General features: G+C 41.6%; 1 protein-coding gene across 3 annotated transcripts; it reads right to left on the bottom strand.

Moving 5' to 3' along the window:
- Window positions 1-35,630: 35,630 nt before the first annotated feature.
- FAM204A (family with sequence similarity 204 member A) lies at window positions 35,631-66,383 on the bottom strand. Of its 3 annotated transcripts, none has more exons than XM_030839290.2 (8): window positions 66,326-66,383; window positions 60,011-60,249; window positions 59,392-59,479; window positions 59,000-59,030; window positions 58,712-58,811; window positions 48,822-48,911; window positions 36,134-36,240; window positions 35,631-35,831 (listed from the first exon to the last, which is right to left on the bottom strand). In XM_030839290.2, exons 2-8 carry the CDS (start codon window positions 60,242-60,244, stop codon window positions 35,780-35,782), a joined length of 702 nt encoding a protein of 233 aa, XP_030695150.1. In that variant the 5' UTR covers window positions 60,245-60,249; window positions 66,326-66,383; the 3' UTR covers window positions 35,631-35,779. The 3 variants fall into 3 exon arrangements, with proteins under 3 accessions (XP_030695150.1, XP_030695149.1, XP_030695148.1); XM_030839289.2 differs by having other exon boundaries at window positions 60,011-60,252; window positions 66,326-66,364; XM_030839288.3 differs by lacking the exon at window positions 66,326-66,383 and adding an exon at window positions 65,795-65,987 and having other exon boundaries at window positions 60,011-60,252.
- Between the last annotated feature and the right edge of the window lie 5,706 nt (window positions 66,384-72,089).

The following is a 72,089-nucleotide window of genomic DNA, read 5'->3' as shown; positions in this document are numbered from 1 at the left end:
CCTCTCCAGAGAGAGAAACAGGGAGGGGAGGCCAGGAGACAGGCTCCACACCCCCTCCAACCCTGCTCCCCAGGGAAGGGGGCGGGGGGAGGGGGGCACCGCCCAAGACTTTGCAGTAGTTACCGCCCTTCACAGACCTCTGCAAGACAATCAGGCGTCATTATTTGGTAGAGAAACTCTGAAGACTGTTTAATACAAATATTGCTTTTAAGCCTAAACCCCAGTGATAACCCCAATTGCTTAAAACAGAGACATAGTTGATAGGCTCTTTTTAGTGATTATGAAGGAAGATGACTATATTGGAACCAGATCCCAAACCAGATATCAGAATTGGAGATTATTTAAGGTCAAACACTGAATACCATTTGTACTTTTGATAAAGTACATATTGATTGTATTGATGGATTTGTCCCGATCAAAATCTTTGTCTGAAGCTATCTTTGTTTCAGATCCATAAGTGTTTATCATAAGTGATGCCCCTTTAATGATTTTTAGTAAAGTTTAGATTTGCTCCTGTCATTTTGTGTGGCTTGAATACAATGATTTTTCTTTAAAAACATTTAAACATGTTCATCAATTTTCATCTTTCAAAAAAATCAAAGTAATACCCAATTAACAGTATGTGTTTTACTGGCTGGAGAGAGCATTTCTGTCACTAAATTGGGCACAGGCCACCTTTGAAGGTATACATCGTGGGTCCCTCCTAAAGGGGAAAGACTAAAGTCCCCATGTAAGTAGACACGTGGAAGTCTGAGTGTAGACGGACATCCGGTGTCCCCCACTTTTCCCGGGGCTCCTACCAGGCAGCTCCAGAAGCAATTTCCATTGCCTGCTTGTTTAAGGTAATTACACCATGCGTTTCTTCCCTGCTGGCTCTGCTGAAGCAGAAAATACTTCATCATTTACTTCAGTCCTGAGAATAAAGCAAAAAATCTGGAACATAAACACCATTTCTTCTTTGCATTCAAAGGCCGGGCTCAGGGTGAATTTGTGAATAACAAACCAAAGTTGGCAATCACGCTAATAAGTACGAAGCCGCCGGGAGAGGTGTCCTGCAGTGGCCTGAAACTGAAGGGGCGCCCGGGTTTTTGTCCTCTTGTTGGTAAATACCAGCCCTTTATTTACATACAGTTGTTCAGTTTCAAAAGATATTCAAAGCCTGGGTAGTTTCTGCATTTGCTTTATAGGGGAAGGGATACGTATGGGAATTTTTAAAGGGATTTCACCCTAATTAAATCTATACTGCCTGGAGAGAGTTGTAGGTTGCAACAGGGAAAGGAGACGCATGCGACCAGCAGGTCAGGGCTGTAAACAGGCGCTTTCTTTCTGAAATCAGAATTACCTGAGTTCGTATTCATCATCGACAGTCTCAGGCTCAGAGAAATCCCAGGGCCAGGCGCCTTTGGGTTTAAGACGAGAACTTTGAACTCTCCATTTCAAAAACAGAGTTTCTCCTCCTCGTCGTAGTTAGCAAAAGCATCTGATGTGAAGCATTTCCATTCAAACTCTCCAGACTTTAAACATTTTCCATTTTAAGCTCCTAGCAATGAAAACCTCTGGTAATGAGTTCCCTGCCCCCGACAGAAGTCCTGCATCCAATTTGTACTCTTTCCTGGTGAAATGGTTTACAAGTCTGAGAGGAAAAAAATCCAAAGGAATGCTCTAGAGAAGGAATGAAGTGCTATCATTGAAATCTTTATTTATGGGAAGAGAAAGAGCTAAAACATTACCTCAGAATGCAAGATTACAACATCAGTCGGATATAAAGTAAATCTATTCTAGTGGTGAAACATCAGAAACCCATAATCCTTTCTCAAAGCCCTTTTGTTATTTTAATGTCTGACAAATTATGCTTTTTTTAAGAAGAAAAACACTTAGATTTGAGAGGTTTCTTTTGCTCCAGTAAAAGTAATTTCACTGATTTAAAAAGTTTTAATTTTCTGTGACCCAGACTTTACTGTGCTGGCCAAGCATATGCACACGGTTAAGGTAATTTTTAGCTTCAATAGAATTGGTCGCAGTGACCACCAAAATGGGCTTCAAGTTGCTATGACAAAGGTAGCCTAAAAAGTACTTAAGTTAAGCGGGACATTTTTGGTTGCTAATTCGAAACTTTTGCCTTTTATAGTTTTTTTTTTATTATTATTTAAGTGGCTGAGGATAGATGAGTAAATTGCAATAATTTACTGTATTTTCTCTCTCTTTATGTCAGGTATTTCATAAGGATTCTGGTTACTTATCTCCTAAATGACTCTTTAAAGACTGGTAAGAAACAAGGAAATTGTGAAGAAAATTGGGCAAATGGCAAAAAATAAAATAAAATGAAATAAACCTGTTTCTCTGCAGGAGCTCTTTCAGGGAAGTCATCATGGGAAGCCCGTGAGAGGGGGTGGGGCTGGAGAAGGGAGGTGGCTTCTCTGTGTTGACCCTGGCTCCAGGCTAGATATAAAGCTGAGGAAGATGGGGTCCACTCTCCTGGAATGAATACAGTGTGCACATTGACACACTATAGTGTGGCAGATGATGGGAGTGAAAGCAGCTACCAAGAGCTCTCTTTTTAAAATATATTAACAATTTGACCCTTTCTTAATGACTCAGAGTTGGAGGTTAACCAACAGAAATTTATTGAGTGTCTAATACATGCTCTGGTCATGGGCTCTATTGGGGAAAAAAAACAAACACTCTGGCACTCATGGAACTTATATTCCAAAGAGAGTAGTCAAACAAAAGCTATAATACAAGATAGAAAGATGACTGACAGATTGAAAGGCAGGTAGATAGATAGATAATTGACAGAAGATAGATAAAGTGAGGATGGATAGATAAATAGATAGACAGATAGACAGATAGATAATTGGTAGATAGATAATAGATATAAATAGATAGATAGGTAGATAGATAGATAATTGGTAGATAATAAATAGATGATAGATAAACTGGTAGATAGATAATAAGTAGGTAGATAGATAGACGATAGGTAGATAGAAAGATAGATAGATGACAAGCAGTATGTCCAAAGCTGATGAGTACTATGGGAAAGTTCTAAGAGCCAGGATGGGAAGTAACCGAGAATAGAGTTGCTGGGGGGGTGTCGCTGAGGTTGGGGACATTGCACAGAGACATGAAGCAGTTGAAGAGTCAGGCCAGCAGAGGCCTGGGGAAGAGCATTCCAGGTAGAGGCAACAGCGAAAACAAAGCCCTCAGTTCAGGAGGAGATTATGAATATTGGGTTATTCATAACTATACAAAACAACAAACCTCAGGGTCAGTGTAAGGTTTTGAGCTCCTCTACTAAGTGACCTCAGGCTTCATTGTATAAATTCCTGACTCTGAGTTTCCTTATCTCTTTCCTCCAGGTCAGCCCCCCTTCTACATCAACTCAATCTTTCCCTGCCCCAAAAATGAGCACCTGCCTCCTTTTCATCTGTTAGATCTGAAGTCATGTGATTTAGGAAAACAGATGAGCAAACCTGTTAGACTTGGGTCTACGGAAGATTGGTGGTGCCCAGGGTGAGGGTCTGTCTGTACCGCGAAGAACCCCATCACTTTAGTGCCTGGGTGTCCCTTTGTCTTTTACACTGTGAATCTCTTCAAGCTGGGGCCACGTGGTACCCTGTCTGTGTTCTTTCATACCCTGCTAGCACTGGCACCTTGTGCTGTAGGATAAGTAGATGCCCCACGAAGGCATGAGTCAACTTTGCGATATCTTTTTGTCTCTTCAAATGCCTTTTCCCTTCCTTCGTGGTTCTTATCACTTGTGGATGCCAGATGAGTGAGTGTTGGGGTGAACACGAGCGTGCTTGTTTAGAGCAGCGTTTTTCACCAGAGCATTTTCCAATCCATGACCTCACTTGGATTCTAACAACAGCCCTATGAAATACATGGAGAAAACGCTATTAGCAGCAACCTCTAGATGGGTTGGCAGATGGAAAGAAGCTAAGTGATCCACACCACAGTGACAGGCAGACCCCACTAGGTCAAGGGGTCCTGAGTTCGCACGTGGCCTGGGGCTATCTCCAGAATGGACAATAACAGCTGCAACAGCAGAAGCTTGGAATTCCTCCAGAAACGTGTGAACTGGAGGACCAGCTTAGCTCCAGTCAAAATGTAAATTCCCAGAATTCACTCAGGAATGAACCTGGTAGGCGCAGCTTATGGGAAACGTTTCTAGAAATAGGTGTAGGGGCCGAGGTGCTGGGGAATCGGGGGTCGAGAGTGCTGGCCTGGGCTTGGCCACCAATGTGCGAGAAGGCACAGCAGTTCCCCTCTCTGAGCCTCTGTTTCCTCAGCTATAAGAAGAGAGGTGTTGTAGACTAGCTTTCTCAGAGTGGAGGGGGGCAGCTAGGCGGTTCCCTGAGAGAACAGAGCATCTGCTGAGGCAAGCTCTGTGAGCATGACCCTCCCCGCTTCCCTTCTCTCTCCATCCCTCAATTCAGGTGGGCAGCAGTACCCAGCTAACATTCAGTAACACTATTTTCACTGAATTTATGTTTACATTTTCTTTCTACTTACAGCAAAGGATGCTGATTTTTCATCTTTAATAGGAATATCAAGATTCCTTTCAAAATAAATGGGTTTAATTAAACATAGTGATTTATTCAGAGAAAAATGTTAGGTAAATAACATTATAGGTGGGACACAGATGTTGCAAGATAATGTGTGTAGTTTAGGAGTGAGCGATGTTTGGGAAACCTGGGTCAGAGAGTCCCGAGGATTCTTGTACTTTGCAAAGCAATACAGAAGGGTGGTCATGAGCGCGGGCTCTGAACTGCCTGGGTCTGCATTCCTGGCTCTGCCATTTACACCTGGATAAACTTGGGCAGATTACTTAATCTCTCTGTGCCTCGCTTCTCTTATCTGGGAAATAGGAGTAAGAGTGCGCCTACAGCAAGAGGTTGCTACATATTAGCATTTAGAAGAGTGCCTGGCTCCGTGTAAGCACTATATGAGTGCTTCCTCTTATTATGGCCTCTAGTGGTCCTCGGTTGGACCACAAGCCAAGGGCTTTTGGAAGAGGGAGGTGGGCCCCAGTGACTGCGTCCATATTCAATGGCTTTCCAGGGCCGCTTGCTCATACCTACTGTTTCCTGTCCCTGAACACATAACCTCAGTGTCCCTCACTCACTCACTCTTCCTGTTGAAAAGCGAGTGAAGCTTTCCATAAATAAAGGAGGTGGAGCAGAGTCCATCTGGCTCTGTCCTCAATCCACACAGAATGAATAGTACAAAGGTGCTCAGGTGTTATTTTTCTTCTCATCGTTTATCTGAGATCCCTGCGAAGAGTCAGCTGTGAGCCACATGTTAAGTCATCTCCCGAGCCAAAGAGAAAGAAAGAAAAGAAGGAGTATGAAGTTAGAGCAGCAAAAAGGGCAGCGCACCCACTCGCTGTCCTCTGCGGGCTTTTCCCTCATACCCGCCACCCTGCTCTGAGTCACACTCTCTGTTTCTTTGTGACAAACCCTGTTGGTTTCCCTCTCCAAGGCTGGCACTGCAGCATCTTCTGAGACACGACTGAGGCCCCAGGACGTGGCCTGACCTTGCAGGTAGCCTTGTGCAGAACCTCAACTGTGTCTCGATATACAACTGGTCTACCCCAGCCCATCTCCACTTTGGGGGCCACAGAGGCAGCCCCAGGATGTTCCTGGGAAATCCAGTTGCTTTCTTCTGGTGCAAATTCACCACATTCCCCTGGGGTCAAATGTACAGGGAGGGCTATTCTAAGCAGGTCGAATTTTCGTTTATAATTTACTACCCAACACTCCTCAAACAAGTGAGTGAGATGCTCCCCACCTATCTGCATTCTCTGGCAGCAGAGAGCAGATAACTGTTAATAGACTGGCCTGGGAAGTTTATTTAAAAGGAAAGTTAATTGTATTCTTTTCTAGGGAGGTGTGAAGATGCTTGGGTAGCTTGGTTGTGGCATATACACCCCATCAGCAAGCATCCTGACGGTGATCCCAAGCAGTGACAGGAAACAGGGAGCCACCTGCCACCCACACGTTGTGCAGAGAAGGTCACTGTGTAGATCAGGATCTTTCCAGTAGGGTAGAAGCTTCTGGCTTCTGGAATTGCTATTCTGAGCACAGTAGCAAGCAAACTGCCCTCACCTCTCTTAGCTTCCTCCTATTCTTCATATTTCCACTCCCACTCCCACAAAACAATTGCAAAAAGCCGTGGTGGCAGAATTTAGTGTGATCAAGGGGCAGGAAAATACAGTGCTTACAAGTGTGGCTTCTGAAGCCAGGCTGCCTGAGTTTCAATTCTGGCTTTTCTCCATACTAAGTGAATGACATTGGGCAAATTACTTAAACTCTTACTACCTCAGTTTCCTGGTCTATAAAATGAGTGTAATAGCACCTACCTCATAGGGTTGTTGGGAAGTTTAAATACATGTAAAGCACTTTCAGCAGTGTCTATAACATAGCAAGACAGGATAAATGTTAGCAATTACTGTTTACTGAAAAAATTCTTCCACTAGGCAAGTATCTCATACACTGAGTGTAGTAGTCAGCCTCCAAGATGGTCCCCAAAGCCTCTAAGATGGTCTCCTGGCGTTCATGTTTTTGCATTGTTCCTTTCACATTGAATGGGGACGCAACCACTAGAACACTGAGGAAATGATGGAGTGTGACTTCTGAGGGTGGGTTGTAAACATCATTGCACCTTCCACCTTGCACTCTCTTCCAACGGCCATCATACGAAGGCTGGAGGATCCACTTCCAAAGTGGCTCATGCACGTGGCTGACAAACTAATGCTGACTGTTTGCAGGAGGTCTCGGCTCCTGCCCACACGGACCTCCCCATAGGGCTACTTGAGTGTCCTCACAGCATGGCAGCTGGCAAGCGCACCTGAGTAAGTGATCCAAGAGAGTGCATACGGCTAACACTGTTGTCTTATCTTACACTTAATTTCTTATTCTCAAAAGTCCATATTTTCTCCAATTTTATTACAAGTATCAAGCAGAAGCTATCTAAAAGCTTTGTTTCCTTAGCTAAATGTTTTTCAAAAGAATTAGCTTCTGCATCTTCAGGCAATGTTCCCTTCTGTTTTTTTTAAGCTATAGGCTTGTCTTTTTTTTTTTTTCTCAATCAATTGCCCCCAATTCTCTCTTCCTTTCTTCCTTCTTTCCTTCCCTCCTTCTTCTTTTCTTCCTTCCTCCTCCTCCTGCTCCTCTCCTTCCTCCTTTCTTACCCAGGAATAAAGAAGGGCTCTATCCATCTTAGCTGTTATCCATGTTTGCTTCTAACACAGTAGGTGGACTTGTCCTGACCCTTCATTTAACAGCTCTCTTGCTTTCTATAGACCCTTTCTTCCAGAGCTTGTGGGAGGTCGGTATCAGTTAGTTCTGCTGTGTAACAAACCACCCAACTTTCAGTGGCTTAAAGTATCAATGATTTATAATTGCTCACATCTGTGGATCCACTTGGATTTGGCTGATCTAGGCTGGGCTCAGCTGAGGCCTCTGCTTCAGACATCTTGGCAGCTCTCATTGCAGGACTGCTGGTTGGTTAGAGCAACCCACTCCATATGTCTCTCATCCTCCTTTGACATCCTGCCTAAGGTAGGCATGTTTTTCTTATAGTGATGGTAGAGGTACCAAACAACACATAGGTACACAAGCTCAGGATCAGAGCTGTCACATGTCACACTGTCCTCTCACCCATATATAACAAAAACAGGTCACATGGCCAAACCAAAATTCAAGGAGCATGAAACTATATTTCCCCACTCTGTTCTTGGAGATGGTGGGAGAACTACAAAGTCACTAGGAAAGGATGAATGCAGGGAAGGGTAAGGAATTGGGGCCAATAATGCAATCACCCACAGTGGTTCAAAGATAAACAAGAGATCTCTTGACTTGGGGTCCGCCTTTAAGGATTCAACAGAAAAGACTGAAAAGGGATGGTATGAGAGGAGGAAGGGTATCAAGGGGAAGACATCAGTGAAGAGCAGCCCAGTTGAGCTCCACCAATCTCTGTCCTTGCTCGGGGCCTCATCCCATCCTCCCAGGATTGCTCAAGCCTGCTATTACCACAGCCTCTCATGGAGCCAACCTGGTTCCAACCTACTGATTCTTTCTCTTGGAGTCTGCAAGGAAAAAGCATGCAGTGTTGATTTCCAAGCCAGTCCAACCAAGCCCATTAGACCCTTCCGTCTGCATGTGGATCAGCTCTTACATGTCTGAGCACATTTCTTGACTATGACTTCCTGGAAGCTTCACTGTTTTCAAGTGCAAATATGTGCCCCCCAACTGGGACAGTGAGCAACTCCCTAATGGGCTTCATTACGGCAATGGGCAGAATTTTTTGTACAGAAGAAAAATAATTTCCCTGGAGGAGAGAGCTCAGCCTACATTCTGTATCCCAAGGATTTGGTCTCCACTCCCCATCATCCCAGGGAATGGCATTCACTGTCTGCTTTGGACACGCAGACTTTTGGCCGAGCTCTTCAAAGAAAACCACATCTAATGCGACTTGTGTGTTCTACCTGCTCAGGAAATCACGGAGAAAAATACAATGTTATCTAATCCAGGAGTCAGCCAACTTTTCTATAGGAGGCCAGATAGTACATACTTCATGTTTTATGGGCCATCTGGGCTCTGTTGCAACCTCTCAACTCCGCCCTTGTAGCATGAAAGCAGCTATGGACAATAGGTAAACAAGTGGGCGTGGCTGTGTTCAATAAAACTTTGTTTACACAAACAGCTGGCTGGTCAAATGTGGTCCATGGGCCAGGCTAGCACTGGCTGACCTCTGCTGCGCACACCTATACCATGGCCGTGGGCTTTTGGTGCCATGCTTCTTGGAGGGGCGACACTCAGCTGGGATGCCCCCATATGAGTGTGCTGAGTGTTGGATGCCCATACCTTCCTGGTGGTTAAATAGCTTGAATATCATGCTTGCTTGTGTTTTCTTTGTTTGTTTGTTTATATTCAAGACTTCCTACAAAAGCAACCTGAGACTGGAGACCTTGAGTCACCCATCTTGTAACCTCAGTGACTTCCCAACTCAGCGCTTGTACAACAGAAAAGTAGTTGTAATAAATGAATGAGGCCCAGAGAACAGAAGTGACTTGACCAAGGTCATACAGTCTAATACAGAGGTCCAGTTCTGCTCCCACTATGCTTGCAGTCCAGTGGGGGAGACAGACACAGAGCAAGGAATGACAGCAGAATATGCTAAGGCTCATGGTGGAGGTGGTGCAGAACCACATGGTGCACAGGACAGGGCACCTGGTCAGGACACTGAGTCAGGGAAGGCTTCTCAAGGGAGGGACATCTAATCTGAGTTCTGGAGGATGAGTAGGAGGAAGCTAAGTCCCTGTGATTCCTTGGACCTTGTCATTAAGAAGGAAAGTGGAGAGAAGATGTTCAGGATAATAGGGTCTGAGCTAAGAAGGGTGAGGTAGTGAGTTGGGCATCAGAAGCATGTAACAGGTAAATTAGGGAATTTTCCCTGGGCAAAGAGGCTTCCCCAAGGAGCACTCACACCCTGGCCTTCCCCCATCCCAGATCAGATACCGTTGCATGCCTGGAGGCCAGGGTTGCTATCTCTAAGGCTGGTGGTCAGACTCATGACCTAGAAGCTGCAGCTGCCCCTCCACTGTCTGACCACCCAGTTCCGAGGGGATCTGGATGGAATCTCTCTACCCACACCCACCAGCGTCCAAGAGGTTCACCCCAGAGCCTCATGACTGGGGGACAGAGCCATTCTACATGACCTGCATAGAGTCAGACCATGGCATTGGCTGCTCTGGAGGCCCCATAGCCCCAGGACAGGAAGAACAATTGCTGGGTCCTGCTGCACTTCCCACGGCATCAGTGCCCTGACATGATGCTGTCTTCTGGATCACACACCAGCAAACACTGTGGTGGTGCAGGTACCAAGAGTTCAAGAGGCCTGAGTGAAGGGAAGAACATTCGCTGGCTGTAACAACAGGCACAGAACACAGCCGGTCCTGACCAGATCCTAGAAGCCCTTTCAATCCTGAGATCCTTTTCTTGCTCTTGACCTGAAACATCATGTGAGTAGCTTTTTCCTTGGAGCTAGAGAGGAGCAGTGGAGATGCAGAGCATCTCTGCAGAGATGCAGAGGGTTCTGAACCACTTCTGACTTGGAAGATGGGAGTATTAACCTTCAACACTTGCTAGAACAGGAAGCAAGATGACCATATCCACATGGAAACAATCAAAGGCCAGTGGTATTTTTCCCTGAGGGTGAATCCAGCTTTAAGAGACACAGATCTGAGACAGGGGCAGATGAAAAAACCTTACCTGGCCTGAAAGAGAGAAGAAATGCTCTGCTGGACCATTTCTAGAAAATATACTGGAAATCGAATATATATATATATATATATATATATATATATATATATTTTAAATCCGTCTATAACTGAACTAGAACTCTTAATGTAATTTGCTTTTTAACAAAAGGAGTTGGAGTTCTGCTATTTGGCCATACTTTTGGAATTCGCTTTTAAAGTTAGACATTAGCCCATGTTGGCAATACGTCGGGGAACCCCAGGGACACTGACACGTTTCGAGTTAGCAGCCTGACTGGGATATCCCTAGCTCCAGGCCAGTCCTTGACGGAGAATCACAACTCTGCTTTCACATATTCCACTTTGGCTTTGCCCCGTGCAGAGCCACAGCTGTGTCCATAGTAATGACCCCTCGGCTGCATCTCCTAAATGAGGAATCTGGCCCTCTCTGACCCCAAGAGGCTGTGCTGCCGTTGCCCACCCACGAGTTCAGACCCTCCCTTGGGAATCAGGCCACTGCTGTCAAAGTCCATGTAAAGAGAACAAGGTTCACAGACTCTGGACCACAGAGGAAAAGGTTCAACATACGCATTGCAAACATATTGCAGACAGCACCGGGAGAAAAAGCAGTGTGGGGCTGTCTCCCTCTACTACTGCACTCTGTGTCTGAAACTTTTCAAACAAGTGTTATTTTCTAGAGTATCCAAGTATATCCGAAAACCCAGCCAACACGGTCTCAAACATATGAGGATTTCTGTGGCCCATGGAGCAACAGGTAGAAGCAACAGGTGTAGAAGGAAATTCCTGGTGTAACTGCTCAAGGAATTCATCAAGGGCCCACAGCCTTCTGTCGTTCTGCTCCTCGGTCCTGTAGACGTCAAACCAGCCATCGCTGTTACAAGATAACCATGGTACTTTCCACATACAGGAGGAGAAAGATGAGAGGCTGAAGACCAAAAGGCTTCTCCGTGGGAAGTTTGTTTCCCAACATTTTATTTTGAAAAAAGAATTCTAACATATGGCAAAGTTGGAAATATTTTACAGGAAGCATTTGTATATCCAGCAGCTAGATTCCACCATTAACGTTTTCCCATATTTGCTTTATCACATTTCTTTCCAGCTCTCCAGCTCTCTATCCATCCATCAATTCACAGGATTGATTTTTGAGGCATTCCAAAGTAAACTACAGACATCGGTACACCTCCCTCTGGCGAGGTTTTTCCCTGTCGATTCGTTGGCCAGAAATGCATCACGTGGCCACCTGGCTGCAATGAAGGCTGGGAGATGATGTATTTAACATCAGGTTATATAAGTAAGAAAGAAATGGCACTAGACATTGGGCAGGCAACTAGCAGTGTCTGCACAGCAGGCACAGCTCTTTATACGGTTTGGCTTCACTAGACTTTTTACCTCTCTTACCTGAAGATGCACCCAGAGCTGAACACTGATGTGGAAGAACCGATGGGGAGCCCTTGGGGCTGAGTCCACACGGTTTGATGGCTTAACCTCTGGCACATTCAGCAGCTGTCCTCTTTAGGGACACAGACGGACTGAGGAACAGCCCCTTTCCCCCTTTGACAGCTGTTGGTCCTGTTCTCAATCTTGTTATCTCAAACAGCTCATTGGAAGGTGGGGAGATCCATACTGGTGAATATTTACATGGTCAAATTACACCTATCCCATGTTTCTGGTGATGCTTCCAGAAACTCAGTCACCCAAAATGTAGGTATAAACCAGGGTAGAATTGTGTAACTCTACTTTCTGTAAATATATTGTGCAGAAAGAGTGAATCCTGGGACAAGAGTTAGGGAGCTTGGGTTCTGGTCTCAGCTCTGTAGCTAACCATCATGTCATCTCCATCAGTTCACTCCTTTCTGGGCCTCCTTTCCTTTGTTGGTGATGTAATCTATGTAAACTAACAAACAGCCCTCACTGCTGAGCCGTTCTCTATTCTACGCCTGGGATGATTTTATCACAACCACATGATCGTCATCTTTAAGGATTGATAAGTCTATGCAGTGGAACAGACCCCATTTCTTTACCCTGCAAGCCATCATGTTGGTAATTACAAGTAACATAAGACAGCAACTAGACAGTGTGTGGCAAGAAATGACAGCCTAATAGAGAAAGGAAATAAAAGTACAAAAGTGCAGCCATATGGGGACATTTAGTGAAGGTGTGAAAGCTCTACACACAGCTGCCCCGTGGACATCTGCACCACCATACGAATCTATAAATGATGATTCTAGTGATTACGCGGAACCATTACAAGGTCTCAATTATGTTCAGTTAAATCTGGTTAAGAAGACAGAGGCGTTTGTAACTCATTTGAGAAATATTTCCATAAAATGTTTATTTTCAACGTTATTACACTTAGGTCACCTGGATAACTTGTATGTTTTGTTTCATCTCCCCGTGATGCAGGATACACCGCATCCTGTCGACTATGTCCTACATAGAGAGTTATAAATGCACTCACTTGTTTACTCAATAGCTAGAATGCCACGTCCGTGTGAAGTGCTGTGAGCCCATGAGAGGTATATAAAGGGTCATGGAGAATTAAAGGAGGGATAGACGGCCAACTTGAATTTCATGAAGGCAATGGCCCATCCTCCATACTTGTAATAGCTGCAGAGCAACTCATGTACAGTGATGGGTGAGGCTCTCCTGGAAGAATAGGGGGAAGGTCCAGGAGTCCAGGAGTGTGAAGGGGGTTTCCGGGTGAGAGTGGGTTTGGTGTGGCCAAAGGAAAGGTTGATTATGAGTGATGTGAAAACATGTGTGAATGTTCTTGGCAATAAAATAATATTGACTTTTACTTATAGACTGTGAGACATCATAAAATTTATGACAGGATCAGAGTTGTGCCTTGAGAAGAACGTTCTGGAAGCAACGTGTAGGCTGTACTGGCACAGAGAAATGTTGGGACAGCAAGACCCAGTATGTGGCTATTGAAATAGTTAAATTAAAAATGAATGAGAGGTTCCATGCAAAGACTTGTGCACAAATTTCATAGCAGTTTTAGTCACAATAGCCCCAAACTAGAAACAAACCCTTCAGCCAAAGAATGGCTAAACAAATTGTTTATCCACACAATGGAACACTACTTAGTAATACAAAGGAACAACGGTATGTGCAAAACATTTATGAATCTCAAAATCATTATGCTGAGTAAAAGAAGCCAGACAAAAAGAGTAAATTTTTTTTAAGTACATTTATTTATTTTGGCTGCATTGGGCCTTCATTGCTGCGCACGGGCTTCTCATTGTGGTGGCTTCTCTTGTTGCGGAGCATGGACTCTAAGCGTGCAGCCTTCAGTAGTTGTGGCTCGCTGGCTTCAGTAGCTGTGGCTCACGGGCTCTAGAGCACAGGCTCAGGAGTTATGGCGCACAGGCTTAGTTGCTCTGCGGCATGTGGGATCTTCCTGAACCAGGGATCAAACCCATGTCCCCTGCATCGGCAGGCAGATTCTTAACCATTGCGCCACCAGGGAAGCCCCAAAAGAGTAAATATTGTATGATCCCATTTATATAAAATTCTAGAAAATGAAAACTAATTTCTAGTGCTAAAAAGCAAACGGGTGGTTGTTTGGGACACTAGAAGGAGGCTTGGACTGCAAATGGAGCACAAGGAATATTTGGGGTAATGGAAATGTTTCGTATCTTAATTGTGGTAGAGGTTTTACAGGCATATACTTCTGTTAAAACTAATGGATTGCACATTTTAAACGGGTGCAGTTTATTATACAGATATCACATTTCGTGAAGTTGATTTAAAAAACTAAGATTTCTGGACAAAAATGGTGGATGGAACTTATCTACTTTCATTCCTTCCACCATAATACTAAAACCATCTTTTAAAGGCACATATCTACAAGGACAGTAAATAGAAAAAGAGTCATTAGCAACCAAGTTAATAGAAGCTGGAAACAATGAAGAAACCTGAGATGATTGGATCCTTAGGGGCTGATGAGAAAAGCCAAGACCCACTCACTGCACAAAGGGTAAGAAATTCTAATGGCTCCAGTTACCTCTAGACGTGGGGGTGAAGGGAGGCTGGAAAAGTAAGGAGGATTGATCGAAAATCTGTTTTTAAGCATTTGGCTTTTTTTGCGGTACGCGGGCCTCTCACTGTTGTGGCCTCTCCTGTTGCGGAGCACAGGCTCCAGACGCGCAGGCTCAGCGGCCATGGCTCACGGGCCCAGCCGCTCCGCGGCATGTGGGATCTTCTCGGACCGGGGCACGAACCCGTGTCCCCTGCATCGGCAGGTGGACTCTCAACCACTGCGCCACCAGGGAAGCCCAAGCATTTGGCTTTTAAGCTGATATCCTTCCCCACCCTCTCCCTGGAGAAGATGAACAGGATGTCTTGGGACTGAGAGATATTAGACATGGTAGAGGGAGGGAAAACATATACCAGGCCAGGGTGATAAGGGAAGGTACACATGCTGGAAGTTGAGATGCCTACCCATTGACTCATTTAGGTCCCACAAAGCTGGTAGCCAAGACTTCAACCTTTAAGGAGAAAGTGGTGGCATCTATGGAGAATTTGACTGGTCTGAAAGGAAAGACCTAAAACACTGTCATTGAAATCACAGCCCAGTTAGACCATCCTACCTAGATAAGGCTGTGGTGTTTGAGCTCCCCACATGCCCTCAGAGCTTTAAATCAGCATGTCATCTCTCCACTCTTAAATATAACCAGACAACCAAGGATTATAATGCAAAAGAAGAAAACCAAACAAATGAACATAAATAAGCAATTTGGTCGAAACAGATAATTTGCAATTAGAAGTAAACCTCTGAGACCTAAGATACTGCAACCATAAAACAAAAACAGATTACTATAAAAAGGGAGATTCTGAGAATTGTAAAAAGAGCTCTAAGAATTTAAAATAGAGCAGAAATGAAACCCTCAATTGAAAACTTGGAAGATGATAATATTATCTTAAAAACAAACCTTAAAAAACAAAGAATGAAAGCAAAAGCAAAACAAGAGATTCTAGAAAGAGAGGTGGATTTTTTCTGTAAGAAAGGGAAAAAAATCAAAATATTTTAAGAAAGTTTCCCATAATTGACAAACATTAGTTGGTAAAATTGAAAGGGCCCAGGACAATGAATGAAAAAGACCTTGCAAAGACATATGAACATGAGCTTCCAGAACACAGGAGACAGAGAGAAGAGATTACAAGCTTCCAGAGAGAATGAAAAAAGAAGAAAAGAAAAAGCAGTTCACCCACAAGGAATCAAGAATCACGATGCCTTCAGATTTCTCAACAGCAATACCAGAAGAGAGAAAGTAATGGAATAAGGTCTTCAAAATTCAGAAGGAAAATTAATACCAACTTATAATTTCAAACTCAGTCTATTATTCAATTACAGGGTAGAATAAGGCAATTTCAATCAGGCAAGTTCTCAGAAAAATTTTTCTTCTCTGCACCCTTTCTTAGAAATGTCTCGAAGATGAGTGCCACCAAAACAGGAGATTAAGAAAGAGGAAGATGTTGGGCTTCCCTGGTGGCGCAATGGTTGAGAGTCCGCCTGCCGACGCAGGGGACACAGGTTCGTGCCCTGGTCCGGGAAGATCCCACATGCCGCGGAGCAGCTGGGCCTGTGAGCCATGGCCGCTGAGCCTGCGCTTCCAGAGCCTGTGCTCCGCAACGGGAGAGGCCACAACAGTGAGAGGCCCATGTATCCCCGCCCCCCCACAAAAAAAAAAAAACAAGAGGAAGATGTGGAGTGCAGGTAATAAGAGCTCAACACAGGAGGGAGATGAGGGAAATTCCTAGGATGATGATGTGGGGAGATTTCAGAATGATACCTCTGGTCTGCAATTAATAGTTGTTTTTCCTATTAGGAGCTTAGAGCCCAAATGGTATCTCTTGTTTATTAAAAGATTTTTTAAAAGCCCAAAACCAAAATCCTAACCTCTGAGGCATTTTTTTGTGCAAAATAAATTACTCAAGAGCTTATTAGAAATGCAGATTCTGTTGCCTCCATTCCAATGGGGCATCAGGAAAATGCAGTTTGACCAGTTAACTTCAGTAAAGTACAGATGGTTCATGACCACATCTGCAGAACATTTGTCTAAACAATAACACTAACAGCTGAGTAAATGTAAACATGGTTATGGCCTGCCAGTATATCTACTCTTTTCTAAATTGAGATATAATTCACATAAATGAATTTCACCATTTTAAAGTTTAGATAGAGTTCCGTGGTTTTTAGTGTATCCACAGAGTTGTACAACCATCACCACTGTCTAAATCCAGAACATTGTCATCACCCCCAAAAGAAACCCTGTATCCCTTAGCAATTACTCCCCATACCCCCCTTCCCTCCTTGGCAATTACTAATCTACTCTCTGTCTCCCTGGATTTTCCTCTTGTGGATATTTCAAATGAATGGAATCATATGTGGCCTTTTGTATCTTGCTCCTTTGACTTAGCATAATGCTTTCAAGGTTCTTCTATGTTGTTGCATGTATTAGTACTTAGTTGCTTTTTATGGCTGAATAATATTCCATTGTGTGGATCTATGACTTTTTGCTTATCCATTCATCAGTTGAGGGACATGTGGGTTGTTTCCATCTTTTGGCTATTGTGAATAATGCTGCAATGAACATTAAATATTGATCTTTAGTGCCAAATTCTCTGGCTGCAAGATGTATTTATTGCCATCCTATTGTTTGGGTTATTATCCCCCTAAAATTCCCCTGGTCAAAAATGCTTTATCCTTTCCTAACGAAATATTATTTAATGAGATGATTATAACAATGTATCAAAGTTCTAAAAAACCAAAAAATGACAGGGATTTGTGTTTAGATATTTTTCATAGCAATGACTTTTTTTTTTTTTTTTTTTTTTGCTGTATGCGGGCCTCTCACTGTTGTGGCCTCACCCGTTGAGGAGCACAGGCTCCAGACGCGCAGGCTCAGTGGCCATGGCTCACGGGCCCAGCCGCTCCGCGGCACGTGGGATCCTCCCGGACCGGGGCACGAACCCATGTCCCCTGCATTGGCAGGCGGACTCTCAACCACTGCGCCACCAGGGAAGCCCTAACAATGACTTTTTGATTAGAAGTTGAAACCAGAGGAAAATCTCAGCTCTAATGAAATGGCTCAATAGATACCCATGATCTGGGTGGTTTACTGTAGTGATCAAATTAATAATTTTTATATTTTCTGACAAGTATAATATATACATATATAAATAAATATATATATATATTTTTTGCTGTACGTGGGCCTCTCACTGTTGTGGCCTCTCCCGTTGCGAAGCACAGGCTCCAGACACGCAGTCTCAGCGGCCATGGCTCACGGGCCCAACCGCTCCGTGGCATGTGGGATCTTCCCAGACCGGGGCACGAACCCGTGTCCCCTGCATCGGCAGGCGGACTCTCAACCACTGCGCCACCAGGGAAGCCCGACAAGTATAATATTATTCTAAAATAATTTTGCTAATGGATCATCAACTGAACCATGCTTATAAAATACTGGGTTGGCCATAAAGTGCCTTCAGTTTTGTTTTTTTTAATTTACTTATTTATTTATTTTTGGCTGCGTTGGGTCTTCGTTGCTGCATGGGGTCTTCATTGCTTCTCTAGTTGTGGCGAGCAGGGGCTACTCTTCATTGTGGTGCGCGGGCTTCTCATTGCAGTGGCTTCACTTGTTGAAGAGCATGGGCTCTAGGCACGCGGGCTTCAGTAGTTGTGGCTCACGGGCTCTAGAGCACAGAGTCAGTAGTTGTGGCACATGGGCTTAGTTGATCCACGGCATGTGGGATCTTCCCGCACCAGGGATCAAACCCACATCCCCTGCGCTGGCAGGCGGATTCTGAACCACTGTGCCACCAGGGAAGTCCCAATGCCTTTGGTTTTTTAAATAAAAATAAAAGACACATTCTTCGTTTTCACCAAGAACTTTATTGAATAACGTATTCACCATTTTGTTCCACTACTACCTTCTGCCATTTTTCAGGCAACTTCTTAATTCCATCTTCCCGAAACTTTTTTATCTTTTTGAGCAAAGAACTGTTCCAGGTGCCTTTTACAGTCTTCCAGGGAATTGAATTTTTTTCCATTAAGAAAATCTTGTAAAGACCGAAATAAATGGAAATCCGAAGGTGCAGTGTCTGGTGAGTACGGCAGATGAATCAGAGCTTCCCAGCCCAGCTGTGACAGCTTTTGCCTGGTCATCAAAGAAACATGCGATCTTGCGTTATCCTGATGGAAGATTATGCGTTTTCTGTTGACTAATTCTGGATGCTTTTTGTCGAGTGCTGCCTTCAGTTGGTCTAATTGGGAGCAGTACTTGCTGGAATTAATCGTTTGGTTTTCCGGAAGGAGCTCATAATAGAGGACTCCGTTCCAATCCCACCATATACACAACATCACCTTCTTTCACTGAAGATCGGCCTCTGGTGTAGTTGGTGATGGTTCATTTCGCTTGTCCCACGATCTCTCCCATTCCACATTATTGTACAGTATCCACTTTTCATTGTCTGTCACAATTTGTTTTAAAAACCGAAAGTTTTCATTATGTTTCAGTAGAGAATCGCATGTGGAAATACGGTCAAGAAGGTTTTCTTCGCTTAACTTCTGTGGAACCCAAACATCAAAGTGACTCACATAACCAAGCTGGTGCAGATGATTTTCAGCACTTGATTTGGATATTTTGAGTTTGTCGGCTATCTCCCGCGTGGTATAACGTTGATTGTTCTCAATTATTGTTCCGATTTGATTGCTATCGACTTCAACTGCTCTACCCGACCATGGAGCATCGTCCAGCGAGCAATCTCCAGCACAAAACTTCACAAACCACTTTTGACACATTCGATCAGTCACAGCACCTTCTCCATATGCTGCACAAATCTCTTTTTGCATTCCGGTTGTGTTTTTACCTTTCTGGAAATAATAAAGTATAATATGCTGAAAATGTTGCTTTTTTTCTTCGGTCTTCAATATTAAAATGGCTACACAAAAATTCACCAATTCTAAGTCTTTTTTTAAATGCACGCTGATATGACAGCTGTCACATACAATCTAACAAAACCGCCTTGAATGAAGTTAGAGACAACTAAGTGCTACTAGAGCCATCTTACAGAAGAAACTGAATGAACATTTTGGCCCACCCAATAATCACTCAGGAGGTACCTAGAGTACATCCTTTTAAATAACTGATGATCATAAAAACATGTACGTGATGACAGTGCGGGTTAGGTTGTAGCATGGCGTTTCCCGGCGCTCTGTTGATGTTCTCCTGAAGTGTTGCGTGTCTGCATGGCACCAAAGGACAAGGAATCATCCTCCCAAAGAGCCCAGGAGGAGCGTGGCGAGGCTGTGAGGAGTCCAGTCGTCCTGAGATGGGAAGGGCCAGCTCCTCTGGACAGCCGGGGGTCCAGCTGCTGCATTCCTAAGCATGGTTTTCCCACCCACTACAGCCTCTTCCAGAACATTATCCCTTTGGGACAATGGGGGATCACAGCAGGTGTAAAAGCAACAAGTAAAACTTCTTCAACCATAGAGGGAAAGGCTATGACTAAGTGAAGCTCCTAAGAGTGGAAGATGGATGTGCAGAAAGGCAGAGGGCCACCAGCAATGGTCCCAGAGGCTGACCATGGCGGAAGGGGCTGCCGCAGGGAGCAGGGCCAGGCTGGGTCCAGGGGTGGCCCCTGCAGCTGGCAGACCCTGAGATCCCTGGGCCTCCACAGCAAGTGGGCTCGACCAATGTTAGTGATCGCAGGAGTGCTTGGGTCTTCAACATGCTGTGTGGGCTTATTCTACTCCTGACCTGAAGCTTTGCCCCTGACCTCCCCACTCCTGGATTTCGCTTATCCACCCCCAATCCTCTTAAGCCTCTAAGAGTGTCCCCTCCCCCTCACCAGAGGGCCTTGGGCTGTTCCCCGGTATTCCTGCTCTCGCCTTTTCAGAGCTGAGCTCCACTCTCCTGTCCTCAGGGAAGTCTCCCAGGTCCTCCTGCATCTTGACCCAGTCACGTCCACTTATCGTGGCCTCTCCTGGAATTGAGAACTCCTTTACACCGTTTACCCCAGTTACTTTTATCTATTTGGGTGACTCCGATGACATCTTTCTCCTACATTGGACTTTAAGAGGAAAGTGACTGCAAGAGGGAAACCTACATTCTTTTCTTTTCTTTTTTTAATGTAAAGACAAATTTTTTGTTGTTGTTGTTGATACGCGGGCCTCTCACTGTTGCGGCCTCTCCCGCTGCGGAGCACAGGCTCCGGACGCGCAGACTCAGCGGCCATGGCTCACGGACCCAGCCGCTCCGCGGCATGTGGGATCTTCCCGGACCGGGGCACGAACCTGTGTCCCCTGCATCGGCAGGCGGACTCTCAACCACTGTGCCACCAGGGAAGCCCAAGACAAATTTTTTAGAGCAGTTTTAGGTTTACAACAAAATTGAGAAGACGGTACAGAGCTACCTCATATACCCTGCTCCCACACAGGCATAGTCTCCTCCCTTATCAATATCACTCACCAGAGTGGTACATTTGTTACCAAGGATGAACCCATATTGTCACATCATAATCACACAAAGTCCACCGTTTACCTTAGGGTTCACTCTCGGTGTTGTACATTCAAATGTATAATGGCATATATCCGTCATTGTAACATCACACACAGTATGTTCTCTGCCCCCCAAATCCTCTGTGCTCCACCTTTTTGTCTCGCCTCTTCCTCCACAGCCCCAGCCCTGGTAACACTTGATCTTTTTTACTGTCTCCAAAGTCTGGCCTTTTCCAGAAGGTCATATAGTTGGAATTACATGGTGTATATACTCTTCTAGTCCAGATGGAGTTGCATTTAGAACACTAAAGGCAGCCGGGAGGAATAACAGACATCTGAAAGGGGCAGCGTGAAGCCATGTTTCTCTACTGTAGAGGAACAGTGTTGGTAGTGAGGTGGTGTTAGTAGCAACAATAAAGTAATAATAATAATAATGGTGGCTGCCATTTACCATCCATTATGTTGTTTAATTCTCATAACAGCCCTGACGAAGTAGATATTATTACCCTCACTTACAAAGAACACAGGAAAGTTGCCCAAGGGCACACAACTTGTGAACAAGAGAACCAGTCTCGGAACCTAGTTATTTGCATATTTGACTCTCCCAGGCCCTACACCCATTCTCATCTCCTTATCTTGGGTGTGTATGGAAGTGAGAAAACTAACTTTATACGTGCGGCTTTAAGTGTTTGAGCCCCAGTCCATGGAATCAGCCCATCTTCTTTCCCTGAATCCCTTCCCAGACAGGTCCCCTGAGCTAGACAGTGAACCCACTGGAATTTATAAAGAAGACCCTATGTGAATAGTGCATGGCAGGCTACCAGTAACTCTCCTAATCCTGACTTTATACCCTTTTGCTGGGTACCACCTCATCCTCTTGGAAAAGTCACAAATGTATCTCTAAAACTTGAAGGCACATGGGTTTCTGAACAAAGACTCATACTGTCTCCTTTCAGGTACTTTTCATTTTTATGTTCCAGAAATTGTTCCTTACATAAACAGGAGGTATTTCCCTGTCTCTGCTCAGATACTGTGAGTAATATGCTTTCAGCTGTCTGCAAAGCTGATCAGAGCCAGAACTCCATTTCACCACCTCTAACAACCATTCTTTTCCGGTAGAGAAACTTGCCACAGGACAAGCTCTAGCTTGAGGTAGGTCATAGCAGAGCACTGAGAGGATTATTCAAACTGGATCAATGTAAAAATGTCTGACCTTAAGTTTTACCACGTTCAGAGATTATTGTTATGTCTCCAGTTATTTTTGGCATCGGGAAACATGAGGTCAAGTGACGAAATATTTGGGGGAAGAGGTTTCAGTCAACGGTCACTATTTTTAACATCCCACCCAAGAGTGATCTAACCTTTGCAAAAACCTTTACCTCAAATGCATTTTTATTGTTAGGTCACACTGATAATTCTCTGTTGCATTACTCTTCCTGTTTAAAAAAATAAATTAAAACAATCTAAGAAGGGAGATAATGTTTAATGGAAAAGGGCAGCGATGAGCTAATGGTTGCCTAGCAACTACTAGACATTGTTTTGCTGCTTCACTCTAGAGAAGCCAAAATAGCGGCTATAATCCTTCTCTAGCCCCCTGGACAGTGTAGGTATGAGTGACAGTTCCCTCTGGGCCCAAATCATTTTCTTCTTTGTCTTGGGCAGCAGATCATTCTTTTTTTTAGCTTCCAAAAGGAGAAAACTCGTTGTCTAATTCTTGAGTACGCTAAAGCCTATACTTTCATCTTTGCAGAAAATCTATGCCTGAACTTCTCAGGTTCTTCCTCTGGGCAGTTTTACTTAAGTATTTTCATCCATTCCCCATTTCTCCCTTTGAGTTTCCCTGTCAATCAATTACCAACCCTGGTGAAGTATTTTTTGAGGTCAAACAAGGCACTTGACATGATTTAGTTTTAGAAAGTCTTCTCCTGTCCAGTCCTCCTTTCTGCTTCCAGGAGGGTGCTGACTGCCCAGTTTTCTAGGGCCCAGAGAAGGCTGGTAAATCTTTGACCATTGGGTATTCTCACAACTAGAGAATGGAGGGAGAGCAGAAACATAGTTATAGAAAGTATGTTAAGACTTTTCAGGATGATAAGCATGATCAGTAAGACTGAATGAACCTATTTTTACAATAACATTTCCCTGAGCTTATTCAGAACCCACAAATCTATTTTAAGGAAACCAAAATATCTGAAGTGCTTTAAGGTTTGCTCTTCTAAAACACAAGTAATTGGAAGTAGGTCTTATGTGGCCTTGACTAAAGAGATGAAATAGCCACTGTGTTATAGGTTGTCCATACTAGCTTGCTGATTTGGGACAGATAGAGGGGACGGGATTTCTTGGCCTTCTTATCTTAGTGGGCTGGGTACTCTAGAACAGGAGTTTTAAGTAGGGTCCTCTAGATAGGAAGTGTTTAGGAGATCCAAGAACCTCTGGAATCATATCAGAATACAGTGTATATGTTCACATGTGTCTTTTCAGAGAGGGGGTCTGTCTGTGGCCTCCAGAAGTTTAAAAGCCAGTGGCAGAGAGGAAGCTGAGGACCTTTGTCAAGAATCTTTTGGTTTCAGAAAAATATACTGAGGACATTTTAACGCAAAAATGTCTCCAAAGGAAGGGAAAATAAGAATTTATTAATTAGCAGGTACTTCAGTTCATTCAGTCAGTCAAAATTTTTTATTGAACACCTACTATGTGCTAGTCATTGTGAAAAGTCCTAGGGATGCAGCCATGAAAAAGGAATGGTCCATTAAACCATGCTGTTGCAGCCAAGGGGGCTGAATAACATTGGCTGAATATATATTATGTGCTAGAGTTTTATGTACAGTAATAAAATCTTTACAAACAACCATATAAACTTCAAATTATTATCATATTATATATGAACTCAAATTATATATGAACTGAGAGCTTTCTGACTAAAGTCAGTCCTTTATCCACCCCACCTATAGGAGCTTAATTTGGAGAATTTTTTGGGCAGAATCCAAGAATACACTGAGTTGGGGTTTGGGTAGTTGAAAAGCAGCTTCTGCCTGGAATACGGTACGGTATTGGGTCTGACTTCCCTAAAGATCCAGGGAGAGGATAGAAAATGCTCTGACCATATTTTACACACAAAATTAATACAGTAATATGAGCCAATGGCAACTGAGTGCTTACTGAATGCCAGGTCTCGGGTTAAACTTTCTACGTGCATTATCTTAATGTCCACAACAAGTTCACAAGGTAAGCATCATTACTAATGCCACTTGACAAATAAGATATTGAGGCTTAGAGAGTTCCCGTAGAGAGTGAGAGTCCAGAGCCTAGACTCAAACCCATTTTACTGTCTTTCTTGTCATCTTTATACAGATATTTAACCTCTTTGGGTCATTAGGAAGCTCTTTGAAGGCTGGAGTCACCAGTTATATTTTTGTTTCTTCCAGAAATTTGGCACATGTGGGGAGTAATAACAGTAATACTAACACACACCCAAACATTCATGCAAGTATCATCAAGAACTATGAAGGGGCTGAGATTTCGCCCTACTTAAAGTCAGCAAGTCAGCCTGCCACTGTTTCATGGATGCTGGTAGAGGATACTGGACTCCTGGATCAGAGACAAAGGACAATTTATTACTCACAAGCAGTAGCCATTGTCTCAGCACTTTTTGCACTGATTCCAATAGTGCGATACTAAGAGGGCCAGATGACACCTGCTCCAGATCTTTATAATGGGAACAGGCATGGCTGCCTTAGCTCCAAAGGAAGACGTTCTTTATCATACTGGACAGTAAGCATGGCCACTCTTTGATCCAGAGGGAGACACTATCTCAATCTTCCAAGGCTGTTTATACACAAACATCCTTGCAAAGATAGCTTGCAACAAAAGGGTAGCTCCGCCTTGCTTGCAAGATGTGGGTAATGCAAGAAACCCCAGAGAACTGTCTCCCCATGAGGATATTACTTGCTATGTATCCGGATCTGAGCACTTTCATATTCATCAATTCCTTTCATCCTCACAGGTCTGTCACATAGGTACTATTAGTAGCTCCATTGTTCAGTAGGAGAACCAAGATACAGAGAGGTTGAGTGACCTGCTTGAAGGTGACACAGTTCACAGTGGTAGTGCTGGCATTTGAATCTGGGCTGCTCCGGAGTCCAGGGTGTAACCGCTTCACCGTTTTAACGTTTGCTGGTATCAGCAACACCTGCTCTGGACACTGTCTTTTTCTCCATAGCTTCTCACCACACGAGAGCACAGTGGTTCTCAAACTGAGTGTACATGAGAGTCACCTGCAGGGTTTGTTATACCAATTTCTGATTCGGGTCTGGCCTGGAACTTGAAAACATGCATTTCTCCATCTCCCAGGTGCTGCTGGGCCAGGATCTCACCTTGGGAACCACTGTGATGTTGTCTAGTTTGTTTATGATCTGTCTTTCCCACTAAAATATGGGCTCCATGAAGCTCAGGATTTTTCTGTTTTGCTCACTGCCGTATCCTCAGTGCTTACAATTGTACCTGGAGCATAACAAGCCCTCAACACATATTTATTGAAAGACTCAGGAAAGCAAATGCAGGGAAGTCCATTTCTTCCGGATTCTGTCATCTGACCGTAACTGTGGAAAACACTCTAGTGCCATCCAGGAGCAGTCAGAGTTTCCCACCACGAGACTCGAGGGAAAGGAGCCAGGACAGGACCTGAAGCGGGCGGCGTGCTCCTGATGCAGCGAGGCCATTTACAAGGCTTCTGACCTCGAGAATTGTTGAAGCCACTTCTAGTAATATGTGAATTTCATAAAAATGTCTTCCAAGCTGCAGAGAAACATCTGAGAACTTTAATTAAGCCTTCCGCCATGGGGAATGGAACTTTTATGCACACGGACTTTAGATTTTCTCCTTTTCTTTTCTTTTTGAGCACTGCTGGTAAGGAAGCGAGTCCCAAGTGAGGATTCCAATTGAGTTCTTTGACACGGAACTTTTCTTTTTCTGTTCCTTTTTTTTTTGTTAATGAATATGGTTTATGAGTAGAGCCAGGCTTTTGGGGAATATGAGCATTTATATTAATGGAATTAGACTCAGTAATTTTTTTTTTTTTTCTTTTTTGCGGTATGCGGGCCTCTCACTGTTGTGGCCTCTCCTGTTGCGGAGCACAGGCTCCGGACGCGCAGGCTCAGCGGCCACGGCTCACAGGCCCAGCTGCTCCGCGGCCTGTGGGATCTTCCCAGACGGGGGCACGAACCCGTGTCCCCTGCATTGGCAGGCGGACTCTCAACCACTGCGCCACCAGGGAAGCCCAGACTCAGTATTTATACTGAGGTATCCCTCCCTCCCTATGGTTTATGATAAGACGTGCAAGTTTCACTGGCTTGTTTTTGTCTTTCCCATCCCAGCTTACCTGTGTAGAAAGGAGGTGCTACTCCAAGACAACAATCCTTCAGAATTAATGTGCATTAATCACAGAGGAGCTTATTAAAATGCAGAATCCCAGGCCCCACCCCCAGAGAGGGACCCTGGAGTTCACATTTTTAACAAGTGATTCTTCTGCTTGCTGGTAGTGCATGGATCACACTTTAAGAATCACTGGGGCTTCCCTGGTGGCGCAGTGGTTGAGAGTCCGCCTGCCGATGCAGGGGACACGGGTTCGTGCCCCGGTCCGGGAAGATCCCACATGCCGCGGAGCAGCTGGGCCCGTGAGCCATGGCCGCTGGGCCTGTGCATCCGGAGCCTGTGCTCCGCAACGGGAGAGGCCACAACAGTGAGAGGCCCGCGTACCACAAAAGAAAAAGAAGAATCACTGGAAGAGGGATAAAGAGCAAAGGCCTGGCCTAAGCCCTAATCCCAGCTCTTGTATGCTAGAGAGAGGCACAGACTGAGAGTCCTCTCTTAGCCTCCCGGCATCGCAGTTTCCTCATCTATAAAAAAGTATAATATGTATTGGCTTCCTTAGAGGGATGCTCCCAAGAGTATGGAGCGTGTAATGAAAACATTTTAGCTTTTCAACCGGCAAGACTTTTATATGTTGTATGTAGAATTAAGGTGTTTCTTTGAGGCAGGAGCATATACAATACTGATTCTCAGCATGTTTAAAAGTTTTTTTCAGTAGAACAATACCATAGTTCCAAGGCTTATATTTTCAATGAGTCATGAATATTTAATACGGACATCAAGACAAGACTTCAAATGGTTCAATTGGAAGGACCAGGTATGTATATATTCACCCATCCACCCATCCATCCATCCACCATCTTTCCATTCACATAAAATGTTGGCCTGTAATCCTGCGCCAGTCTAGCTGCATTAGAATCACTGGAGACCTTGAAAATCAAACAAAACAGTTCCAAACCACATGCTCAGAGATCCAGTAGGTCTGGGTTGAACTCAGAAATCTACATAATATAAGCGTTCAGAGAATGTGATTTCCACACCCTGGGGGGAGATACCAAGGAAAACTTGAGAGAATGAGGATATAAGATGACCCTCAAATAAAGGATGGATTTGGCTAGACAGGGGGAGGGGAGGGGCTCAGCACAAACACAGAGGGGGAAAGCACAGAGGCTCTTCCCAGACAGGGTTCCTGGAAGCAAAAGCAGTGTTAGATAGTCTAAAATGTTACCATTCTAGATGTTGTACAGTTAGGTTTGTGTTTCCCAGAGCGTTAAATACACGGATTCATTCACGAGGACTGTTAATAAGTGGTAGGTGGAAAAGAAGAAAGATCACATTGTGAAACAAATTTGAGAAGCTTGTGATAACAGCAGCGGGAGGTTACTGACTTCTCAGAGGCCCTGATGTGCTGATGATGTGCACCGTCAAGGTCACAGTGGTGCTAACATGCAGTGTTTCCCAAATGTATTTAACCACAGAAACCTGTTCTTCTTAATGGGCCAAGATTCCACGGAACTTACTATGGGAGCTCCTCCTCTCTATATCTATATGTATCAATATATGTACATACATTTATCTATATATTGGTATTTAAGCACATATCTTTTTTTTTTTGTGGTACGCGGGCCTCTCACTGTTGTGGCCTCTCCCGTTGCGGAGCACAGGCTCTGGACGCCCAGGCTCGGCGGCCGTGGCTCACGGGCCCAGCCGCTCTGCGGCATGTGGGATCTTCCCGGACTGGGGCACGAACCCGTGTCCCCTGCATCGGCAGGCGGACTCTCAACCACTGCGCCACCAGGGAAGCCCTAAGCACATATCTTATAGTAGTAGATGGTTTCAATTTCTACCGGGTACTCACGGTTGCAGGCGCTCACGAGTTTTTTAAATCTTTAAGCAGCTCAGTTTTCATACTATCTCAGGGAGGGTTATTAAGGGGTTTCACTTATTATTGGAATCAATAATCACAACACCTATGTTTTTAAATCCAGCAGGCTTCTACCCAGCACTATCAGGCATCTCTATTTCTCATGTAATCAAGACACCAGGCAAGGTGGGGATTACTTAAACCCTTCTGACCTCAAGTTTACCACCCCACACTGTTTGTCCAAATAATGTCCCCCGGATAGAGCTGGGCCCAACTGCCATGACGATGACTGTCTGTCCTGTCCCGCACACGCATCCACACTCCCCGCATCTCCCTTTACTGGGTGGGCCTATCCATCCTCCAGCTGCTGCTTCAGCTGCTACCAGTGCCCGGCTGTCCCTCTTTGAGAGAACTGCCCTCCACTGAGGGAGGCCGCTTTGCCCAGGGAAGTGACGCCCCAGGGAAGGCCCACAGCCATTGGCCGACTGGGATAAGGGCAGGAGAGGCTGTCTCCTTTGCCATAAGGCGCCAAGGCTTACCCAGCTCTTTCCCTTCCTCATCGGGTTCACTCTCTCCCTTACAGGTTTTTCCAGACATGCACACCTTTATACATCACTTTCAGAAGACATCTGAGACGTTGCTTCTCAGAAACCTGATCTGAGGTGGCAATCATTGTGATCCAGATTTAAACCTCTGATTTGGCCAAGACCAGGGCCTTCTGAAGCCGCTGTCATCTTACTCGACGGCTCAGCAGTGTTTGTTGCTGTTGACACACCACCTTTCAAATAAGCCTCTTTCCTGTCTTCTGCAACAACCTTCTCTTCTGACCTTCCGGAAGGAAGTTCCACATGAACCTTGCCACAGTGAGTCTAAGTATCACCAGCATTGCTAAAAATGACCTATTACTAAATGTCTGATTTCACACGACGAAATACGACTAAATTACTAAATACGACCTACATTTCCTGCTCTCTGCTACCTGCCTCACTCATCCCACATCACCGTCCATAGGCACCCAACCCTCCCGCACCCCTGTGCAAAGAGTCAGCAAGTCTCGTCAAGTCTTCCCCCGAACACGCCTGACATTCATGCTCTCCCCTCAATTCCCACAGCCTTGGTTTAGGTTCTCATCAGTTCTTCCCTGGGCTATTGAAACACCCTAACTGACCTATCTTCAGGTTTGCCTCCCAACCCATTTCTCATCATGCAAACATGCATTTCTTGCTTGCTTAATATGAGTTGATGTGTCCTCACTCCCTAGAGACACAAGTCCAAACTCCCCCACGCGTCTCACTGTCTGTGCGCACGGGGGCTCCAGCCACCCTCTCCAGCACCATGGTTCTCCGGCTCGGCCTCCAAACTCCCACGCTACCCCACTGCTAAACTCCTCGCTGCGCCTCCAACGTGCCATGCTGCTCCTCCTGCCTGGGATGATCTTGCTTCAACTGGTCTCCTGTATGAAGTCCCAGTTTTATCCTTTTCGACCTAAACTAAGCATCGCCTCTGCCATGACCTCGACTGACTTTCCACGGGTGGCAACTACATTCTCATCTGAGTCTTGTTGAAATGTGATTCTACTTCAGCACTTACCATACATTGTGGGAGATGCTCGGGACCTCTACCATGCGCCTTGCCTGGCAATCTGAGCGGCTATTTTGATCAGCTCTGTGAACACATCCAAGTAAAATGCTTACATCAAACCACAAATAGCAGTTTGTGGTATTCAACATCATGCCTCAGTAACACCTGGCTACTACAAGTCAAGGTCACATGCAATGGTCACACGTGGCAGACACTGCTAGCTCTTTACTAAATGTATTTCCTCCCCTTCCTGGGAAACAGTATACGTTTCCCAGCCTCCCTCGCAGTTAGGTGAAGTAATGAGGTTCTAGCTGGTACAAAGTGAGCAGAAGTAATGTATTCCCCTTCCAGGCCAGGCCCATCACCTCCCCTGAGTGCTATTCTATGGTTACTTCCCTTCCAGTTGACTGGGATGGTGACCCCCCAGGGTTGCTAGGAAGAGAAAGTCAGAGAGCTGCTGTCAGCCTGGACCTCTGAGTGAGTGCACGGAGCAGAGCCCCCCGGTGACAGGAACATCCTCCTTTGTCCCTTGAGCAGGAAATAAAGTGCTATTGTGTTTGAGTCATTGTAGTTTGGGGACATATTTCTTGTAGTAGTTAACATTTCCCTAACATGGGCAGGCACTGTGACACAGCCATTGTAGTATAAAGGACGTGTTGGTACAGCCTAAGAAAAACTTTAAGCTTAAAATTAGGGAGTATTGTGCAAAACAGTTGCATTCACCCCCTAGTCTCACCCCATTGGTGACCCTCACCTCTGCATGAATCTAAGAAATAAGGTGAAAGTCAGGGTGTCAATCCCACTCACTGTGAGGTGAGTGCTAAGCTAGTGAGTGACCGTAAGCAGCTGCTCAGCAGACTTCACACCCTGGAGAGAACGTATACCCACAGAGCTAAAAATTTTACGTCTAAGTTATTTAATTTATTACATGTAGATTCTTCCTTTGTGTTAACAGCCTACCTAAAAATCAAGTTGTCCAACACACGCTTTATATATGTTTCCCAATCACACTGTGCTTATTCATTTTTGCATCAGCACGAGTTAGTGTCTAACATTCAGTGAATGTCTCGCAGATATCAAGTAGGGAGGAATTCAAAGAAACGCAAGGCTTGTTTCACTACTCCTTGTGACATTCATAATTACTTCTAGTATCACTCACAAATGAAAACACTTTTTATTCTGGGCAGTCATAATTAGATACTATCCATCAAAAAATAAAACGTTTATAGCTGAGGCATATGCAGCCTGAAGATGAAGTGATATATTAACTTCTTGATCAAATGTCAGAACTTACAGATGAATATGAAACAGACATCAATAATTACAGCTTGTACCGCAGATGTTGGTTTCTAAACCTTTCAGTTCAATGAACAAGTAATAACTGGACAGACACACCTTTCAGATATTAGAAGTGGGAAAAGATTACCTCATTCCATACCCGTCACATAGCTGGCCCCCTGCAGCAATTCAGCAAGAGGCAGCCCATGAGCTCTGGAGGAGATGTGGGCTGGGCCTTCTAGAATGACACCAGTAAGGACACAGGAGGAACCCCAGGCAGGAGCACCCAGGAGCCAAGGCTTCTCTTGGACACTACCCTCCGTTCCCATCTCAGTCCCTTTTATTCTGTGTTTCCTTAAGAAACCTGGTCTGGATATAAAAGGCATGTACCAAAATTCAATTTTTTTCTAAATTTCCTCCTACTTGGAAAATTCTTATGTTTTACTTGAATCTACAAAGGGAGTTACTAATATTAATAAAAAGATAATTATCCCTCAGGTAATTCTTGATTTTACAAGCATATCTAAAAACCCAGCGTATCACATGGCACTTAATAGATAGTCCCACCAAAGGCCTGTAGTTGTGTTCCAGGGATCATGGTCACAAGAGCTAGCGTGGCACCACTGCCATATCTGAAGAAATTTTAGCAAAATGAACACATATCTCCAGAATACTCACAGGAGAGTAGGAGGAGATGCTGTTGAAGAAACTGCACACTTCATTTTAACACGAGAGCACAACAGTTTGACTCCTTCCTAAGTTTCTTCATGGCATCTAGATCTTTTACATGCTGCCATGTTCTCGACTGGAGTTGAGAATCCCTTTCCCAGTATGTCTTCGTGCTGATTACAGCTACAACACTGAATGTGTGTGCGCGCGTGTGTCGTGTGTCTTTTAAGGTGAGTAACGTGGAGGGAGGATAGGATAAGATAATAAAAACTAAAGAATGCAGCTCTACTCATTTTAACAAAATATACAGAGCACCCCAACCTCAAAAATGGAAAAATGGATCTCATTGTCTCAGTATGCTACTAAGGTCAAGGATAAATAAATTGATAAAAGAATCTTTTGATAGTTCATTGAAATTTACTCCATGTAGAGTCTACTTTCTAGCAGAAAGTCTCTCACTAATTTAAATCTGAAAACCTAGAAAGATGCTCTGATTATTTCATAATCAAAATTAATTCCTTGGAATGCACGCCCTGGGTTTATAACGACTTAGACTTTTCAAAGCATTTTCAGATCCATTACCATGTTAGAAAGCACTGATACCACAAACACCAATCTACATTTGGTCTTGGAAAAAGATTTTCGTGTACATATTTTGTCCAAATATTACTATTTGTTTCATGAAAGTCAAGGCTAAGACTTTACTAGAGTGTAAATTTTAAGCCAATGAATAAACAGTTGGCTTCAAAAAACATTAAACTGACATGCAAAGCATTTGTTGCTCTGCCAGATTCTAAAAATAAAAGCGACGTCTGCCAACGTGGAAGAACTTGAGTATTTTGGTTGGTTCTGAATTTGACTACCGGGTTTCACTAAGTTCATTTTCCAAAATGGGGCCTGACGTTAATGTTATACTCTTGTTTCCTCACACATTACCTCTTAAAACAAACTACTCACAACTGGCATCTTATTTAAATATTAACCTCATATATTTTTTATAGTGTAGCAGGACATACCTTTCTAAAAATGTGGTATCTTTACCTGACAAACGAAAATTTGAACATTTGAAAATCAACCTTCATATTTTAAAAATTAAGTTCAAACTTGTCTTATCGAAGAATAAGCTAAGTTATTAAAATATTTAGATAACATTTTAGACAACAGGTATCAGGGAAATCAGGAGATTTTAAAGGTGCGGTTTTAAGCTGTTAGTCAAGTTCAGGTAACATTTTATTCCTGTCCTTGGCCTGCTCCTCCCTCAGCTGTCTCTCTAAAAAACAATAAGCACGTTTAAAATATGGAGTTTTGAGATTTATGATCAGTCGCAAAAACCTGCTTAACTACTGATTTGCAGTTTTGGCCAAGGTTTTTAAGTCTGTCATCAGAACTAATTACAGCAAACCTGAGATTATATATTCAAACTCTTCTTTTGGTGAAAGAATAGAATGTTCTGCTGAAAATCAGAAACACCCTGAGGGCTCCCAAAGAAGAATGCACTATCAACTTTAATTCTCAGAACCAGTGCTGCAAAGCTCAAAATTACTGTTCTTTAGTAAGGTGTTTTAGCCTGAAGTACTCAAACAGTAAACTGTAGTTACATTAATGCCATACCCATGGCCTGAAACATATTAATCTCAGTTAACAATACCTGACATTTACATTACTAATCTAATTCAGTCATTCTGGTGGTAGTAAATGTACATGTTAAAGCTTCGGGAACTGAAGTTATTACTGATCCAAAAAGAATCTTTATTTCACTGTGACCAGACGGAAAGGACAAATGACTACACTTTGGGGGCAACCTGGGTTTTCTAAGAATAATGTCCCCATTTTAATGCCTTAATGAGTAAAATGTCTAATTCAAATTAAAACAGATTAAAAGTAAAGTGTTCCCAAATGACATGCCAGCAGGGTTAACCCAAGAAAACCAGTCCCTTCCTCTCCCTCAAACCCTCTTCCCATCCCACCCCCTCCTCGGCTGCACTGTTTTAGAGCCTTTCAAAACCCAGGCCCCGAAGAGTGGGGCCTTAGGCGTCATGGCTCCTCTTATCAAATGAATCCCCTGCTACCTGATTCCACCATAATGCCATCTACTCAGGGAAAAAGCTCCCATCCACGTGGGACCTCTGAGTGCGGGAAGTGGGCAACCTCTGGCCCCAGAGCAGGCGGAGGAAGAAGGGTCAGGGGAACTCTGGGTTCAGGGGCTCCCAAATCAGACCCTAAGGGAGGCCACTCCGGCAAGGCCTCAGCACAAGCAGAGTGGGGATGTGCCTGCAGGGGTCACTCACTGCTCTAAGGAAGTGGATCCAGGGGGAAAGGGGGGCAGAGACTGCAGGGAGATGCCTGTGCTGGGGCCCTATGCCTGAGAATACTCATACTACCTGCCTGCTCAAAGCGAACATTTTTCATGTTTCAGACAAAACCACTGGATTGTGTAGCGGAGATTTCCCCCATGAAGGATTTTTTCAGAGGAAAATTTCCTATACTCTAAGTCTGTATTCACCTATAAGGAGTCTGAAATAAGATGCTGTAGCTAAGCAGGGTATGATCATATCCACAGAACCCAACAGGGAATATGAAATCATAAAATGTTAGATTTTCCAATATTTAGTCTCTCTCTCCATTATGACTTCTATAAGAAGGTACACAATCTCTTAAAATCTTGCTTTCTCTATTATACTGGCTTTTGTCACCTAAGTGGAAGCAAGATACTATTTTTGTTCTCGTAAATAGCAATTAGTTGCTCACTTATTCCAGAACACAGAAAAATAAAATATGCCACCCCAAATAAGTAAAATTTGATTAACTGTTTGTAAGTAAATAAAAAAATATGCCACCACAAATAAGTAAAATTTGATTACTGTTTGCCGATTCAGGGGGCGCGGGTTCGTGCCCCGGTCCGGGAAGATCCCACATGCCGCGGAGCGGCTGGGCCCGTGAGCCATGGCCGCTGAGCCTGCGCATCCAGAGCCTGTGCTCCGCGACGGGAGAGGCCACAGCAGTGAGAAGCCCGCGTACCACAAAGAAAAATAGAATAAAATAAAACAAAAATAACAAAATAATACTACTAGTAATATCATCATGACTCATTTTCTATGTTCCTGAATTTATATTACCAACCTAGAGAGTTTGTGTCAGACAGCAGACACCTCTGATGAAGGCTGAAGAAGGGAAGAGACCTGATGAAAGCCACAATAAGCAGTCCTTCACCTCCACTGGACACCAAGAGGAGGTGCCAAAATACCTAGGCCTACCCCCAAATCACAACATCCAGCTGTGGTCTTGTCCATCAGCTTGTGACAATTTCTCAAAGCCCCTTCTAGTTCAGACTACGAAACACACTTTCAGTGAAAACCACTTCCCAGGGCACCAATCCCCGTTATCCTCATTCACTCACTCAGTCTCTCCAGGAGTGATGGGGAAGAGGAGAAAAAATAATCAAACCATGTTTGTTCTTAGAAGGTTCAGAGTTACACTGTCTTGAGTTATAACTGTCTAATACTATTATACCAATTTCTCTTCTAAGAACTATCTCATAATTTAAAGAACGACATGGCTGAGAGAGAGATTTAGGAAGACACTTCCAGGCAGAGAACTTGAATTTAAATCATCCTCTAAATACTACATTCTGTCCTTTTTAAAAACTGTGGTATTTAATCTGAAGGTACACAAAAATTAATCAATTGCTTTTATTATGTGACTGTGAAATATCAACTCTACTGTCTCCAATAAAGAACCAATAATTACTTTTATAACATTAAGATAAAGTCATTTGTGAAGACAGTATCTTTCTTGCACTTATGACTAATCCATTATAAACAAATGCCAATCTTAAAAACACAGCTCCAGAATAAGTGCAGTTACACTGAGTACAGATAAGAAAGTACAAGGAGCTCATTGGCTATGCTACACCAAGTGGATGAAAAGTAAAATTGATTTTATACTGGAGGTCTATATAAATAAATAAATAAAATCCTATCTTTTTTTTTCCTGTATGTATGCTTAGATTTCTTGTACAAACAACAGAATGCTCCATTTCATTCACTTCAGCAGGATGAACTCTTTAGAAAAAGACTGAAAAAAGATTTGATAATCAACTTCCAAATTTTATGCTTATTTTTTTCTATTTCCATCAATTTTCCAACATAGTTAACATGAACAGGAAAATCTTTCCAGTAAATTAAACAACTGAGGACTCAAGTGAAGTCTCAAAGGTCTTGAAGACTCTGGCAAGTCACATATATCCCATGTTGCTTTTGGTTTCCCACCTCTTCTTTGCTTCAAACCTAAAATGAAGAATATGAAAATCCCAATTTATTTCTAAATACTTTCCTGAAGTAACATGTTTACTAAGCGCCAAAGTAAAATAAACTTTAAAAGTTTTCACATACTCCATCAATTACAAAATAAACATCGAACAGGAGGAAGAAATGCCTCCATATTTATAATCTGATAAACATTCAGCAAAGATACAAAGAATAAAATGAATAACAATTACACACAAACTGGATTCACCAAATATATCACAGGATTTCTGTAATTCCTATGAATTTAGTAGAATTACTAATTTAAAAAATCTTGAACTCACCCCCAGGCAAGTTTCTTCTTTTTCCGAGCAACCTGTGAATTTTCAGCATCCTTTTTGGCTTTTACAAAGTTGTGGCAGGCAATCGCTTTGGCAATTTTTACACCAAGCTAAGAATTACACAGGAGGAAAAGTGAAAATAAATATTCTAGCTGATACAAGAATTACAGTGATACAAATACTCGAGAATTTGTGGGTATGAAACCCATGTCGGCGTTGCTTTAGACATGCTAAGAATAGAAATTCTTATGCTCGGCCCCCCAAACCACCGAATTACAACAAATACAAAGATGTAGCTAGCCCCTATTCTCCTAACCTCCCACAGACCTTTATCCCAACTGTACCAGCCTCCCAGTCTCCCAGATGGAACTCCTTCCCACACTAAGGCCCGTCGAGGGTCCACGAGGGCTGTGGATGAAGATCTTGAAGCGCTTTCAGCATTTCAGTAGGCCAGACAGGAATTTACCCCGATAAGGCTGCACAGGCTGACAGAGACATCCAGTTTCTTTGCTCTGGGCTAGAATTACAGAAACTCAGTATGGGTGTACCCGTTATCTCACGCTGATCAGAAGCTCAGATTGGCAGTCATAGATGTGATTAATAAAACACAGGAAAGCTAATTACTACTTCATAAACACAGTTTGTGTGATGGGCAATCGCTTGTCACTCACTGATAGAAAAAGGAATACAAGGGGTGCCAAGAGGCAAAGAGGCGGGGCACCAGGACCACAGTACCGAAGTGTTCCCTCTGCCAGTCGCCCGTGCGTGCATGCTCCCCCCTTGCACCCATCTGCCCCAGTGCTAGAAGGTTGAAGCAGAACAAAGCCTCCTCTCACCCCACCCCCGGAAGACTTCTCTAACTCAACCCAACGAAGTCTTTATTTCTTTATTTCTCTAGCCCTTCAGCTTCTGTGCCATAACCTATGGTACAGCTCTCTGGCCACAGAGCTGTTCCTCGGTGAGCGTCTCCAGGACAGGCATGGTAATCCCCTAGTTTTGGTGGGCTCTGATTTTAAAAATGCCCACCTATATGGATGGCTCAAAAGTATCTGTTAAGAACCCAGGTTAAACAACAAAGGCTAAAAATCTCTTCCTGGTATTTCTTTCCTTTTCTCTCTCTGTACACAGCCTACTGCATTTCAGTAGCCAGCAGACTTGTGGACAAGAGGCAAGGACCCAGAAGCTATTCTCAAGTCAAAGTATTACAGCCCAAGGTTTAGGGACCTGCTGGCCAACAGTGAGGCACGGCAGGCAGTCAGGGGCTCGTGTGGAAGGAGAGAAGCCGACTTAGGAAAGTGAGGTTTGACATGCCCGACACTCCTTTCAGCTCATCTTGGAGAACAGTTTCCTTTAGAATGAAACAAACAAGCAGTCATCAAGCACTGACCGGGGTTTATAAATGAGAACAAAAACAGATCTGATTTTTCAGTCTAGGAAAGAATACACATAAAGAAGGTAAGTAAACGGAAGCAATATGACAATCAAGCCGGCGTGCTGAGGTAGTCGACACCAAAAGGAAAGCCACTGAAGGAAGGAGGGTCGATTGTGGCTGTGAGCCCACCTGGGAAAGCAGACCAACTCGGAGCCTTCCTGACGCTCAAGCCAACACTAGCAGCAGCATCTTTTTTCACAAGGACGACATTCATTCAACCAATATCACGAGGGCACAAATGCATTATTTTGCCAGGCACTGTTGCAGGCGCTGCAGATACAGCTGTTAAAAAGAGGGCTTCGGGGGCAGGCGGGGGGGGGGGCAGCTGGGGAGAAGGGGTTGCCAGTTACATCTGACTGCTTCAATCCCGGACCTGTTCTTTTGGCTCTCTTTTCATTTCCAGTTCTTTATTACAGAAAAATTCATATAAGTCAACTATAAAAAAGGTTAAGAATCAAAGGGCTGTAGCATCATCGTCTAAGGAGAAAACGAAGCTCTGGAAGAATGCTCTGGAATCATTTATCACGAAGATGGATTTCCTATCAACTGAAACACCATTCACTTGTCATAAATGTAAAAACATCAAGTTACGCCTGTCTGGTTAGGCTAGTCAAAACTGCAGTAACAAACAAACCCCCAGATCTCAGTGGCTGAACTTTTATTTCGTGTTTCACTTAATGTCAGCTGTTACTGGCAGGTCTCTCCATCTTGTGGTGCCAACATCTCAGCACGTGGCTTTCAAGGCGCTGTGGCAGAGGAGGAGATGGCCAGAGGGTCTCACACTGGCTCCTTAATGCTTTAGTCCAGAAGCGACACACAGCGTTTCTGCTCAAAGCCGTCTGGTCAGAACTACTCACAATTCCACCTGGCTGCGAGGCGGCTGGCCACAGGGGTGCTGGGGGACACCAGGGGAACACTAAATGCACCTAATGAACTGTCTACTGTCATAACATGCAGCTTGCCGCCTGGGTTTAAGAGGTACACTGGGTCTCTCCACATTCGTGTAGGATATTTAGTCTCCTCTCTGTCCCCCACCTCCAAAAGATAAAACACAGAACTCAGTATTTGCCTATCTAATTATATTCCTATGTTTTAGACAGCATATGCGAATTTGAAATATGATATAGTTTTGCCAGGATCACCCCCTAACTAAAGTTCCACTCAGCTAGTTTATCTTATATTTAAATTGAGCCTATACTTTTGAGCATGAAACAAAAATGACCTGAACTATATTTGCCATGTACCATTAACCCCGTGACAAAATTATTTCCTAAAACTGTTGTAAATTAAGATGCAGCTTACAGTTTTAGCTTATTGAAATTTCCCAGTATGGATTTTCTGGTTTGGGGATAGACAAACCGAAGAGCATCTCAGTGTGTCTGGACATTGACCGTGGTCATGTGATTTAAATGGGGCCTCTTCAACATGGTCATATACTCTTACAATGTAAAAGATTTTAGTTTTCTAGCAACACGAAGGACAAACCCAGCACAATCAGCATCACAGTGAAGACTGAGAGCACATATGCCACAGAAGACATAGCACAAACTTGTTAAAAAGAATTCATTACAATGTAAGAAACATGTATTTACATGAGAGGGCTCCATCGCTTTGTAGACTAATTAAATATAGTAAATGATTAGGTACGTAGGCCATACGTTCAAGCAGACCTGTTTGTAGGAAAGGTATATTTTCTAACTGTATTTTGCCTGGGGTTAGGTTCAATGAAATGTTCTTTAACTGATGAACATTAAACAAGCCTGGTCTATGCATTTTACAGAAAGAATCTTTTAGCTTGTAATGATGATGAAAAGTCTTATCAATGTTGTGTCCTTCCCATGCTTAAAATGAATGTTTCACTTATTCCTGTGGAGAAAGTAAAAAGAATGGAAATATTTGGAAATATGGAAGGATCATGAGATCTTCTATAGAAGACACAGTTGAGAAGAAACATGTTTTCTCAGGCAAGATGACCAGCCCAAGTTCCAGAAGATAAAAGAATACCGTGCTATGTTTCCGTATTACAAACAAACAATATAGGCCCACAAGAATCCCCCTTCTGCTTCTCCAAAAAGAAAAATGCATCTTCGTGCCCAATGTAAACATCACAAAAGCTTGGTCAATGGTTTTTATATTAAAAAACTGTTTCAGGTCATCAGATAACTATAGCAACACAATGTGGGAAGAAATTTTTTTAACCAAACAAAAATATATACAGAATTTCTTGCATGTGTAGCCAAAGTATCAGCATTTTCCATATAGAACATCCAATATTTTGCTGCATTTTAATTAAGGTGTCTAAACATTATCACAAAGAACTGCAAATTGGTCAGAGCAAACGGTAAGGAAAATTAAGCTCTAAAGACTTTTTATCACCATATTTCAGGAACCAAGGGTGTAAAATGTTCTAATTTGGGATATATTAAAAGCCATAAAAGGTCTTTCAAAAAGATTAATGGTACTTTGCTTGGATTTAAGATAAGGGCTTTAGCTGGTTGGAAAAGCAGGGCCCTGGCTGGACCCTTGAGGCATTCATCTTTACAGCCACTTGGAAGATTTGTAAAAGCGTCTGCATAACCTCAAGCAAATGCACCCGGCGACATTTTTTTAATTCCTTTCAATTTTACAGGTTTAGCATGCGTAAATCATATTGGGTTGTAAAATAGATATAATGGCACATCTTGTAACACAGTAGAGATTTTTAAAAGACAAACTCGCAAAATAAAGTTCATTTTTCTTACTAAACCTTGCCCTACTGAAGTTTGCCGGTAATCATTTGAAGCATCTGATTCAAACAGCTTAATCTAGCATCACTGTATATCCATTTCATAAAATACTTTACTCACCTTTGAATTACTAGCTTGTAACAGATTTATGAAGTTTTCCTCCCTTCTGAACACTTTCAAGGCACTTATTTAAAAATACCAATTATCATACTTTAACTTTTGATGGAATAATAGGTCTCTATGAAAAAATATTTATGCCATTCTCTTTTGTTCTTTAATTAAATGAAAACAGATGTTTTCTGAAGTAAAGCGGAACCATTACTGGAGCACTTAAAGTGTTAAGGTCTTTAATTTCTATATCAGTTTGGTCGACAATTCATGATTGTCTTTACTCGAGCTCAACATTAATGTCAAGCAAGTTACCTAGGAGACGAAAGAGATCAAAGAGACAAAAACCCCTCCAATGTCTGATTAATCAAGCCTGCAAACAGCTTATTTCTTTTCGCCTGCATGCAAGTATGAAAATGAGATTCTGGGAGCCGAACATTGTGCAGATTTGTTCATTCTTATCAGAACAAAGCCAGCGGCAGCTTATTTCATGGATCATTGGCACTGTCATCAGTGCTACACAGAACGGGTGACAGCTCCTCATTTTGAGGCTTGAACAAAATTAGCAAAAAGTCGGCACAAATTAGCCTCTCATCTTTTTGGTAATATGACATTATTCATTTACTTTTTATCCAATTTTTAATTTTTTCCTTGTCAGCTATCCCTTTCTAGTGTCTCCTGCATGGCATCACAAAATGCCTTCTTAGAAACAAGCAGAGAAATAGCCAAAGTTGGAATAACATGCAAAGTTCAAAAAGCAAAGAAGAAAAAGCACTTCCAAGGACTGATGATGCTTTATTTTTTTTTTTTTAGTAACTTTCAAAACTTTGCAAAAATATTAACAGCTCAGAACACCATGCAGTTAAGGAGTTTTATGAAATCGCTAGTATATTTCAATAAAGAAGATGATGTGGCTAATGTATTTCACTCAAACCACAATTTAACATGGCAGGTGCTATAGTAAATTCAGGATGTCTCCACTCGGATTGGTACCTTTCTCTCCACGGTCATACCTGAGATGCCAAAGCTCTGAGGACAGCAAATAAGCTCTGCCATATCCAGTCATTTAAACACTGACTGTAAATCAAGTCTTTCTCTCTCTGTTAGAGGAAACAGCCCAATTTCACTGTCATCTTAAAATGTGCACACACAGGTTTGCATGTTTGTGTACTACTTACATCTATGTTGTGTGCACAACTGTACAAACACCTATTATTTATTTTTATACCTACAACTTCATTATCAGTTAAATCCAAATGGTTTTTATTTCAAAGCATAACCCAACAAACCCTGTTTTTAAAATACATTATAAGATATATTTGTATAGACATATTACATATATGTGTATGTATGTGTGTGTGTGTGTGTGTGTGTGTGTGTGTGTGTGTGTATGATTCACCTTGCAATTTATAAAAAAATTTTGTATTTGGTCCATGAGGTATGAGAAGATAGACTTTGATTCATATCCTCAACTCTGATTTCATAGCGGAATAGTTTATATAACACCTGGTTTAATGATAACTGTTAAGGCTTCAAATCATATGTAGATTACAGTATTCCAAAGCGGGGAGAAAAGATGTTATACTGTTGAAATCACTCCTGGATAGAGACATTTATATTCAAGCAACTTATTCCATTCATAAGGGAAAAAAGCATTAAAAAATTAACCATAAGCTGTTAGATGCTTTACACAGTCCCCATCAGAAAGACAGTTTTTTTAAAGAACTGTAGTACTGTTTTCAGCAATTTCTTTATCTCTGTTCTTCTAAGTAAGAAAGCTTATTAACAAGCTTTGAACTTAAAATCACATTTACAATAATGTGCCATCAACAGTTTTATAAGCTAATTAGAAAAAGATTAATTAATGACTGGCTGCTAATAAAATGGCAATCATGAAGAAAGAAACCATGGGTGCTAAGCTTCAACTACCACCAATTAAGAGCTAATTACAAACAAATTATATATGTGTTTTGCTGTGGGCTTTAATTTACTAAAATGGTTTTAATTAAAAGAGAAAACATGCTGATTAATTGAACTGCAGAAAAAATCTACAGTATAAACTGTGCTTTGTCTGTCTCTTTAATTAGACTTGTAACATCTGAATTTTTTTTTTAAGGTTTGTTAAAAGCACAGATAAACATAATTAAAAGAGAGTATAAGGAACACCATTCTAGGTGATCACCCAATCATTCCCCAGAGGTTAAAAGAAAATGCCCTCAGTGCAATGAGATCTAAAAAGCACACCTAGAAGCCTCAGAGGAAAACCCATCCCTCGGTACCATTTTTATTTTTCTCTTGAAGTTGGAGCATTTCTAAAATGCTCCAACTTCAAGGATGTATACCATTTTTTATAGGAAAGAACGTATCTTTAGGTTCCACGTAAAGGAATTCAACTAGGCCTTCCCTCACCTGGATAGGCATAGCAGATTTTCCATACGATGTGCTAATTGTTCATCTATATGAAATAACTGAGTTACTTTTAAGAACTAAGGAGAACAAGGCTTCAAAGAATTAAAATCACCATTTAAAGGTCCCGCATACTATGCACAGACTACAAAATGACACACAGCGGAACATCTAAATTAAAAAACCACTGAGAAATGACCAAAGTTAATGAAAGTGAGTCAGTTCTAGATGATCCTAAATGGAAGCACACACCCCTCCCACCCCTCCCTCCGCGGCAGGCAGAGCGCAGCCGGCTTCCCCAGGTGGCTGATCACTGCCAACTAACAAGAGCCTGTTCAGTGAGGGCTTTCTCTCCCGCGTGTCCTAGATTCTCTCCCAATGCTAATCAGTGAAATATACCACAAAGAAACTGGTCCTACACTCTGCTAACTGGAAAGAGAAAAAGAAAGAAAGAAAGAAAGAAAAAGTAAGGGATGGAAGTCAGCGTAGGAAAATTTCAAATAGGGGCATAAAACAAATTTTGCCAGAGTTTGCAGGCATTAGATGACTTTGTATGAAATAATATATTCTTCATATACACCCCTGGTACTAGCAAAAAAGGAAAGCTCCTTTCTGTAAAAATAAAATGTTGAAATGGAGATATTTAATTTTAAACTCTTAATATGTACAAATGAGTACTATTTAATGCATTTTTACTTTGTTTACCTTACCTTCAGTGGCTAGAAAACACAATAATTAAGAAAATAGAAAGCACCTGCCAGCCTTCATGGGTTCTAATGATAAATTCTTACAATAGCTAACTGGAATACATGTTCAGCTTCATACCTGAACAAATCGTTTTACCTTTGCAATCATGGCTGTTAAGATAGTTCTAAAACTGGTCACAAAAACAGGAAGAAAACAATTTTGCTCTCTGGAATACAGAATAAAGAGTTTAGAACCACAAGACTTGCTTCACTATAATGTCTTTCAATTTAGTCTTTTTTTTGTATGTGATGCAAACACTCTTCCTAAAATACCGAAGCTCTGAAAACAGCACTGATGAGAAGTAACTTCAAACTGATCAAGTTTGGCAGCATCTCTATCTCAAAAATGTAAACAAATGTTTCAATTCTGAACTCTAGATATGAGAATGCTCCAGGTACTTTTTGATGGATAAATCTGTCAAAATTGTACTATTTGGGGCAGGGTTTTTTTCTTTTTTGCGCGCGGGGTGGGGGGGGGGGCGGGCAGTGAATTCAAGCTCTTATTCCATCAGACAACATAGCATGTACATCGACATAAAATTAATAACCAAAATAACATTACAACATGAAGTATGTACCGATGTTTTCAAGGAATTAAGTTTAGCTGGTGCTGCCGAAGGCCATCCTATTTGAGTCACTTACAGAAAAGGCAACCTTTAAGGGCATGAGGTATACAAAGCGCAAACCAAATTCACAGGCCACCTCCCTTCCCCGCTCATTTCTGCCCTGACATTGTACAGCTATAATTGAAAGCAACAGACGTAGCTAACGTAGGTGTGACTCATTCGACGGGAGAAACTCACTGTCTGCTGCCAAACCACGCTGGTTTTTATCTACAGCAGGCTACCACGAAGACGCCTAGAGAAAAATTCTCTTTCCAAAATGGGAGATTCAGCTGAAGTGCAGCTTACTTTATTAAATCTAGGCTTTAGCACTTAATTTTGAGATGCTTGTTTCTCCTGGTTTCTACAAATTGGTATGATCTGGACTGTAACGAAGATGGTGTGCCAGAAAAGGCAAGCACCCAAGGACGGCATTTTCGAGGATCACTATCAATGAACGGAATGTCCTTCCAATTCAGGCCTGAGGTTAACAAGCTACGAATGTGCTCAGACACCTGTGTGCATGTGCGTGTGTGAATGTACACGTATGACATATATATATAAATAGTATTGTTTAAAAAAAGAACTTTTGTTTTCAAATTAGAACAGTTTCATCAGTATGACACAAACCCAAGTGTACTTTTCCACTTTAGCTCTCCTCCAAGACTGTTAACAACAAGGAAGGATTTAATCAACAGGACTTTTCCACTTTAGCTCTCCTCCAAGATTGTTAACAACAAAGAAGGATTTAATCAACAGGAGGGACAGTCCCAAAGCAACCACATTACTACACGGCAAAACCAAACTTGATAGCACAATCTAGCTTTCCAACATGTGAACTTGAGCCATCCCCCAAACCAGATTAAATACATCTTTAACGTCATCATTAATTTAAGGGAATATGATTCTGGAAAAATATGTGCTTGCTGTGTCATAATGCTAGTGCACTGACAGCTTTGTTCTGGCATGCCAGTTTGTTCTGTTTTGTTTTGCCCTGTTTTGAGGAACTGTTTTCAAGGCCCATTCTCAGACATGGCTCTTCTTTTGGCTTCATTTTTCTCAATACTGATGGCGCCCTATTGGTTTCACAGGCTTATAAATGTTAAACATCGAAAATTAGTTTCACTTATTATGGTTGGAAAAGGCTTTAAGAACTCTGGGGTCTGTGCCTCTGAGCAAAGGCTTTATCAGCAAGTCCCAGTCACTGCTTCTTAAAAAAAAGAAAACGGTACTGATTAAAAACCCATATACCTGATTTCCAAAAGGACACCTACCATGCACATATACATTTAATTCATAAAGGGTTTCTGCCCCAAACTCACAATTACTTACTTCGCAAAATCCCATCTTTCATATCCACAGTGATTCGCACCAAGGAGATAAACATGAGAAACTAAACCTCAAACTAAACTATTCATTCAAGAATTCCATCTTGATTACTTTAGTTATTCTTCGCGGGTGTTTAATTAACACGGCATCAGTATCTCTCCAATGTCTGTGTCTGACCAGCAAAAACTTTCCAGATGTCTTTCCACTTATACAAGTAAAAGAATAGGGCCCAAATTATTGTTTTTCCTTTTAATCAGAATTCTTTAACCCCACACTACATAAATTTCTTTTACTACAACAAAGCATTATACTTGTATGGAAGTAAAAAGAACAGTTGGGGAAAATGTTTACTATCCTTACAAGTGCTAAAAATAGTACAAATTCCTAAAGCAATCTCATTCATATGTCATGAAGTGTGACAGAAAATAACAACTCTTAAAATGGAAAATACCTGGCCAGTATTATGCAATTCCCATTTCTAAAATAGCAGTCTGACAAAACAAAACACAGAAACTTAATATTCTCAAAGGAAACACAGATTTCTGAGGCCTCGGAGGCATTACTTCTGTTCCCTCTGACAAGCAGCTTCCTGCGGCAGGGAAAGGAGAGCTCACGCGTGGCCACTGATGAGGCAGACAAGGAGGGAGTGAACATGCAACCCTGGTGGACACAAGGCCACTGCAACCCCAGCCCTCCCAGCGCATCACTTAGGGAAACTATATCCAATTCCCAATTGACCAGGTTACTGAGAGATTTAGTATAGATACATAAAAGATTCTAGAATCCGGTATCTCACTGAAGGCACATTTTAGATCTGATTTGCCAGGTAAAGATGAAAAGTACAATCAAATAATGTTTTCAAGATCTTACTGTAATAATAATTGTCTTGAGCAGGAAAACAATCAGCAGTGAATACTAAAACTAGCAAGTAAAGAACAGTGAGGAAAAGCATATTTACAGTCTCAAATCATCTCCCATCTCTCCATACGATACTCATAATTATATAGGGAAGAACAGTAACGTTATAGAGGGGAAACCTGGAGACACCACCTTACCCAAATAATCAAAGGAACATAAGCAATAAATTGGACAAATAGATATCACATGCCTCCTGACATCTTGCACTGAGAAGGACACAGTATCATGTCTGTGATCTTCCTGCCAAAAAATGCATAACCTGAATCTAATCATGAGGCAGCATCAAACAAACAAAAACTGAGGGGCATCCTACAACGTAAGTGGCCTCTACTCTCCAAAAATACTAAGGTCCTGAGAAACAAAGACAGACTGAGGAAACATTCCACATTAAAGAAGACTAAAAAGACATGACCAGAAAAAAGAAAATTTTCTTTTGCTATAAAGGAAATCAGTGACATATTTGGTAAATCTAAATAAGGTACATAAATTAGAAAGAATGGTAAAGCAAATGTTAACTGTTAACATTTTGCAAATTTTGCAACTTTCTGAAAGTTTGAAATTATTTCAAGATAAAAGATTTTTTTAAAAAAAATCAAAGTGTTCAACTCTTAAAATTTTAGCATTACTAACTTTACCTAAAAGGAACACAGTGCTGCAGTAAAGTAAATGCTTCTCTCTGAATTCCCCTGGCCTCTGGTATGGGTGCTAAAAAACAGAAAAAAGACAAAAAGAAAAATAGCCAGCCATGGATGGATCACGGGCAGCCCACATTCTAACGTTACAGACCAGGGCTGGCATTACTCTTTCTTCCTTTAGCAAGGCAAAGATCTGAGGAAACTTAGTGACTGAAGAAGCCACTACAATAACTAACAGCTAACACTGAAATCCTACTGAGTTTGTCGTACCATTCAACACACCATCAAATTCACTGCATTCAAATGTAATACCTGAATCTTTCTACTTGGAAAGAGAATAATAAAATGCTATTATACTCAATGAATGCTATAATCAATGAAATCAAAATATGGTTATTTTAAAGATGAAAAGAGCAATTTTCAAACTGAAAGCACAAGAATATCATAGGCTAGGAGGGATGAATGAATCTTACCAAAAAAAAAAAAAACCCTTTTTTAAAATCTCACATTTTTGAAAGGCCGCATAACTGCCATTTATGCTGCTTCTTACCTAGGTCCCAAACTCAAGCTCACAGCTTCCTAATTTTCTTTAGATTAGCCATTAATAAATGCACATACATATACATAAACATTATAAATGGAAGTATCAATATCTAATGTGACAACTGATTTTAAGGCTTAGGGGGAAAAAAAAGACAACCTGTGAATCCCTAAGCCTTGCTTCTGAACTGGTTTTCTCCCCTACATGAAAGTATAAATCCCACAAGATACTTGTGGCCAGCAACCAAAAAGAGAAAACAAACAAGCCAACATACAGCCACCAATGGTAGATGTTTTGACATCAGCGGATGTAAGAGTGGAATGGTGTTTCCATAGAAGAATTTACTGAAATAGTAATTTCACCACTAGTCTTAGTTTAGAAAAAATGTTCACAAAAATGTGAATAAGAAAGATCAGTGCACATGCCAAGAGTTTACACAGGTGACCGATGATATTCTCTATGTAATTAAACACCATGGAGTAGTTATAGTTTAAGAATGAGGCAAAGAAGGTAGGGATATATTAAAAAAGAAAGCTTTGATAGAGCTTTCTTCCTAGAAACTAGGACAAAAAAGATTTACAAAACAACGACAAAAAAACATATGCCAATTATGAGCTCTTTATGTGTGACTTTACCTAGCGATACCTGGCAGTCATTCCTAATTGGAGGAATATTCCTCCCAGAGGGTGCAAGTGAGAACCTTCTGATGCCTTGGTACTTGGAAAAAGAATATTCAATATACCTATTAGTTTTATACTATAGACTATAGGTTTTAAAAAAAAGGCTGAAAATTCTTTAGGGTTGAGGTAACTACTTAGAATATGCAGTAAGAAAGCATTCTGGGGAGCAAGGGTTAGGAACATGTTGAGAGGTGTGACATTAGAACACACGGCTGCCCTCAGGGAGAGTTAAACTGAGTTAAAGATGCAAATGGAAAAAGAAAGCTAGCCTTTTAATCATAACTGGCAAAAAGCTCTCTGAACTAGATGAAATCTAGGGGTTGAATATTAATCATGGATTATTTCCAGCACAAGATTTAGATCAGAATAATTTAATAACATTAAAGACAAAAATAAAACCCAGCATTTCGAAATAAAAGGTGGATTTAAGAGGGAAGAAAACGGAGAGAAAGGAAAATCTTAGGTCAAATATTTGAATACTGAACTTACTCATGATCACAGAAAGAACATACGCTCATTTTAGAAGATCTGGAAGCACAGAAGAGTGTCACCAGTTGGGCTGACTCACCTCTCGAGTAGCTAGCTGATTGCTGAGCTCCTCAGCCTTCTCAATGTTCCACTCTTCCACAGCCTGGTCTATGCTCTTTTCAAGGCCCGACTAGAAAGAAAAGAAACCTAAAAGTTAGAGGCAAGAAAGAAAGGCAAACATTTGCTAGTAAAGACTACGTCACAGGACCACACCAAACACATTACATATTTAGACTACTTAATTTTCACAATGATCGTATACGGTAGTTGGTACCACTCCCATTTACTGATGAGAAGGTGGTTCAGAGGTATTAAATAACTTAGCCAAGGTCAGGTCATTTCTTGAACTAAGAAAAAGGAGATGCAAATCCAAACTTCTGTGACCCTTAGGACTACGCTTTCCCTTAATAACAATATAATGCTAATGATAATAAGTTAGAAATTATGGCATGCTTATTATGTGGTACACCCTGTGCTTAGTACTATAAGAAAGCTCATTTAATCCACATAACAACTCAATGAAATTATACCGTTATCCTGTTTTGAACATGAGGAAACAGAAGCTTAGACTCACTAATTTGGCCAAGGTCACAGCGTCTGTAAATGTTAAAGCCACCATCACATGAATCTAGGTTTGCCCAGAGCCTGTATTCTAAACCACCATTTTCCTCTGCCTCTTTTCACTATGGCCTATTCCTGTAACTTGAGACTTTCATTCAACAGCCCCTCCTAGTCTCTGACGATGGGATGGGTACTAAGTTGGATATTAAACATGGGAAGAAAGTTATATATAAGAATGATTGTACTTTCCTATGGAAATGTTATTTACTAGTTGAAGATACTTCAGGAAATCACAATGAAAATTTTCATGGGATCACCAAACAGGCTGTGTAGGATACATCATACTTTATGGAAAGATGCTTCTTAGAGTTAAATAACTGAGTTTTAGCTTATGGAAATAGTTACTAAAGAAAATATAACTTTTTAAAAATAGGCTAATATATGCTTCTTAGAAGAAAATTTTATCCCAACGATGGCTTATCTAGTGTATCTTCCACATTTTCAGTTAATGGACTTCTCCCTCCTTGACCTAATAAAAGAAGTCCAGGGAATGTCTCTTCTAGCAGTATACTGCTTGATTATACCAGTCAACTAAGAGAAACTTTGCTCCCATGTAGCCTTTATTGAAACAAGATTTTAAAATTGCCCACACAAAATCTGCCTAAAACGATTTTTGGAAACAAAGACCAGCAAGGTTGTCACTGATGTCTGCGTTAAAGTGAAGACTGTTCCTTCTCACAATCCCTCATTCGACAACCCAAGGGCCTGGAGGATGATTAGGCTTCTTTTACTTGCTCCCGACTGGAGCCTGAGACTGGCGTTCAATAGCCTCTCAGAGCATGAGAGCCCAGGCCGTGCTGCTCTACTGTTCTTTTCCCATTCTGGTCCTGTGATCATCCATCAGTCTCCAGAAATTTCTCTTTTTTGTATTTCTGCAGAATTCTTCTCCTGATAGTCCAAACAACGTCCTGGACTCACTCTTCCAACATCCTTCATTTTCAGCGCCTGCTAAATAACACCCCACCCCAGAATCTATACTCAAGGCCAGGGATTCTCCAAGTGTGGTCTGTGTACCAGGTCAGGTCTGCGAGTGATGCCAGTCTAGGAACTGAGCTTGTGCCAGTGTGCAAATCAATTACATGACTACGCACAGGTTTGTCTAGCTGACTTTGTTTAGGGGAGGAAGGGTATGGGATGGGGACAACAAGACTTTCTCAAAGAAGGAAGTAGTACACTGAGTTACACTCAGGCACAAGTTCTTTATTTCCTGGAAGCCCAATACTTTGAATACGCTTGCTCTAGGCCATGTAAGAGCTTTACAATCTAGGATTCTCTCTAAACACAAGATTCTGTCCTTCCACTTACCCCAAGTCCTTGGAGCCAGTGAACCGGCCTTGTCTTCATTTGGAACCCCATACTCTGTCACCATCGTATTTATTCTCACAGTCCTTCAGCCCCTTCCTGGAGTCTCCTATCCTGCCTCTCTGGCCTGCAACCCATGATTAACCTTTTCAAACTAGACTCTAGGCCAAAAGTTCTCAAAGTCTGAGTCTGGACCAGCAGCATTAGCACTACTTGAGAACTTGTTAAAAATGCAAATTTGAATCAGAAACTCTGGGGTTGGGGCCCAGAAATTCATTGATTCTAACCAGGCTAGAGTTTGAGAACCACTGACCTAAGCAATACCTCAGGCAACTAAGCAACCTTCTCCAACATCACATCTTGTTTTGGTTGTTCCCAACCACTTGTTTCCACTACTTTAACATCTAGGTGTCCCAGCAAAGTCAGAGAAAATCAAATGACTCAATTCACTGGCTTTACTAAATGCTCCTTTTCAAACTCAGCTGGGTGGGCTCTCAGTTCTGCCCTTGAAAGTTCCCACATTCCTTTAAGAAGTTGTTGCACGTCTTTTTCATTTTTTCAAATACCCTCAACCCTACCTCCTTTTCAGCAGATTATAACTCTACCCCTACTTCAGGAGAGGCTGAGGTGGTGGGAGAGAGGGAAGAGGATAACCAAGGGTACGTATGTACTTTCTATAATCTTCCTCTCACCCGCTTCTCACTTACTCTGTTCTTCCATCCTTATTGCCTCCAAGAAAGAATCATCTCTCTTCCCAAGACTTATCCCACCTCCTGTGCTCATCATAATTCCACCTGCTTACACGTTATCCAGAACCCTTCTCTTTAAATTTTCTCCTCTCTCTTTTCTCCATCTTTCTCTCATCCTATAAATAAGCTTGTCCTCCCCAATCTGGACCAGGGGCTGGATGAGATGACACAGCTCACCTCCCTCAAACTGATTTCTTCTTATGTCGGTACTTCATCTCTCTCAAAAGCAGTATATCAGTTGTCCCGTGTCATCTCCCATTCTTCTCTATTCCTTCTGTCCTCATCATTCCTCTGAAACTGCTCCCTCTACAGCCATAAATGATACCATTTGTCCTCCCATCATCTCTTATGTCAACTACATCCTCATTCTTAAAACTATCTCCCCAAATGTCTATCTTAACTCTCCTCTGATGCCCCTTATCTCCTCCTGTTGTCCCCTAATTATAGCAGTCCTCAAGGTTCTGTGATTGGCCCCCTTTTCTTCTTACTCTTCCCTCTCCTCAGTATTATACTCGATCCTAGGCCTTCAATTATTTCTTATAAGCTGCTTTGTATCTCTAAATAATTCAAAACACTTGACCTCTCCCCTATACTAAGACCTGTGTCTCCAGCTGCTTGCTAGTCATCTTCATGTTGAAGGCCTTGCAGAGGCAGGGTCTTCCATGTTTATCATGTGGAAAAGCAAGCTCATCAATTCCTGCCCCGACTCTCCTTCAGGGGTGACCCCTAGTCACCCCGGGGAGAATCCTCCGTTATATTCAACGCCTCCAAGCCCTGGCTCTTATTTTCACTCTGCTTTTGTAGTGTTTCTCATGTCTCCCTTCCGTGCTTCCTCAGGGCCTCATCACCTCTTGTTTGTAAGGTTTCAACCCTCGTCAAACTAGTCTTGTGTTTTCCTAAAGCAGATCCCATGTCATTACCCAGCTCCAAACACTATCACTTCTTTCCTCGTTTTGAATAGCACCCAAATCCCTTCACAACAGGGTCCCCAAATGCTTTCTCAGCCCCATCTTGGGCAAGGCTGTACTTCCTATGCTCTGGCCACATTTATCAGTCTCTTCATACTCCCTGTGCCTCTGGATGTGTTTCTCTGTGAAAAATCTTAACCACCCTTGTAAGTCTCATGTCGAATGTTACCTTCTCTATCTCTGCAGGTTCCCTCATGCCTATACACCCGCTGACCCCACAGCACCCTCCCCGATGCCCAGTACCTAACCGCTCCCTGCTTGCTGCCGTGCCTGCATGCCACGTCTCTCTCCAGCACTTTCAACTCAGCAACCTAACAGCATCCATTCTCCAGCCTGTCCTGCTTATTCCACATAATAGGTCTGCTTGTTTCCCTCTAATTATTTAGGCTTCCTGAGATTATTTAGGACCTGGGTGCTGTACACTTTTACTCCAGGCCCTAGGATAATGCAGATCTCTTTTTACCACCAATGCCCAGGAACTAAACCAGTAGTCTGCTTATTTAGCGAGGCATTTCGCTGCAGCAACTGGCTAACTTAACTCCCTTTGGTTGCCACAGAGCCACAGCTTACCGTTAATGTCACAAAGTGGAAAACAAGAACATTCCCCTTTTCTGGAAACTTATATGAACTGCTGGGCCGATAGGTATAATTTTCACTTAAAAATAAATTAGCTAAAATTACAAATCTCTCTCTCCACCATCAACTAACTCCCATTCCCCCAGTCATTCTAAGCAGCATCTAATATAGTGGAAAGAGTGCTGGACCAGGACTCAGAGGACACAGTCACAGCGCCAGGTAAAGGAGATACTTAACTCATAAGCTCCGTTTCTTTAAAGAAAATGAGAGAATCAGCTTGGATGACCAAAATTCTCTCCTAGAAATAAAATCCAAGAATTCCACTTACATGGTCAACTTTGATTTTAGCTCTTTTAAAAGTTTTTTTTTTTTTTTCAACAAAGTTTCGCTACACATGACTGTTTCTTTTTTTCCTCCCTTTTCTTTTTTCTTTCTTTCTTTTTTTTTTAGCAATTTATTTAAGTAAAATATAATAGTTCTTTTTGGCTCTGAAAAATTTCTGGTTCCATAGGCACACCCAAACTCTCTGCTTCTATAAGAAGATACTAACATTCCAAATATTTTCAAAATGCTCATGTTAAAACAAACAAAAAAAAAACCCTGAGGTAAAATATTTCCATCACCTTAAGACTAAAAGTTAGAAATAGTTTACAAAGAACATGGTTGCTGAGGTCAGACCTGGGTCCAAATTATAGCTCCTCTACTTACTGGCCAAGAAACCCTGGGTTTTGTCCCTAAACCTCTATAAGGTTGCAGTTTTCTCACCTGTAAAATGAGAATAATGCCACATTCTTTGCAAAGTTATGGTAAAGGTTAAAAAAAAAAAAAAGTAAAATACCTAGCAAAGTTTTTAGATCATAGAAGTCATTCAATAAATAAGCTATTTATATTATATCTATCAGGATACCATTAAAACAATAAGAAGGTTCAGCTGTATATTACTACAGACCTCATTATAGTTCGTCAAGGGCTCAGACCCAAGTATAAGACCCAAGATTTCAACTTTGAGTCAGTAAGTAGTCTCATGAAATAAGATTTGAGTATTAAAGCTTTCTAAAAGTCTTAAGTTGGACCCCAGAGTAACCTTTATTGGAATTATCTAGGGCATCTTTCATACCACAGGAGTGGCAGGGGGCACAGAAGCACTGCTGATACTCTGCAGGTCCTCAGCATGCTCCTAAGAGGCCTTCTGGCAGGAATCGAAATTTAGCTTCAGATATATCTCAGTACAGACAAACTCAGGGATGGCAACTTGGTCCCAGGTGGAAAATCATCTAAGCCCAGTATCTGACAGGTTCCCATGAGGTAATAAGTAAGCTCTTATTAACAGTTTTGTTGCAGACGTCAAGGCAGTACTATAAATATCTAAGAAATTTATGGGTATTAGGTTTAACATCAAGGAGTAACCATCCGTATGTGTGTAGCAAAATCTCTTTTAACATACCGATTAAAGCTCTTCAAGTCAAACTGTAACAATATATTTCTAGAGAAATTTTGCTATTAAATATTTATTCAGATAACATATTCAATTTTCAAACCTTAATACAAATGAAGTGTCCACTCAAGTTTGTTGTTCTATGATTAGACCTAAATACCTAGGGGAAAAAATTAAGTAATCTCTCCATAAAGGAGGAAGAAAAAAAAGAACTAAGAATTAAGTGCTACTACTTTTACATAAAAATCACGCCTACCTAAATTATTTGAATCAGGTAAGTAAAAAACTAAGTTGGACTGTTACTTCAGAAAAATCTAGATTTGGGACTATTTTACTTTTCAACCTCCTCTGTTTTCTTAGACAAATCATGCTAGGCTTCAGTTTCTTCATCTGTATTGTGAGAATAATACTGGCCATACTACCCACCCAACGGGGATCACATAAGGATGACGAGAGAATGGTTTGTACCTGATCCCAAGGGAACAACATGGTACCTCTACACCCCACCATCCACCCTACCCACCCAACACCCACCTACTCAAGGCAACCAGCCTGTGATCTTTGTACTGGCGCTCCGTGTAAGATTCTAGTAAGAAAGAGTATTCTGCTAAAAAAATAAGTTTGAAAAAAGCCACACTATACAATGGCAGCTTCCTCTCATAAACAACTAAAAATTATCAAAGACATTGTGCAGTTACTCTCAAAATTTTTAAAAGTACCTCTGGTTTTTCTTGCCAAAAAGTATCCATTAAGTATACATAAAACTACTTTCAAAAATGACTGCTGACTAATCAAACTGATTCAACTAAAGAATACTTGAGACATTTATAATGAAATTAATGAGTAAAATTTATTCTAAAGAAATTCCCACATAGACACAAAATAATTGTTATGATTACAGAATTATTGATAAGTGCCAGAACTGCTGCCATTAACACAATTATAGCTGTATTTAATACAAAGAACACTTTAAAACAGCTTTGGATATTAGGAAGATTACATTTTAAAAATATAAGTCTCTCTGCACTGTCAGGGAAGCAGGTGACAGCAGTGTTGTAAATACACATCCTTGGTTTACCAACAGTTTTGGCTTGGCAGTGGAGAAAGAAAGAAAGAGAGAGAGAGACAGAGGAGAGAGAGAGAGAGAAGGAAGGAAGGAAAGGAGGGAGGGAGGAAGGAAGGAGAGAGAGAGGGAAGGAAGGAAGGAAGGAAGGAAAGAAGGAAGGAAGGAAGGAAGGAAGGAAGGAAGGAAGGAAAAGAGAGAGAAAGAAAGAAAGAAAAAGAAAAGAAGGAAAAGAATAAAAAAGAAAAAGGACTACACGATAGATGTAAGAAGTTTGTTTTGTTTTACCATTCTTGAGAGTTGAGTGATTGAGCGAAAAGAGACTAAAAAGGGTCTCTGAGATATGGTAACAGATCAGCCTCTGCTCCAGAGAAGTAAAATAATGGACTATAAATCCATGCTAGTTTTGTCCATCCTGCATCACGGATTTTCATGATCCTCTCTAGATTTCTTGGGCAGTGCTATTATCTGCTGAACTTACATTTATTCTTAGCATTTATCTTGGTGCCCCCCGTGTGGACATTCTTTAATGTCTATTTACTCTGTTGGATTCACAGTAGAGACTTTAGCATGACAGCAAAAGGGGCGCATGTGAAACAGTGATCCCAAACCAAAGAATGAGTGTGAACCTGCTGGCATGCAGTTAAGCTGAACTACCAAGAGAATATGAGATAATCTGGCTTCACCAAATCCTTCCTTTCCTCTTATGCTTGCATTTATTTATAGAATATTAAGTGCTGGCAACATCCTGGGCAGATACAAGCCTGGCCAGCATCAGTTTCCTTGTTTAGGTGATGCCATGACTTTCTTGGGCAGATGCCATTCATACAGAGGAATGTCTACCATTAGGAAAAGCCAAACTTATAAAACAGATCAACAGGTGATTATAAAAGTGTTTAGAGCGGTCTTCCTTTAAACAGAAATTCCTTTTTAAAATGGTGTTTGACTTATAATTCTTTCTAGAATTCGTCTAATGTACAATGCGAAACAGAACACTAGTTCCTAAAACTGAGTTGTTTAAAAGATTTTGCACATGAAATCCTAGTATCCTTGATTAAAGCTACTCTTCACAAATTCCAAATTTTAGACAAAGAATAAGTTGGCCTTATCTTCCAAGTATCAAGAAGGTACAATTTCATATATGTAGGGAAATAAAAATATTCTAATACAGATAGATTGTAAAAAAATGCCTTCAAAATTTCTACTTTTTAGAAAGGCTAAAATCTGAATTTCATAGCTTTAACTTCACTAAGAAACAATTCAGACATTCTAAAGTCAATACAGTTATGAGAAAACACAACAAATACTGTAAACAGTTGAAGATCAAAGACCACCTAAGTCACAAATAAAACTTTAAAAAATATTTCCTATGAGAACCAACATTTAACCATTTCTTCCTTCAAAAGAACAATCCAGTCAGAGGTTGGGACTCTAAAGCAGGCGGGCCAGAGATGGCCCGTGGACCGCTGCCATCAGCATAAGCCTCCTCCCTCAGGCTTTGGAACGGGTTTGGTACAGTCAAGAGCATCCTCCTCGCAAGAGCCCTCCTCCCGGCCCACCAGAATCACAGGAGTCAAGAGCACAGCAATCACACTTTAAAATGCTCACCAGCCCCTTGGGCAGTGAAGCTGGAGAACTGAGAATGGCACAATAAAGCCTGGGTTTCAGTTTCACCTCTACCAGTGCTCTTTCTTTGTAAGAAATTTAGCATTTCCGCACCTGCTTGAACATTTGGAAAAAGGAGATTGCCCAACAGCTCTAATTATTTGCAGCAGCAGGTGATCCTGGTTCCAATTCCGCAGTGTTCTAGGGATTAGGTGACAGGAATTCTTGGCAAACTTGGAATCAAAAGGTTCGCAGGTAAAACTCTGTTGGGTCAGTTTCTTAATGCATGTGCCCTCAAGGAGGCAATTCCACCCAATGACGGGTTTAAAAATCAGAGGTTTTTCATAAGAAATACTGATTAACCAGAAAATGGTAATCACCTCTATACACAGTAGTTTACAGCAATGATCCTGTCTATACATGCAGGATACAATATCCTTGGGCTTCAACCAGCAGGCCTCTGTGCCTCTGTCCCTATGGCCCAGAGCTCAATTTTCATGCTCCTGGAGTCTGTCAACATTCCCCTAAGTGAATGTATAAGTTATTCATTCATTCAAGCCTCTACTAAATATTAACGCCATCTCTAGCCTGACAACTCCCAAGCATGCATCTCAAGCTCAGACTCTCCTGAAGCTCCCGCCTCGTTTTACCAAGTGTATTCTATTCCTGCTTGCTATTACCCATGCCCCAGAATTAACTCTGGATTAGGCCCCACTCTAAACCTCCCCTCCAAAGCTTTCCCATTTTTGTAATTCACATGACTATTCACACCACTGCTTAAGTAAAACCCCGAATGGTTCTCTCCCTGCCCTCATAATCCTAAATCTCCCCACCACCTCATAAGCAATCAGGAGGCAAATACTGTTGATCCTACTTCTACAGTGTACCTCAACTCTACCCACTTTTCTATCTTCAGCAGCACCATTCTTGTTCAAGCCGCCATCATCTCATGCCTGGAAGAGTCTCTTAACTGTCCTCTTCTCATCTGCTTTTGTTGCCCCAAGGTCCATCTTCCACGTAAGATGCAATCTTTTCAAACGTAACTTAGATCACATCACTCCCTTAACTTAAAACCCTTGAATGTCTCTCAATTGCACTGTGACTAAAACCCAATTCCTTACCTTGTCCTCTAAGGTCCTACAGAGTTTGGTCCCTGCCTGCCTGCCTCTCCAATCTTACCTTGGGCCACCCACCCTCCTCCTCACTGACCCCGTCCAGCCAGGCTGACCTTCTTACGTCTACTCAAATGTTCTATGATGACTCTTCCACCCCTAGGATCTTTACCCAGGTTATCACCTCTACACTAGCATTCCTTATACAGATGGTTCCTTCCCATCCTACGGTCTTAGTGGGACGGCATCCTCTAAGAAAGGACTTCCATGACCACTCAGCTAAAGTGGGGCTTCCATTTTAATTTCTTCACTATATCCTGTTCATTTCTTTCTTAACAGCTTTTTTAACGATTTGTAACTATATATTTACTTGTTTATCTAGCATCTTGCACACATTAACTTCTTCATTGAATGAATTAATGAGGAGAAACACCTTAGGCAAGGTTAATTACAAACATTTCCCACTGGCTAATGTAAGATGCAATAAAAAAGATCTTACCTTTTCAATTTTTTTCCTTTTAACAGGGGGGTCAAACCTATCGTTGACTCCAAAATACTGAGTAAGCTCCTTCAACTGGGTTTCACTTGAGGACTGTTCACTGTAAGAAGAGAGACAATAACTCATGTTTTACAAAATGTACTCACTTTTACATTTACTGTTTTTAATTGGTTACTACAATTATATTACATCTACTAGTTCTTACGTTTCAGAGGTTAAGTAGTTCAACTATTTGTACAAGTTCTACAGTACTATCTAGGACAGACAGATATTTTAAATTCCACCTACCTTTGAGATTCTTCTTCATTCTTCAATTTACCTGAAAAAGAATTCACAGTGTCAATACCAAGTATTCGGTTATTTCAAAATTATGGTTATTAAAAATTGTTGAGGGCTTCCCTGGTGGCGCAGTGGTTGAGAGTCCGCCTGCCAATGCAGGGGACACAGGTTCATGCCCTGGTCCGGGAGGATCCCACATGCCGCGGAGCGGCTGCGCCCGTGAGCCATGGCCGCTGAGGCTGCGCGTCCGGAGCCTATTGCTCCGCGACAGGAGAGGCCACAACAGTGAGAGGCCCGCGTACCGCAAAAACAAGAAACAAAAAACAAAAAAAAAAATTGTTGAGCTCAATTGGTCACAATTTAATATTAGCACTATTGACAATTAACCTAAATTAAAACACCTTTTCTGGAGCGTTTTCTTTTTTTCTTTCTGGATCTTGAAGTTGAGATTTTCTGTTCAGAATGTTTTGTATGCAGTTCTTGAAATTTCTACATAAAAGTAAAAAAAAGGAAAGAAGCAAATATGCTTTGAAGCAAAGCATACATCTGAAAAATAACATGTTAAGTAATAAAAAACTATAACATTTATAAAAATACAAATTTAATGAAACTAGTTCAGTTCTTCTTGAGATACTCTATTGTCTGAGACTTTCACAACCTGAGTTTTTATCTTCATTTATTTCCAAATAAGTCAATCTGATAATCTGTGGGTAAAAGTCAATGGCTCATAGACAACAAAGAGATTAAGACTGTATTATGTTAGGCCAAGTAGCTAATCCTACTAACTGTTTTTTTTCCTTCCTCTTTTCATGAAAAACAAAACAAAAATGAACATAAGTATCTGAGTGGCCAGTGAATTGCCCACAGACCCACAGAGTAATAAAATTACTCTGAGTCAATCTTCCGTACCTATTTACCTCCCAAGAACATATACATTCTGACCACAGCAGAGACACACACAGGAACATGCACAAACACACAGGTACAGGCTTTAATAAGAACACGTCAGAGAAAACCTACATTCCACATATTTAAGGGAATTCCAGAGGGACACTCTTCATATGCATTTACATTTGCCTCTGCTTCAGTTTTTGGTCCATCTGTAGGGATATCTGAGACCTCTGTGTTTGTAATGGTCCCATCTTCTTTACCTTCTTCTAAGTTAAGTTCAGAGCTCTCTACTGTGGCTTCATCATCAGAATTCAACTCAACATCACTTTCATTTAGGCCAGGAGGTAGCAGCCCACTCCACATCTTTTCTGCTAAAGGGAAAAAAATGAATTAAGACGTATAAAGTAGACATGGAAAGAATTTTAAAACCATTAAAAGATACCCCAGCAACCTAATAATTATACCAATGGTTTGGGAACAGTCTATCTAAACTTTTTTTTTTAATTGGTATAAAGTGGGATGTATCCTCCATATTAAGATAATGTAAATATTTTGCTTGTATAAATTTTTTGTTTTTTTGGCGGTATGCGGGCCTCTCACTGTTGTGGCCTCTCCCGTTGCGGAGCACAGGCTCCGGACGCGCAGGCTCAGCGGCCATGGCTCACGGGCCCAGGCGCTCCGCGGCATGTGGGATCTTCCCGGACCGGGGCACGAACCCGTGTCCCCTGCATCGGCAGGCGGACTCTCAACCACTACGCCACCAGGGAAGCCCTGTGTGTATAAATTTTTAAAAAGTGTATTTTCAGCAAGTTTGTTACAAGACACACCTACAGATGAATGACTTAATGACAATAGAACCTCGATTCTCTAATATATGGATAATCTTGTCCAAAGAAAAGAGGAAATTCAGTAAAAGCATTCACGGCTCAAGAATGTTAAGAGCCTAACAATATACACTGCAGGCAACTTAAGAATTATAATACTATATTTCAAGCTGTAACAGTTAGAGGAGAAAATAAAATTGGATGTTTCGCCTGTATTTGAACGCACGAAACTTCAGGGGACTACAGAGTAGGAAAAGTATTACTCAAAGGAAAAATTTTAAGCTATGCAGGTAGTTTGAGAAAAGTATGGTGGTAAAAAGGATGTCCTAGTTTTACATTTTATACTGCTTGCTAAAGTAATACTAAATGGAGTACAATCCTAACAATTTAACAAAAACATACAGCTTTTTAAAATAATACTGTATTTGGGAAACAAGTTAAAGTTCAGGGTAATTCTTATCATTAGTTATACAGCCCATTGGTAGAGAGAACCATTAACTACTGTTAAGTCTAATAAAAATGATTTTTAAAAACTGAGGTTGTAATCATTTGCTAAAATTATAATTGAGTACATTTTCACTATTAATCTCCACGACACAGTCTATTTTAGCATACGTAAGGAGCCAAAACCAGTTCATTCAAAAGAGGCCTAGAATACAGACGTTGGCTGTACTGCTCAAGATTTACGATCAACTTAAAGGAATAAAATAGAAAGATGGAAATCTTTTTTGCTAACCTTTCTGCCCCCTATTGCGTTAACCTAGTAAGAAAACCACCAGCATTGTCTCTGAGACAAAGTATCACGGGATTTTGCATTACTCTGAATAATGGATGCCTGATAACTTTTAAGGACCTCCTCCCAAGTCCAAAGAATCAGCTCTCACTTTTCAGTCTGGGTCCAGCCTCATAGTTGCTGGCTCTCTGAAACATCCTCACCAAAACATTCTCTTGGCTTTTTAAGAGGAAGGGTTCTAACATCTAACTACTCCAACTGTAATCCTGACTCCACCATATATTAGTGGTATGAGGAAATCATTTTTAACACCTCTGACCCCCAGTTTTTTCATCTGTTTTACAGGAATAACTATATTGCACACAGGGTTATTCTGAGGATGAAACAACATAAGCTATTGAAACACTCAACACAGTGTTTAGGAGGTTCTGGGGACTTCATCAATGCTAAGTTCTTTTTGCCATCATTATTATTACTTCTGTGGCCAGGTACTGCATTTTTATCATTTCTATCATGGGTGGCAGCATCCATAAGGTAGCTTTGAAGTTTCTAATGTTTAAGGTGCATTCACTTAGCAATTGATGCAAGTCAGGTACTTCCTTGATTTCCACAGTCTGACTGAAGTTTCAATTAAAAATGTTGATGTCTTTTTCCGAATGGAGCAATAAAACCAGAAGCAAATTACCAGGAAGATAAATGGAACCTAAGCTTCAAGGCTCTTCTTTTTCACAGGTCCTTCCAAAGCACTATACCTGATTTTCTATATTTTAAATCTGTATTCCTTTTTTTAAAGAGGAGGCCTCAAATTACATAAGCTCCAAGCCCTATAAAACCTGGATCCATCCCTAAATCTGGCCTGAGGATTTTAAAAGTTGGAATGGAGGTTATGTTGAGATATTCTGTTAGCACAAAGGACATAGTGTAAAACATGCCAGTATTGAAGAACAGGTGTTGTGCTATTAATAAAAATATTTCTACTGTTTTGAGAAGCAGGGGGAGGGGAGTGATAATAAGCTCCGTCATGACTTCGCCACTGACATAATACACCTTCAGACTCACTATCCCGTTTCAGGACTCAAGGACAGTAACAAGTTTCAGAGTTAGCTTTCTTAGCACCAACTGGGGTTCTACGTTCGAAGCCACTGTTTCTCCTCCCTGTCCATAGCATCTTTTACATGCCCACTGTGTGCCAGGCACTCTTCAAGACATAGGAACAGCAGTATACAAAACAGGCAAAAATGCCTAACCTCACGGAACCAACATTCTATACAAATGACAAGCTTCTGTCCATCAGCCAAGTACCACTCAGCCCAGACTTCAGCTGTGGCCGCTCAGATGGGCACAGTTCCTCCACTGGGCCACTGCTTCAGTATCTCCACAGGGTGACTCTGTGCTCTGGGCACCCAAATGGGTTTCACCTTGGGAAGCAGTGCCAGTTGCCATAGACAGGGCATGCCTTTCCTCATCAGCCCTCAATCATTTTTGATCACTTTTGGACTTTCTCAAAATCATCTATTTTTAGTAAGTTCTTGCTGATGTGGCATTAAGAACTGTCCTCAGGATGCCACTGACTGGTATGATAGTTTCTTGTGTGTGCCCACAGGGGAAAAAAATTAAAATAACTTTTAAAAAGTGGACTCTATATCCAAATCCATAAAACAAGGCAAAGTTCAAATAAGGTGTGTTTCTGAACTTAATTCCTAAATATCTGTAAAGTGATGTGCCCTTCTCTGACCATAAAACACATACACACACACAAATACCAGGGCAACTTGGTGGCCACGGACAAACACAGATTATTCACTGAGGAGCGTGCAAAGTGCCCCCCTGAACAGCAGCTTGGCTGCAAGTCAGCCAATATGGAGTGGCTGCTTCGTGACTTGTTTTAGGCTTACGTTCCAAAACACTGTCTTTAGCACGTACCTGTTATTCATACATTTGTATTGTACTATGGTACCAACTGGTCCTATCAGGCCCCCTGTTACTTCTGTTGTGTTCGTCTGGATTGTGATTCTCCAGCTCTTTGAAGTGCTGCTCACCTCATACCTTCCAGAGTGCATTCCTTCATTTTAAAGCAGATCACTCCAAATTACCCTTCACATGTGAAAATTACTCAGCCGTTCTCAAGAGACGTGGCATACCAGAGAACAAGAAACAAGTTTTTTAGTGTAGATGATCGCCAGGTCTATAGAACACTCCGTGTATCAATACATAAATTTTCACGTTTTTAGCCTGCACGTCAAATATTTTAGTTTTATCACTTAGCCCCAAAGAAGATGTAAATCATTCAGAATCCCTTTTTTCTCTATGGTTTTGAGTATCAGCCTCTCCATTTCATATTGGAGAGATTTTTCCAATTCCACAATTATTCTACAAAAAAATTCTGTGTATGCTATGCAGAACACATCTTTAGTCCAGGGCTGACATGATTTATGATGAACAAAAAATATTTATGTATCATCCTCGTCTCAATGGCTGGGCTTTCTTTTGCCCGTGGAAACCAAACACAGTCACTACACTTAGCACACCTGGGCAGACGGCAATGCACCTAGAAGAACACGACACAGCTCAGCAGTTCCTCAGCTTAGGTTTTCCCAAAGTTTTATGAAGACAGTAATGGAGGTCTCTAAGCTAATTTCAATATTCAAAAAGCCCAATATATTTTATTATCCCTCAAACAATATCATCCACCTTTAGGTCAGGAGACTTAAATTCAATGAAACATTCTTCACCACACATTCATTCAGCAGAGACTCTGACTGGTAGCTACAGACCTGATTTTTATTAAAAAAAGAAAAACATGAACAAAAATTAATGAATATAGTTTAGTGGACACAATCTTTCAAAATATAGCATCCATGGAGATATCAAATTATAATAAAAGGGGTTCTAGGTTGTGAAAGGATTGAGAAACAGTGGTAGAGCAGCAGAAAAAACACTGTTTTGAAAGTCAGAAGATGGGTTCCTGATCCTGAACAACAAAATTGTGGGGAAGACACTGCATCTGTCTGGGTCTTTATTCTTAAGCTGTAACACGAAGGGTGTGATCAGATCTCTGGGATGTCCTGCTGCTCTAAAATGTTTCTTTATGGATCTCAGTATTATACGTGCCCAAATGCCCAGAATCACCTCATTCTTTGCTGTAACATTCCATCCTCTCGCAGTCAGAACAATACTAATTAAACCTCAACACCCCAGAAGATAAGGGTTCTCTCCTAACCCAGCCACCACAGGCAAGCTTGCTAGTTTTCAGTAAGACTCTGCACTTCAGAGAGAACACCTAAAAGATGCTCTGCAGAAAGGGAAAGAAACCCCAATTGTGACAGAAGAAACAGAAACAAAACGAAAAACAAAGCAGGTCACCGCTATACATGGCATACAAACAATGTGACAGGCACCGTTTTACCCTTAATCCTCACCAATGACCCTTCCACTAGGAATTATTATCTAAACCCCTTTTACAGATGAGGTAACGGACTCACCTAATGCACTGTAATCCACTTATCTTAGAAAAATAGAACTCTATAGCTTGAAAACTCTATAGAGAACAGACTTTAAATAGTAATATATTCTTGGTGACACAGATTAGAGAATGGGTCTGAAGAATGTCTCCAGCCTGTAATTCTGTTAACATTTGTTAACAGTGAGAATTTTCTTCTCACTTTCTAAGGGCAGAAAGCTATGTAAAATGCTAGGCTAAATCGCCTGAAGTCACATTCAGAGGTCTGGGTAATAATGGCACATTTTCTGGAAGTCCAGGCAACTGTGTATAACCAAAACTCAATCTGAGTAGTTTACTGGGTAAATGTCTCCTGCCTGTAATACTCCAGAATTTCAATTCCATTTTTACCAAATGAAGCTGTCTTATTTCCCAGATTTTATATTCAATTAGAAATAAAGAAATCTGAATCTTGTCTGATCTGAATTTAATCTTACTTGTATGACAGTCACAAGCCACCACCCACCAATCTCAAGATTGTGTTAAATAATTTACACAATAATCAGTTTCTGTGACTGGGAATTAGTTACTTAACTGAAATACTTTTAAGCATGCTGTCATCAACATTAATGTAAATGTCCTGTTCATGTTTATGAAATAAATACGCTCCCTTTTCTCAAAAAGGTAGAGAAAGTACAACTGAATCACAGGCCTGACTTCGGATTTAAGTTACCAATCTGATTACCCTGATAAACTATTTAGCAGGATTTTGCATGTATGCATATGTTTTCATCAAAGTGACTGTTTTGTTTAGCCAACACTTCCCCAGACTCAAAACCCTACACGGAAGGATTTACAAGTAACCAATAACACTTGGAGGCTCATTTCAAATTGGATGCAGCTGTGAGAATACTTACAGGGTGCAAGACAGCAATAGGGTGGCTCTAGAAAGGTACATCTTTTCCTGTTTGGCTGCACAACCCGTAACTCTGCAGGCTCTCCGGCAGCAGGGTCACACTCCGATCCCCGAGCGGGAAGAATCCCCTCCCAGCACAGAACTAAGCGTTGCAGATTCTGATGTAGGACGTCTAGCTTGCTGACACTCCCATTGACTGCAGCTGTCTTCCAGGTACAGAAATTGTAAACCAGAGACTGTTTCCCGGACCGAAAGTCTGTCTCCTCGTCCCCTCTCACTCTGGCTGAGATGGGACGAAGAACCCCTATCCCACCAACAGGACGGGGAAGGCGCTGCGACGCCGGGTCCAAGCAAAGCGGAGGCCAGCTCCGCCGACTCTCCCGCGGGCCCGGCCAAAGGGTTTGAAGGCTCCGCGGAGAGGCTGTGAGGCCACCCACGCTGGCTCCCTCGCTCCCCGCACCCGGCCTTCCCAGGTCCGTCACACCGGAGTCCGGGCCGCCCAGAAGCCAGCCCAACCACTAGCTCTACTCACCGGTCCGTAGCCGGCCGTCCAGCAGCCATCTTATGACCCGTCAACATCGCGCCTTCTCATTGGCTCCGGAATCTCAGCCAATAGGCTAAGGCCTTTCTGGCCTGGGGTCGCCATGGAAACCGGCTGCGTTCAGCTATGCTTTTAAATAGGCAGGAAGGGGTTGATTCCTTTCTTTCTACTTCTTTTCTCCCAGCTTTTCTCTCGTCGTTTTCTTCTTTCTTCTGGACGTTTTTAAAGACTGTTCTTTCTCCATTCCTCCCCGTACTCCGTGGTGAGGAAAGTGCTGGCTTAGACCTTGAACTGAGTTCATTCCCCAAGGACGGAAAGTCACTGCAGAAGCTCTCTAGACCCTTCTGGGAACGTTTCCATTCATACATCCTTTTCCCCTCGCTCCCTTCCTTACTTTTTTTTCTTTCTGTACATATTTATTGAGCAGGCACCCTGCCAGCCTATGTTTAGAGCAAAATGATCCCTACTTCTGCTCTAGTGGCGCTTACCGTTTGGTGATCGTGGCAGCTGCTTCACTGACCAGCTATGTGGCCTTGGCCAAAAGCTCATTGAGCTCCTTTTCCGTGGCAGCCACTGTCTTAGGCTCTGAGAAGGGGCTTAGGGAAGCATAGAAAATAAGCAAGGGAAAAAAAAACAGGGGGGAAAAAAAAGCTCTATGAGGAAAATAAAACAGCATAATATGGCCGTGATGGGAGTGGGGCTATTTTAGAAATGCTTCCATTTTCTGAAATTACGTTCTGTAATAATAATAAGAATACATTCCTATTTTCTAGTGTTGTAACGATTATGTAACAAAATACACATAAACCGCTTAAGGCATTACCTTGCCAACAGTAATTTTCAGTTGGTATTGGCATTAGCCTTATCAGTAATACCTTTCTTTGAAGCATTCTAAAAATGTGAAAGAATTTTGTATTGCACTCAATATCACAATTTAGTATAAACCGATGTTTAAGTGTAATACTTAACTATCAACTACCTCACCCCCATTGTTTTCCAGAACACATGCCAGGTGTATGGAGTAGTTTTCTATGACCCCAGAATCACAGCAAAACCTGAAATGACAAGTTTGGGTTACTAAAGTCCTTCTCACACTCACATTCTCTGATGCTCGATTAGAAGCTGGGCTGAGTGGTGTGAGGATCTGTATGAAACTCTCCTGGCCAAATGTGTCCAGCCCCTCAATAGTGTTTTTCCCTGAATCCAATCCATAAAAAGTAGTTAAAGAGAGGATGTGTAGGAAAATGCTGTTGTGACTGCTACATTGTTGCCTCTTAATTGCTATCTTAGTCTGCTGGGGCTGCCATAACAAAATGCCACAGACTAAGTAGCTTACGCAACAAAAATTTATTTCTCACAGTTCCGGAGGTTGGGATGCCTAAGATCAAGGTGTCAGCAAAGTAGATTTTATTCTGAGGCCTCTTCTCTTGGTTTGTAGGCAGCATCCATCTTGCTGTGCGCTCATAAAATCTTTTTTGTGCAGTTGTGTAAGGAGAGGGAGAAGGAGAGAGAGAGAATGGGGTGGGTGGGGGCAGGAAGGGCTCTCTGGTGTTTGTTTCTTCTTAAGAGGACACTAATCCTATTGGATCAGGGCCCTACCCTTATGGCCTCTTTTAACCTTAATTCCTTAAAGGCCCCATTTCCAAATACAGCCACCCTGGGGTTAGGATTTCAACGTATGAATTTTAGGGGTACACGAACATTCAGTCCATAACAAATGTTGATGGTGGAGGTGTAACCAAAATAGGGAAAGAGAGCACAGAAGGGGAAGAACTGAGACATGAGGTAGGAAGGAAATATTGTTGGCCTGTTTCAGAACTATCTGGATTGTTTCTACATATGTTCCATCAAAGAATACTCATTGTTTAGTGCATAGAAATGTGCAACGGATAGAGGGGGAATATAATTATAAGTACTCCAAAGACTTACAGCCACCAGATTTCACATCAAAGGTTTCTGGAAAGTCCTACTCCAAAAATATGTAGTTTAAAATGTTCTCAATGTTAACTTGAGAATTCTCAAATATCTGATTGTTTACTCTTATGACATTATTGGATTCCTATAATAAACGTAAATAGCTCAGACCTTTCTTCCAGTTTTGCTTGTAAGACTTTCAGTCTCTGAATATTATTATTTTGCCAGTTTTCTGGAGGAAATGTCAGTCATTTGATTTATTTTAATAAATAAATTTACCTTCCCTCCAGCAAATTCCTGTCCTGGAACCCTGCCAAACCATGCATTTTGTGAATGAAATACTTGTATTTGTGAGATTTCTATGAAACATAGAATTATTGAATATCTTTTACTAAATCATAGTGAATGTGATGCAGCTAGTGAATTGTGCTTGAATTGTGTTGCATCTGGCACTAATTTCAAACATGTAAGTTTCATTTAAATTTTCAAACATCTTAAAAAGCATAAAGCAGTTTTTCTTTGCCAAGAAATATTATTAATCATTTTTCCTTATATTTAGTAATTTTTATCCTTAGTGTAGAGATTACAAGTCACACTCATAAAAGATTAATTGTGGAGGTCTTTTTTGACAGCTGCTAAATCTCTGATTGTTGAAAATTTCCCCAAATATAATGAAATCCCTTAAATATTTCTCAGTTGTAAAAAGTGAATATGACTTTGTTGAACAAATGATAAATGTGCTTCTTGCTGAAACAGAAAGAGAATAGTTATTTCCATCTGTACAAAATGCCTCATTGAAGAAAAAGTAGTCTAGTGACTTATGTGAAAGAATAGAAACAAGAGAGTTCTGAACTTTAGGAATTGTGTAACAATTTCTCTATCTGAATTTTGTTTTTAATTTGGAAATTGAAGCATCGATAACAATGTTAATCTTCCAAGAATATGTTGAACAACTAACACTATGACATCAGCAACTGTTGATATTGGAGGAAACAAAATTTCTGGAATATAGGATGTTGCCAAAGAAAAGTACTTTTTCTTTATTCATCATGTCTGGTACTTTCAAATTCTTCAGGTCCAATAGGTTGTACATAGGAAGATAGGAGAGGAAGCATTTCTGGGTGCTAGGTATTTTGCAACTAATGTCATATAAACCTATGGTGTACTTATTATTGTTTCCATTTGACAGACAAGGAAATTAAGGCTTCAAGAGTTTTAAGAAACTTGCCTAATGTCACACAGCTAGTAACATGCAAAACTAAGGTGGGGATGTTGCACTGCAGTCTGAGGCTCCTGCTCTTTCTGCTGTCACACGCTACCCCTTTTACAGTGAAGTTCCTGATAAATCCCAGCATAGTGCAGTCAATAAAGTGCAGACATCATTAATACCCAGTGGGATGTGTACCGGGTGGGAGCTCGTGAAAAGAGAGGCTTCAGGAGCAAAATGTGTCTTCTCTCTCCATCTCTCTTAGTACCTAGTGAGTGATCAAATCCCATCAGAGGCAGCCTCTTCAATCATTGCTGGATTGCTGCATTGAAATCTATGTTACTTTCCCTTTTCCTAACACCTTCATCCTCCAAAACAGCCCATTGCCTGATTAATCTCTCTAAATGAAGGAACACGTGTAAAGCTTTTGACACTCATCCTAGCATGTAGTCAATAGTCAATAAACATTAGTTCCCTTCCCTTACACATAAAAACTGTGTGTGTGTGTGTGTGTGTGTGTGTGTGTGTGTGTGTGTGTGTGTGTTTTGGGGCAAAGGGGAATTGAACAGGCAGAACACAGAGGATTTTTAGGGCAGTGAAAATACTCTGTCTGATACCATGATGATAGATACATTTGTCCAAACTCATAGAGTGTACAACACCAAGAGCAAACTGTAATGCAGACTGTGGGTGATTTACGACGTGTCAGTATAGGTTCATCATTTGTAACAAATGTACCATTCTGGTGGGGGATATCAGTCATGGGGGAGGGGCAATTCATATAGGAAAGAATCTCTATACCTTGCCTTCAGTTTTGCTGTGAACTTAAAACTGCTCTAAAGATAATGTTTTAAAAAGTCATAAGACGAATAACACTTCATTACTTGTGAAAATTACATAAAATCCAAATTTTAATGTCCATAAAGTTCTATGGGAACACATACACACAAAAAAACTGAGTACATAAATGTTGACAGATTATCAGATTACTCTGTCAACATCTTCGTGGTCTTTACTATGTGCCCAATGCTTAGCACTTTGCTAAGGTTTGAGGAAAATACAAATGAAGTATATGAACTGACGTGTCAAGAAGTTTGTAGTCCAAGACATATAATGAGGTTATAAATGATACGTTTTACACTATAAGTACCAAAACTATGAGGTCCATGATGTAAGTAGAAACTACAGAAGTCCCAGAATGGAATTCAGAATGTGCTGTTTCCTTTGCCTGGAATACCTTTCTCTTTTCTAGCTGTTGAACTTCTTTTCATTCTTCAAAACCTAGATCAAATATTACCTTCTAAGTTAAACCTTTCCTGACTCATACTGTTCATGCCTTTCTTCTCTGTGTGTTCATAACAGTTGATACACAGCAGAACTAGGGCTTCAGCACACTGAAATACAATTATTTTTCATAGGTGAGTCTTCACTGATGGATTGTGAACTCCTTTGAAGGCACAGTACTTGTCCTGCAGTAGGTGCTCAGTAAATGTTTGTGGAGAGGATGGATGGATGATGGAAGTGGAGATGTCAAGGCATGAGATGAAGAGAAGTGGGGACGGAAGAAGAACTACAATCCTGCAGCCTTTGGAACAAAAACCACATTCACAGAAAGATAGACAAAATGAAAAGGCAGAGGGCTATGTACCAGATGAAGGAACAAGATAAAACCCCAGAAAAACAACTAAATGAAGTGGAGACAGGCAACCTTCCAGAAAAAGAATTCAGAATAATGATAGTGAAGATGATCCAGGACCTCAGAAAAGAATGGAGGCAAAGATCGAGAAGATGCAAGAAATATTTAACAAAGACCTAGAAGAATTAAAAAACAAACAAACAGAGATGAACAATACAATAACTGAAATGAAAAATACACTAGAAGGAATCAATAGCAGAATAACAGAGGCAGAAAAATGGATAAGTGACCTGGAAGACAGAATGGTGGAATTCACTGCTGTGGAACAGAATAAACAAAAAAGAATGAAAAGAAATGAAGACAGCCTAAGAGACCTCTGGGACAACATTAAATCCACAAACATTCGCATTATAGAGGTCCCAGAAGGAGAAGAGAGAGAGAAAGGACCCAAGAAAATATTTGAAGAGATTATAGTTGAAAACTTCCCTAACATGGGAAAGGAAATAGCCACCCAACTCCAGGAAGCACAGAGAGTCCCATACAGGATAAACCCAAGGAGAACCACACCCAGACACAGAGTAATCAAACTGGCAAAAATTAAAGACAAAGAAACATTGTTGAAAGCAGCAAGGGAAAAATGACAAATAACATAGAAGGGAACTCCCATAAGGTTAACAGCTGATTTCTCAGCAGAAACTCTACAAACCAGAAAGGAGTGGCATGATATACTTAAAGTAATGAAAGGGAAGAACCTACAACCAAAATTATTCTACCCAGCAGGGATCTCATTCAGATTCGATGGAGAAATCAAAAGCTTTACGGACAAGCAAAAGCTAAGAGAATTCAGCACCACCAAACCAGCTCTACAACAAATGGTAAAGGAATTTCTCTAAGTAGGAAACACAAGAAAAGAAGAGGACCTACAAAAACAAACCCAGGGAACTGGAGCAGCTGAAACAGAGTTACAGCATCTGAACCTTGTTTGCCATATGGATGAA

Source organism: Globicephala melas, chromosome 16 (assembly GCF_963455315.2).
Source record: "Globicephala melas chromosome 16, mGloMel1.2, whole genome shotgun sequence".
Classification (NCBI taxonomy): Eukaryota; Metazoa; Chordata; class Mammalia; order Artiodactyla; family Delphinidae; genus Globicephala; species Globicephala melas.
Note: the sequence above shows the minus strand (reverse complement) of the source record. Positions and strands in the feature narration are given on the sequence as shown.

Coding starts and splice junctions, on each gene's coding strand:
- FAM204A (XM_030839290.2), bottom strand. CDS start 60,244: ATGTGGAGTGGGCTGCTACCTCCTGGCCTAAATGAAAGTGATGTTGAG. Junction 59,480..60,010: donor TTCCCTTAAATATGTGGAAT/GTAGGTTTTCTC, acceptor ACTTTTATGTAG/AAATTTCAAGAACTGCATAC. Junction 48,912..58,711: donor AAAGGAAAAAAATTGAAAAG/GTAAGATCTTTT, acceptor TTTTCTTTCTAG/TCGGGCCTTGAAAAGAGCAT.